Genomic DNA, 64,769 nt, shown 5'->3' with positions numbered 1-64,769 from the left:
GTTTACCTGCGCTAAGCGACGGGTGCGAATAAATTCTTTCAGAAATTAGACTATTCTTGCGCAAATAGGTTCCTACATTTAAACAATTATCAATAAAAGTAATGTTAGCAAACTCAAAATCAATAAGAATGAAAAATAAAAAGTTGGGATTATTTACAAATGTACATGAACATATGATTGATTGTGCATTATTAATTGTCCAACACTTATTTATACGCCACATTTGATATATAGAATTCACTGTCGTTATTAATCGTGCTAAGCGACGGGTGATGAATACTTTGTTTCGTGAATTAGTTTTTTTTTATCAGCAATGTTTATTTGAAATCTGAAATTTGATGATGGAAATGTATCTTTTAGTTTGGTAGAAAATATATTTAATGTGAGACGGAGTCGGATGGCGAATACAGTAGCGTTGATAGTATCGTTTCGGGAAATTGTTTTTTTTCGCGATTGTTTTGTTTTAGGGGTGGACACTTTAGGTTCTAAAAGTGTGGAAAAAATGCAAGAAATGGCAACGAAGTTTATATGCTTTTTTTTTATAGCATCTTAATTATGATTATACTGCATGACTAAAATTGAAATTAAAGTTCAATTTAAAAAAAAAAAAACGAAAACATATTTAAAAAAGTTTAAAGTTAAGTAATTAAAATATGATGTTATATTACACAAAAAATGTATGTAAATTGCTACTTCTTACATTTAGCCAATCAGGGCATTGCACTTTAAACATGGACCAAAATCACAGTAGTGTTGGTAGTAAGTAAGTGCATTGTTATTCAAACAATCCTTCCTTCAAAAGCCCCTCCAATACCTACATAAATAACGGTTTACACATGTTTGGTTATTCTGAAAACCAAATTTTTTTTTTAAAAAAAAGCATGTTATACTAAAATCGGATTCGGTTATAATCAGTTCGGTTTGTTAAGAAGTGAAATTAGGTCAAAAAATATGTTTTTCTTGGTTAAAGGAATCGGGTTTTTTAGAACAACTGGAAAAAAAAAGTTTCAATTTTTTGAAAAACCTATATTAAACCGCTAGTTAGGATTTAACTGGACCAGTTTAAAAAACGGGTATAGAAAACACATATTTCGGTTTTTTGGGCTATAACGGTTACAGGAAAAAAAAAGAATTCTTTTGTTCACCTCTTCATATGCATGATATAATGCTCTGCACCATAAATAATAAAATATAAGCCCATAAATAATAATTGTGGAAAATAATAGTAAAAAAACCTATTTTGTTATGAACTCATGAGTGTTATTGTATGAGTTCTTAGAGATAGATATTGAACGCATAATTTGTTACGGGTAGAAAATTATAAAATAATTATATATTATGTTATAAGACTTTCATATCGTTATAAAGTCCTTTTTGTTCATTTTTAACTCATCTAAATGAAAAAAAAAAATGCTCAAATTTACCAAAAAGTGAAACAATCATTTCTTGTATATTTACTTAACCATGAGCCTTAGCAGGGGGTAAAATAGTCAATAAACCAAATAAACATCAATTTTTATTATATTTTGTGATATTCTTACTTTGTTCAGGGGTGTCATACTTCTTGTTCATGCCATTTGAATCAAAAAAGTGCATGTTACTTGTAACTCCTGCTTCTCTAGTTTCAGGAGTTGGCTTCTCAAGCACTCTGTTATACGCCTGTAACACGCATCACAAAATGCTATGTAAATAATGCTAACATGTCATGTCACATAAAATTTAAAGTTTATAACATAAAAAATTATAAAGCTTTTGGCAGTATTTCTTTAAACGTTCTTTCAGCTTCAGTTGTTGATCCACTTTAGACAGCTCAAGGAAAGACTTTGATTTGAATCCATCAACAACTTTGGATTGAATTTGCCTCTTCAAATGATAGTAATCACTAATACTCAAATTTAAAATCAATAAATAACTGTTAGTAAATTAAGTTACAATAGAGGGGTAAATTCGTAAATAAGGTACCTTCTCTTTGTTGTTTATGTCTCTCCATGCCACTTCCATTCAAGTTTCCTAAGACAAGTTTTCCTAGGGCGATTGAAATCACATGCAATGTAGTGGGACACAAATCGTCCTTAAAAACCAAAATTGAAACCGGTGCATTAGACCAAATGGAGAATATGTATATTGTTATTGATAAGTAAATTCATCTCTTATCTATGGATATACAATTGTATTAGAAGTTTAATATATATTTGAAAGTTAATATTTGATTTTACGATACAAAAGTTACAACAATCGTCAATCATACAACTTTTTTCATTTAGAACATGATACATAAAAGTTGATGCATCTATATATTGGTAGCCATGCATTAAACATCAAATGATTATAAAAAATATCATAATAAATAGCATATACAAAAATCAGAATAAAAATCATAGCAATTTTGAAAAAATGCATTAAACATCAAATGATTATTAAAAAACAATCAGCAACAAGAAATCACCGGTTCTTTCAACTTGAGCCTCAACCCAATTATGCCATCAAAATTGTGTCACCTTAAAAAAAAAAAAAAAAGGAATTGTCATAAATCTAAGTAGCCCCTTAATAAAAACTGTTAAAAGAGGTTTTATTCCTAGTTTATTTAGGGTTTGCTGTATATGCATAATGAAATTCACACAATGTGGTGATATTTTACATCAAAAATATAAAATTAAAGAAAAAAAAATCTTATGAACCAAAATCATTGCATTTAGTATCTTGTAATGATTATTAAAGACAAACTACATGATTTAACTTACTTTTGTGACTATATGACCAATTTGGGAATGGACGTTGTGGTGATCTTGTAGCAAATAGCCCCTTTTTTCACCTCTCAATCTTGTCTTACCTGCAACATTGTGAGATGTAGATTTTAAAATGATAAAAAGATTGAGAGAATTAGAACAAGACATCTGATGGATGTTTCCATAAGTTGTCAAGATTTATATTAAGATAAAAAAATATATGTGATCCAAAAAAGGAAATACTCTTCAAGGCCTTCAGGAGAAGATGGTGGGAACCATGATGTATCACATTTGTCACTTTAAAGTAACCTTCAAATTCAGCTTTTGGTGTATGTTCCAAATCTTCTATATCTTCACCAACACACTCTAAGAAAACATTAAGAGTGAATATCATATATCAAAAAAGTAAAAAAATCAGAAAGTCAATAGCATGGAGATGTACAGTACACTTAAAGCTTAATAAGTTAAGATGTAATCCAATCGGTGAATCTTGTATCTTCTGGGGCAAATGTAGAGCCAACATCAAAGGCTAATTTGGCAGTCTGATATTATTCAAGACTGAAACATGATGTCCTGTAAAACATGAATACTCTAAAACTAATAGAATCAACACATGCCAGAGTTTCTAAATACATTTTTGAAAAGATAACAAAAATATACAGACCCCCATTAACCAAGAAATTGAGGAAATGAAAGATCTTCTGAGTAGTCCAACCATATTCTGACACTCTTACTTGGATCCGAATTAATTGTACCTACACCCATCCGAAATCATGCCTGATCAGTAACTAATAACTATAATCAAGTATGCAAAAACGAAATCATGTCATTAATCCAAATGGAAAGTTTATAGTAATATCCAAGCTATATAACATACACATAATGGCCAGACAAAAGAAACCCAAGGAAGTTATTATAGAAAATTAAGTCTACAGGGGTATTTTTGGCATTTCTCTCTGAAATTAACGGTTTGGAAAATGCAACAATATTTATGAACTATTTCATTAGCCTCATGAAATGTTGTGATTATGATATTAAATCAACACAAGATGAGATTGCATTGCAGGCGTGAAGCAAAAAAAAAAAGAATAAGAAAAAAAAATTATACCTATTTGTGAGATTGTTGCACCTATGGCGATCATGTTGTTTGTCTGAACTAATCCTAAACATAGCAAGTATATATATATGAAACCAACTTAATGTTTGATATAAGTAATTCGGCAAAATAAAAGTTTACCTGCCAACAGGCTTCTACTGTTCAGATCTTTGCTAAATGAACCAGAGATAAATCGTAATTGTGAAAGATTGAACTCATATGGATCTGTAACAACAGGCATCCATACGTTTATACTTACCTGCCTATGTTGAATGGATTTCATACCAAAAAAGAAAAGGAGTGATAGTAATGAAGACTGGAGTATTGAACCTTAAATAACCTTGGTCATTGTTCCCCCTTCATCATTGATTGGGATTTAGTCGGTGATATGAGAGCTCCTACCATCGCCCCATTCCCTTGATTAGGGAAAGAGTAAGTATGCGAGAGGCGGAGCAGGTTTTGAAACACGGAAAAGTCAAAACGGAAGAATACGTATAGATGAAGGCGATGAAATGGTGTAGGTGATAAAAGCTGATTTTTGAGAAATATGTGACATGATTACAGAAATAGGTGTTACAAATATGCATTTACTGAATTACTTGAGAAAAAATTCAGTCCGATATAAAGAGAAGTGAAAAAAATTGCTTAGCAGAGAAACATAAAGATTGATTCTTGAATCATGAGTGGTGAATGTCGGGTGAACTGAGATACGGAAAAGTGCGACTCCAGTGTTTACCTTGCAAAGCAGTCGCACGCTGGTAGGTTGCAGACTTCGAACGTCATCGGCTATCTATCGAAAGAATCGTCTGGACAAGGCCTGAATCGAACATACCCGGCCCCATGGCCGGCTTTCAATCGGTGTATATTATATACGTTAGGGATCAATAGGAGGAGAGATTAACAGAATTTAGGGAAATTGTACATAAATCTTGGAAGTTCTAAACCCAGAGAAACAACAGCCCTCGTCGATTCGAATCTGGAGCATCCTATGAAGAAATGGAGGCGAGATTGTGGCCATGTGGTGGCAGTGAGTAATGCTAGCTTTGGTAAAAATCAGTGTAAGAGAGTTTCGAATTAGCGAGAAAAAACCCTAATCTTCAGCTTCGCTTTGAGGTGGAGAATCGGTTTCTGGTATGAAGGGAGCTTCCGTAGGGCAAGGATGCGATTTGGTTTGACGGCAGCTGTTTGTTTGTAGAGGAGATTAGGGTAACACAAAAGGTAATACCGTGCATTAGGTATATAAGCTTAAGATTATTGTACATTAGCTAATAACTATTGTACCTCTTAATTTTCAAGAAAAAAGTAATATATTTAATAATATAGTAAAGATAAAGAAACCCTACCCCTTAAAATGCAAGGAAAGTGGGATGGGGGATTGCTTTAGAATTTTAGGATGATTTTTTGAGGAATTTCTCTGAATTAATGGGAGATTTTTAGAAAGCTGCCACATCACTTATGGTGGGCAATGGAATTTAGTGGGATATTTAAATTTTGGATGATTTATGCTGGAATTATGGTACGTGCGAGCTTCTTGGACATCTACCTACACGTGAACACTATGTTGTCTTCCCAAGACCAGGCTTCTTCCCCAAGATATACTACCACTAATTTCTTACATCTCCATTAAGTTAATCCACCACCGCTATCATATCTCTCTTTTTCATAGCACACAACGATTGCTTGCCTGCTTGAACCTCCCCTCAAACGTAGTCGTTCACCGGCTGAGGTAGCTGTCTGCTTTCTTCCGGTCATCCTAACCGCATGCTGAATCAGAAAACTTGATGATCGGTTTTCCTTTTTGTTGGTGGGGTTTCCCCAAAAGCTCCACTCTTGCATCCCGTTTTACTGCGACATATGGTTGATCGACATTTTTTGGTAGGTTTCAGTTCTGATTTGGCAGTATCGTTTAATTTCTCTCACCGCTGATTTGTCTTCCTCTTTCACTCTGTAATTTCTTCGACCAAGACGCTAATAACATATTTTCTTAATGTAAATGGATGCTGGAAGCCGACTCCTCCTCTCCCTTAGGTCTATTTATCACCTACTTTAAATCGATATGGAAAACACAATACCTCTAATTCAAGAAATCGTTTCTAATGGGTTTGAAGCACCCTGACTTTGGCAAGTACTAAGTTCATCTTCTTCGCCTCTATATAATTGCACAATTAATTTTTATCTTATAACCAATACTCTTCAGTTTTATTAAAACCATATTTAGGGCTCTAAGCTGGCGACCAAAGTGATATCTTTCAACTGACTTCAAAACTACTATGACTACTTGATATTTATTGGTTTGTCTTAGTTTTTTGGAAATTTATTTTACTGGAATAGTGGTTTGAAATAAATCATCGCTATATTTTCTTCTGAAATTTTTATTTAGCTGGATATATTACATGATGGTGAGGTGGTAGGAGAGTATAAGAGTCACATGAGAGTGGTTGTTAAGTACCCTGCTTATACATATGACGAGGCTGCACCAGGTGGCAGTCAAACACCAACTTTTTCTGTTGTGACTCTTTTTATTTGATAACTCTAGAACTAGAAGGGATGAATTGCCCTTCTTGATGAAGGTTGGAAAGGCTTTACATCTTTCAAGGCTGATGCTGGAGTGCAATTTAGACACATACCTGGTCATTAATTTGTATACCAAGAATGTTGGGACAGATCTTGTCCTAGCAACAAATGAGCTTCTGATTAGTCTGCATCCTGATGAATCTATATATCTCAAGGTCTATAACAAAGTCCCTGGTTGGTTTACAGGTGACATTAATTCGGCCAAAGTAAATATAATCTTCTCTCTGCAGCAAGGTAATCATCATATTTTGGATAAATGATTTTCTTTTCTAAAAAGTAGGTGTTCGACTTTAATTTGTATATTAAAACAAGTTCTCAAAGGAGATGCATCACTCCTAATCAGTTTCTATTAGTTATTGCACTTTTTAATAGAAGTTTTCTTATATGTTTACATGTTTTCAGGACTGGGTTGATTTTCTATGGTGGATAAGTCTCACTCATTTTGAGACCGATAAGTTCTCTTCTTTGGTTATGGAGTTTTGTCCTGGAGGAGACTTTCATACTCTTAGACAGATATATCCTAGGAAATACTTCACTGAGCCAACTTTCAAGTATATTATATTTCCATAAACAGATGTTTTATGGGTTAAATGCAATAAATGGATACTAAAAATGACAATTGAAGCTGCATTTATTCCTGCAATTAATGACGAATTGTATACTAAAAAAGTCAAAATGTTTGAAGAGGTAGTTAATAGTTTATTTCTCTTTGTTTTTTCTTTCTATCAAATCTCATATTAACCTTACTATACTTGTTTTTTGTTTTTTTGTTAAAGTGAAGCTTAGAAGGAGCAGTGACAACACAACACACATAATAGCTTTTTTGTTGACGTATTATGTTTAGTTGCTTATTCAATCCTAATTGGTGTACGCTTTTTGAATTTTCATTGTGCTCTTCTTTGATGATCGGTGATTTTATACCAATTAATTGCCTTTATGTTTGGATTTTTTATTTTTTATTTTACTATTTTTCTATGATACAATCGATTTGGAGGTTTTAAACCTTATTGAGATTGGGTTTCTTTTTACTTTTTATAGATTTATTTGCATTAGATAATAATGTTTCAAGAGTCTTTTTAGGAATTGTAAAATTGTTGGTTGGATTTCTTGTAAATGTATTAATTTTTTTTTCAATTTTCTTCTTATTAAGATTTTATACTCTGAAAAATCTACCCAATTAGAGCATCTATTTTTAATAGTCTTATTACCATTATTATGACCCATTGAAAAGCTATTTTCCATGGAAACTGATGCTTCTTTTAAGTGCTTATTTCGTTTACTTCAATTTAATATGCCTCAATTTCTTAAACTTCAACGATAACAGGATGTTTATTTGGTGAAATGTAAACTTGCAACTTCGATTCAACTCTTTTACATAAAAAAAATGGCCCTATAAAGCTTGTTTGGTCCTGTTAATTGACTTTTTTTCTTGATTCACATTGCAGGATCAGTGTAAGCACATATACACAAGGCAAGGTTCAGATCATCACCACTTTAAGCAAAAATTGGGCCTTTATCTATTGGACGACCTTGAAACTCATCACCACCAAAAGTCATGAATGAGCATTCTATTCTCCACCAAATGTGGTTGCCCCTGTGACACTGGTTTCATGATCAGGTCCTGTTCAAGAATAGAGTGAATGTTAAAGGTCAACCTATCTTAGTCATGGAAGCTATGAAAATAGAGGTTTGAATAAATCAGGTGTTGTACTTGAAAATTTTACCAAGTTATAAAATAAATATTTTAATTTTTTTATCATTAGGACATTGTACTTTGATAAACCCATACATTTATACCATTCTTCTACCTTCCATCTTTTACAATACCCAAAATACCCTTCATGGGTCGTGCTTAGCACGGCCCTTAAAACATACCTAGTATATATATATATATATATATATATATATATATATATATATATATATATATATATATATATATATATATATATATAAACTCATGATAAGGTATGGTGTCAACTTTAGTTGCCTTGGATATTGATAGAAAATAACATAGACAACTGACGGTTAATCCATAAGCATGATTTAAGATGATTTTAAAAACTCTTAAATTAAATTATAAGGTTAAAAATGTAATTTCGTTAGGGTGACATGTCTTTATTCTAATAAAAGAATAAGTTTAATCTCCTATTGACAAGTGTCATACAATTAGGATTTCTCATTAATGTTATATATCACCTATCATGTCATTTGTAAATCTATTAAATTTAAATTTTAAATTTCAAATTTCCACTCTAATTACATTAAATTAATAATTGATTCCTCATTTTAAATTTCAAAATTTTAATTTTCTCACTTTAATTATATTAAATTAATAACATTAGGTTGAAAAATAAAATAAAATTAATATAGATTATACGGTGATATAATTTTACATATTTATTTAAATCATTGATTATAATTTTCTTTATATAACTAAAAAAATATTTCTTAATTAATAATTTTTTTAAAATAATTGATTAATAAATTTGATTTTTTAATATAAAATTTTAATTAATTTTATAACTGTCGGTCTCATCTCTCTTCCTAATAAAAATCTCTCTAACATGCCACTTGTCATTCTTTTACACTTCCTTTGTGTCAGGTGTCCACCTTTTGTTCATCATAATTTTGCTTTCCTGCTCATTATCTCTACATATATCTAATTCCCGCTCAACCCATATATCTATCTCTTTTGAATTTTCTAAACTGTTCCCTTGAATATCTCCACAATTTATGAATAAATTTATGACTAATTTTATTAATTCTAATTTAGCCTCATATTTCAATTTCAATTTGAGTCGAAAGCAACGCATCTGTTTTCTTACGGAGAATGACGGTGCTCTCTCTCTCTCTCTCTCTCTCTCTCTCTTCGCCACCCTTATTTCATCGTCATCTACTGTCGAGAACATCATCACCAGCTGCTTGCAAGTCTTCATGAAACTCACTCTAAACAAGCAGAGCTATAATCTAATGATAGGAAGGTTGTTCAATCTTTTATCTTCATCTTTATTTCATGCACTGTTTCAATCTGCAAAAAGACACAATCACCAGAAGATGATGGCTTAGATGCTCTCCGCTCTGCTAACTTCAATGGTTATGCAACAAAAGGCGATTCTCTTCAAGCAAGAAGGTATTAATTATTGTTATGTCATTTGTCCTACCGATCCTTTTGGTAGTTTGATACTTTGATTCAAAAACGAAATCCATACCCGTTACTGGTAAATCATCATCATCAAATGTTTGCTACTCCTGTGATTTAACCTTTGAATCTTTGAATCGCTGATTTATATTTCTTCATGTGTTGAATAATTTGTGACATTCCCAATTTCTCGGCCAGAAAAGACCGATTTGTTTATGCTTTGTTTTATAAATCAAAGTAATCGTTTAAAGAAAACGGTTGCAGAATTTGTTCCCAAAACAAGATATGATAAAAACTTATCAAAACATTTCTCAAAGAGAATGTATTTTCATTACATAAGAAAGCCTCGGGATGCTATGTTCCGATACAGACACATAAGCATAAACAGAACATACATTCATTTACTCTAGTGATTTACATCTCCTTTAATCTCTCAGTGAAATATGTCTTCGTATTGATACATGTGATACAAAGAAGACTGAGTGGGTCAGGCTTGGGAGCCTGGTGAGCATATAGGGTTTTCATCCCACAATAATACATTTATTATAGTCAATTATCAAACAATCAACCCAAATACCCATTCCCATTATCTCCTTTATTTCTTAAGGATTTACCCTAAGAATCAACTATCCTTTATCCATTTATTCCTAAGGATTGACCTAAGGAATTGACACAAATTACGGCTAGTAAACACTTAGTTCAACATACTTAACAAACACCTAGTTCTAATACTCCTAGTGAACAAAAATTCAAAACATCTGGTGAATACTTAGTTCTAAAACACTTAGTAAACACACTCAGTTCAACAACACCAAGTGAACACATCTAGTTCAAAAATACTTAATGAACACATTGAGTCCAAAAATACCAAGTGAACACATAGAGTTCGGAAATACCTAATGAACACATTGAGTTCAAACACCATGTCAACACATACATTTCAAAAATACCTAATGAACACATTGAGTTCAAACACCAAGTGAACACTTAGAGTTCAAAAATACCTAATGAACACATTGAGTTCAAACACCAAGTGAACACATAGAGTTCAAAAATACCTAATGAACACATTGAGTTCAAAAATACTTATTATTTTGTCTCACATCAACTATTTCATCTACCCATGTTCTACCCAACATATTTGTAGATGCAAACACATAAACAGTTTAAATCTTTTAAAACATGTATAAAGCATTATTTCCACTTCTATCTCAAGTAAACAAACAATGTATAAACACCTAGCACGTACTTCATATCAAATACTTCATATCTATGCGATAGAAGAAAGCGAATATACATTCACACATATAACAATAAAATATACACATAACACGTATTTCGTATAAAATGCTTCGTATTTATGCGTTAGAAGAAAGTAACCACATACTCACTTGGTTAGACAATGCTCGAACAGCACTACAACTCTAAGAGTAGCATTCTTCGGTGAAATCGGGATGACTTCGCACACTGGGCTTCTCGCGGCAGAGCTTCAGCTTGGAAACTCTTTTCTTCTCAGGATCTTCGGGCTTCGGGATTTGCTTCGGGTCTCGGGGTTGATACCGAGGCTTCGCGGGTACTGCTTTGCACGTAAATCGAGGTAATATGGGTGAGAGATGAGAGAATGAGCAACCAAACTCGGCTGGCCCTTCAAATCTACTTATAGGGAAAAACTGGCCATTGCCACGTCGTGGCACCTTTTGCCACATTGTGGGTTTCGTCAGCACTGCATGCGTCATTTCAAGTTGTATTTGGGGGACTCCCAAATGTTTCAGAAGACCTACCACGTCGTGGCACTGCTTGCCACGTCATGGTCTCTGACACAGCTTTGGGGTTCGTGCCCCGAACTTCAGAAATTCACAACTTTCGCATACGAACTCCGTTTTCGACGTTCTTTATATCGACGTGAAGGTGAGATTATGCTCTACAACTCTCGTTTAGACTCCATTGGCTAATTTTGACTTCATAACTCCTTCATCTGAACTCTGTTTTCGTCTGTCTTTTTATCTTTGGACTACTATCGAAGAAATATTCGACTCTCGTTTAGATCACTAAGGATAGATATCTATCTACCTTAAATTCACTATTTACGTCGCGTTGGGTCATGCCGGTTCTGTCGCGAAACTTCGACAGATCATAACTTTTTCGTTATAACTCAGATTTTGGCGTTCTTTATATGGACGGAAACCTTGTGAAGTATATTTCAACTTGGTTAAGATTAATCCTTCTAAATAATATTTCATAAAAGTCATTTTTGATGCTTATCGTCTCTAATTTGACAAGCCCGGATCTACGGGCATTACAATTATCTCCCCCTTAGAATGATTACGTCCTGGAATCATCAACGAAATAGGGCTTGCATAATGATTCCAAACGTTATATATTCATCCTAGGTAATAACTGTAGCTTCTATGTTTCCTCGAAAGAGTATTTAACTCTATGGCTTTCTTGATCGCAGACGATGCCCAATCTTGCATCTGCTTATCGTACTATGTTGTACTTTCAATCATAACTTCCAAGTTACAAAATAAGTCCTTATTGTGGACTCCTTCTTCTTCTCAGGATAAATACTTTCCTTTAGCTATTGTAACAGACCGATGGATTGTGATCTAATGACCTCTCATCGTATGATGTAATGCTTAGACTCAAGTCTCTTAGAGTCAAATTCCAGAATGGAATATACCTTCCTTCATATTTTAACGTGATATAATCACATTTTTACATGTAGCATTTCTAGCTACAAGCTTCCTTAACAACGAGCGCGATGCTATCGATCGCATTGATTTCAATCTTTTGACTTAGGTTAGATGTTACATCGAACTTGGTTCCATGAACCACGTAACAAACTCCTCGTAGTCGGACTCAATTTGATATGACCACTAAGGTCAGAATAAAAACCATCTTACTAGTCACTACCGAAACAAGGGTAATGACACATTTGAACAAAACATAATCAATTACTAGCTTCTTGGTAACCTTGTGATTTTCCTTGATCCAAGTGCGAGTCCTGTGCTTCCGGTAGTATATGCATCTACTACCTTTCACAACTACTCATACTCGTCCCAAGTATTGTCCCGCAGTCGACCAAGTCACCATACAAGAAAATCACAAAACAATTTAACACATACAAATGTGTCCAAATAATCATAAACAATTTCCCTAGACTCTACTAGAACTTCTTCATTGCTCAATCTTCAGTCATCAACTCTACTTCAACTCGATTGGTGATGGAAATTCCAGACGATGGGACAACTTCAAGAATTACACCAACCGTTCCATCATCCTGCCAATCGAAGGTATACTTCAGACGTACCATACTCCTCTAAACGTTCCGTTATTTTATCAGACATAAAGTAAAGGCATGACATCACTCTTACGATATCTTCTGATAGGTTTCATCACTATCATAAGCCCTTTTAATATCCTTCATTTACTTAATTCTCTACAAGTCTTCACCATGACCTTTTTTACACCCAAGCAGACGTTCGGTGTACCGGCAAGAATTTAAGATAAGAAAGCTTCATTTACGATAAACGTATAAATCTCCTTATCTCTCCAAAACGCTTACATCCTAGTTCTAATATCGTAGTTATACGCTTAGAATCCTATACACATAAGGTTTCCAGATCCGGTCGGCAACAGACCATAGATCTGAACAAATAATAGCATCAATTTAGCTATCACACAAAACAATTAGCACATAAAGCATTTTAGTCATCATTCCTAAAATAAACTAGTGATTGTGTCAATTTAGGTGTACTACCTATCATATTTTAGACACACTCCTCACAATCATTACTTAGCATTCTAAGTTTAAGTTTAGAAATTTCCTACAAATTCCTAGTTCGCTTAGACTAATGCTCTGATACTAACTGTGACATCCCCAATTTCTCGGCCAGAAAAGACTTATTTGTTTATGCTTTGTTTTATAAATCAAAGTAATCGTTTAAAGAAAACGGTAGTGGAATTTGTTCCCAAAACAAGATATGATAAAAACTTATCAAAGCATTTCGCAAAGAGAATGTATTTTCATTAAATAAGAAAGCCTCGGGATGTCATGTTCTGGTACAAACACATAAGCATAAACAGAACATACATTCATTTACTCTTGTGATTTAGATATCCTTTAATCTCTCAGTGAAATATGTCTTCGTATTGATACCTGTGATACAAAGAAAACTGAGTGGGTCACGCTTGGGAGCCTGGTGAGCATATAGGGTTTTCATCCCACAATAATACATTTATTATATTCAATTATCAAACAATCAACCCAAATACTCATTCACATTATCTCCTTTATTTCTTAAGGATTTACCCTAACAATCAACTATCCTTTATCCATTTATTCCTATGAATTGACCTAAGGAATTGACACAAAGTCCACCATTGCCAAGGTCCACAAATTACGACTGGTAAACACTTAGTTCAACATACTTAACAAACACCTATTTCTAACACTCCTAGTGAACAATTAATTCAAAACATCTGGTGAATACTTAGTTCTAAAAAACTTAGTGAACACACTCAGTTCAACAACACCAAGTGAACACATCTAGTTCAAAAATACTTAATGAACATATTGAGTCCAAAAATACCAAGTGAACACATAGAGTTCGGAAATACCTAATGAACACATTGAGTTCAAACACCAAGTGAACACATAAAGTTCAAAAATACCTAATGAACACATTGAGTTCAAACACCAAGTGAACACATAGAGTTCAAAAATACCTAATGAACACATTGAGTTCAAACACCAAGTGAACACATAGAGTTCAAAAATACCTAATGAACACATTGAGTTCAAAAATACTTATTATTTCGTCTCACATCAACTATTTCATCTACCCATGTTCTACCCAACATATTTGTAGATGCAAACACATATACAGTTTAAATCTTTTAAAACATGTATAAAACATTATTTCAAAATCTATAAAGTAAACAAACAATGTATAAACACCTAGCACGTACTTCATAGCAAATACTTCATATCTATGCGGTAGAAGAAAGTGAATATACATTCACACATATAACAACAAAATATACACATAACATGTATTTCGTATAAAATACTTCATATTTATGCGTTAGAAGAAAGTAACCACACACTCACTTGGTTAGACTATGCTCTGACAGCACTACAGCTCTAAGAGTAGTATTCCTCGGTGAAATCGGGATGACTTCGCACACCGGGCTTCTCGTGGGCAGAACTTTGGCTCGGAAACGTTTTTCTTCTCAGGATCTTTGGGCTTCGGGACTTGCTTTGGGTATCGGGGTTGATACCGGGGCTTTGGGGGTACTTCTTTGCACGTAAATCGAGGTAATATGGGTGAGAGATGAGAGAATGAGCAACCAAACTCGGCTGGCCCTTCAAATCTATTTATAGGGCAAAACTGGCCCTTGCCACGTCGTGGCACCTTTTTCCACATCGTGGGCTTGGTCGGCATTGCATGCGTCATCTCAAGTTGCATATGGGGGACTCCCGAAGGTTTCAGAAGACCTGCCACGTCGTGGCACTGCTTGCCACGTCGTGGTCTCTAACACAGCTTTGGGTTCGTGCTCTGAACTTCAGAAATTCATAACTTTCGCATACGAACTCCGTTTTCGACGTTCTTTATATCGACGCAAATGTGAGATTATGCTCTACAACTCTCGTTTAGACTCCATTGGCTAATTTTGACTTTATTTTTAATATATTATAAGTATATTACTTATATATATTATCTTTAGTAGGCCGGGACAAGAAAACTACGTTCGAAATTCATAACTCCTTCATCTGAACTCCGTTTTCGTCTGTCTTTTTATCGTTGGACTACTATCGAAGAAATATTTGACTCTCGTTTATATCACTATGGATAGATATCTATCTACCTTAAATTCACTATTTACGTCGCGCTAGGTAATGCCGGTTATGTCACGAAACTTCGACATGTCATAACTTCTTCGTTATAACTCGGATTTTGGCGTTGTTTATATGCACGGAAACCTTGTGACATATACTACAACTTGGTTAAGATTAATCCTTATAAATAATCTTCCATCAAAAAGTCATTTTTGATGCTTATCGTCTCTAATTTGACTAGCCCGGATCTACGGGCGTTACATAATTTATGTCATATTTTAGGCCTAAGAAAATAAATTGGTATGCCTAAATAGTATTTACATTCTTATTTATATATATCCCCATATAACTTATTTGTTGTAAGCATACTTAATTGAATAATTCACTTTTATATAAAGAGGATGCTTTTATCTTCTTATATGAAAACGAAATGGAACAAGAGGTCAAACTATCTTCCGTTTATATGAAACTAAGCACAATTAAGCTATTTTTTTTCTTCTTCTTCATGGTTTAGTGATCCATGTGTCTCTGTTCACTAGGCTTGGGTGAGTTGTAGCTGGAATGTTCTTGTCAGGATCACAGAAACGTAAGTTTGATAATATGAAGTTCAATTTATTTGAAAAAAAATCTAGATTTATATTGATAAATTTGATAACAATGTATTACTATGCTCGAATTTGGAAGGTGAAATACTGGTTGGGACAAAGCATTTACAAGAGTTGACAGAGTTTTAAGTATTAAACTACAAGAAAATTTCAAAATTAACTTTACTGCTTTTACGGTTAACACCCAACTGTTGGTTTACTTTTAGGATGCCAAATGAAATTCACTCAACAGATCGTTCAGATATGCTTTACTTTCAAGTTACATGACTTATAATAAATTAACCTCATTATATTATTTTTCATATAAATGTTAGAAATCTATATTATTTGAATACTGAATTAAAAAATTTTGTGTGATTGCATACAAGTAGGTCCGTGCTTGATTCCTGTATGCCCTTTAAGACATTTTATGTCTTGGAATAAGATGATTTAACAAATAAACAAAAATAGAGACTCGAAATGAGATTCCAATTACCATATTACATGATCGGCAAACCAAGTAATCAAAGAGCTAAAAGTCTTACTTAACAGTCAAATACTATGTGTGTACATGAGATATGTTTGTGTGTGTTATATGTTTCACAGTAGCCACTTATAGTATACTATCCTTGACTTTCATTTCCTTTGTTTGTTTACTTATTCATTTCCAGTGGATGGATAATCATATTGTAGCCTTTTAATTTAACTTATGCTATTTTTTTCCTGTTTTATCTTTGTAATTGTTACGGTTAATATATGTTTCTAAACAGTGATGTATCTTTGACCAATTTGTTACTAATTGATACAATAACTACAATATCACTAATGTTGACTAGACTCTATGAAATTAATCATAAAATGTAATTCATGATATATTTTGTGTGTGTAATAATCATTGGCTGATTACCTTCAAGATACCATGGTAAAAAAACAAAGGACTTCGTGTCTATAAATGTTTGGAATCCATGGACATGTATAAAAACAAGCGCATGAGATTTTAAATGGTCGTGGTTTTAACAAAAGAGATGCAAGAAAAGAAAGTAGGAAACCATTCTGGTAGTTAGACAATGTAAATTACTTCGGCACATACTTTGCTTATGAATGATGATACCAATCATCTTGCTTCTTGGTTATGCTTGGATCTGATTCTTTTTTCTCCTTACTTTGAATAACTATTTTGTTGATTGTTTAGCTTATGTATATCATTCTTTTTTTTAGGAAGGACATTGATCTTGATTGCTGGAAATTGAAGGTTATGGTTTTTTTTTCTAATCATATGGTTTAAGAGAAACTTATGGAGTAAATGCAAAATGTGAAAGAAGAGAGTTGGAGGGAGCTATATCTTTTTTGATTTTTTTTTTTTTTTTGTATCCATGTTATAAAAGAATAAGATGTTTGTTTATTTTTACACTCTGTCTATTTTGTTTATTTGTAGTTCAGAGAAACTGAACAATTACAACTATATATATATATTTATTTTTGTTTAATTTTAATGTAGGAATTGATTAATGAAAGGAAAAATATTTGTTTATGTTTTTTAAATTGCAATATATAAGTTCTTATTGATAGACGTTTTGAAATTTAAAAAAAAAAAAAAAAATCAAAATATGGCTGAAGGCCTTCAAAAGTGTAGAACACAAATAAACCAAATGGTTAATTTTTTAAAATTTTTGATTTTAACTTAATTATTTATCCTTATATTCTCATATGTTATAATGTTAACTTGTATGTTTACAGTTCACTTAAATTATATCAAATACGTTAACGAAACACCGCATAACAAAATTGAATAAAAAGGTACACATCAAAATATTAACTTATTTACACTATATTTTGTTGAGTTAACGGTAGATTTTTATACAATAACATCAAATTGGTTGTTTCTTTGTAAAGTTTGAAGACGTTTTAAAATAGTTTCATGTTCAAACAAAGGAAGAATATAAATAATTTTATAGCCAATTTAGAGTTTAGTTGTGCAAGTACATTACCAAGGCATAATTTGATAAAGATTCCATAGGACCATTTATGTTAAGTTTTTACAAGGACCGTTTATGTTAATTTTTAATAATGACCATTTCTGTTAAATTTTTTTTAACAGGGACCATTTTTGGACTTTCTTTTAATAGGGATAATTTCTATTAGTTTTTTAATAGATATCGTTTCATGTAATATTTTTAAATAGTTCACATCATTATGTTTCTTTAATATGGACCATTTTTGTATGTTTACAGTTCGCATCCTTATGTTTCTTTAAAAGGGGTTTCTTTAAAAGGGGAATATTTTTGTTAAATTTTTTTTTTTAACACATATCATTTATTTCTATTTTATACAAGGACCATTTTTGCATGAAAGGGTAACATACTTTGTTTTAAGCATGTTTGGTATTCTTTCATTTGTATGGCTTTTTCCCTGAAAGAGCAATGTACTTTTTTGGGGGTTTCATGTCTCCTGGTATGATTTTGAATGGGAAAAGGAAATGTACCTTGATAAATTTTGGAAGTTACAGTCACATAGTATCTAATTTTACATAAATGGAAACTAAAATTTACCTAATTACCCTTTAATTAAAAATAAATGGCATTTATAGCAACCCACTTTCGTTTAATAGCAGCCTACTTTCTTATATCATGGACATTATAATGATGCTTCCTTAATCAAAACTAAATTTTACATAATTACCATTTTATTAAATTTATATGTATAATGTAACATCCTACTTCCTAATTATGCAATATTATATGTATGTTTCGTGTTTGTAAACTAAAAGTAGGTTGGCATACATTTATTAATTTTCGAAGTCATAATGACATTGATACGATCCCTGTTCCGGGTCGTTTTGGTGTGATCTATAGGAGGCGAAATTAAAGTGGGCTCAGGGGTTTTTTAGTAATTTATTTAAGTTTTTTTATTTCAGCAATTAGTTTTATTAGTTTTATTTATTTTAGGAGTTTATCTTTTATGTTTGGGTCGGTGATTTAGTTTCCTTTTTGTTTGCTATAAGTATCATATTGTATCATACCTATCTTTTTATGCAAGAAATAGTATTGGAGATACCAACTGGTTCGTATCAGACATGCTATATAATTTTACATAATTACCCTTTTATTAACAATAAACTGGATTATAGCAACCTATTTTACATAATTACCTTTTTATTAACAACAAATTGGATTATAGCAACCTATTTTCAATAGCATCCTACTTTCTTTTAATGTAAAGTTATATCATCGTTCCATTTATGCCGTATAATAATAGCCTACTTTTCATTTAATAGCACCCTACTTTTCATTTATCTTAAAATTTCTATAGTACACTGTTTGATTTAGAAATTACATCAAACTTCATAACGTGCAAAAAGGTATAATTGCATAATAATACATATTTTGTAATTATTTTGTTGTATTGTGCTGAAATAAATAATTATCCTTTTAAGATAAATGAATTGCGTTTATTTTCTTAAACTTTATATAGCAGCCTACTTTTCATTTATCTTTTGGTTCTATAGTACAATGCCTTATTTAGCTATCATATTAAATGTATATGTATAATATAGCATCCAACTTCCTATTTTTACATAATATTATAAATATACCAAAATACTTCAACTTTTATATATATTTTTTTACCAATCACACAACTAAATAATTCGTTATTTTATTATATATAATTAGATTTGTTGACAACCGTGGTTTTCACGGGTTATAACCTAGTGGTTTATAAACTAGTTCTTGAATAGATAAGATCATGGCTCATGGCCTCCTTAACCCTAATGTTGCCTCCACTCCACAAGTTCTCCATTTCAATATGGATTCCTAGCGTTTCTTTAGTGTTCCTGAATTGCCCATTTGCTTGGATAGATTATTCTAGGGATATAATCCTCTATTTTGTAAACCACGAGGACTGGGTGTGTAAATGAATCCAAACTTGGGACCAGAATATTTATTAAAAAAAAAACATAAAAATGGACCAATCAGGTTGAAGGAAACACGTCAGGCACCAATAGACTAACCGTATGAAAACCTACGGAGAAACCATTACCAGTAGAGAGAGCTCGAACTACGGCCACAGTTCTAAATACAAATTTTGCATATCTAAAACTAAAACATAATGATTTGGAGGAAAATCTTGTTCACCTGCTTCTTTATTATGCACATAATCATCTCCATCGCGATCCCAGAATCTTCGGATGCATCTCAGGTTTATACATATCTATCTTTGTAACTTTACTCAAATCCAAATTTTACGTTGCTGAAAATCGAAAATAAATGAAATGTCAGGTGAGATGCAGCAAGCGATGCGTGGCAGAAAACTGTAACTGTAATGCTCTTATCTTTTTTCTTCCAACATTTTTAGAAGTTATTCGATTTAACTGATTTGCTTTGGGGTTTGTTGATTGATATTGCGATCAGCGATTGGGATAAGATACGGGAAGTACTGTGGCGTTGGATGGACTGGATGTCCAGGTGAAAGGCCGTGCGATGATCTTGATGCGTGTTGTCAGATTCATGATGAATGCGTCGAGAAAAGAGGTATTGTTTATGAATTCGATAGAATTTATTGCCTGTTTGGTGTGCATTTTTATCCTCGAATCTCTTCTATCTCTACCAATCTTTGATAATATAAGTTTTTGATGATGATTTTGTGATATAAATATGATAGTTTGAATTGAGCCCTAACAAATATAGTTGACATGAGTGAGTAATCTGTGTATTTATGGTAGGAATGACGAATGTGAAATGTCACGAGAAATTCAAGCGGTGCATAAAGAAAGTTCAGAAATCGGGAAAGGCTGGGTTTTCTAGAGATTGCCCTGTTGACACTGCAGTGCCTACAATGCAACAGGGTATGGACATGGCGATTTTATTTAGTCAATTTGGTAACTCTAAGCTTGAACTCTAATTCACCAAGTGTATTGCTTTTGCTGCGTAAGATTAGACTTCAAAATTCTTATACAATTCATACGAATTCATTTTTTTGTAAGTACCTCACATATTAAGATTTATACCAGAAAGTATGACATCTAACATTGACCTTCATCATTGTTAGTTGTTTGTGTTTTGGTGATTCAGAAAGTTGGGTGCCTGACCCAGTGTTTGGAAAATCATAGTTGATTACCAGAAAGGGAGTTATTAATGATGAATTGGAGTAAAAGTATCTCAAATTAGGTTAGATAGGTGTTTATAAGTAACTTTTTTACATATTGTCTATTAATGATGAATCTTGTTGCTAGTAAATGTGAACAAAACATAGAGCAATCAAACACGTAGGTGGTTGTTCCACCGAAATATGTGTAAGACGAGTCGGTATGGGCCTCGACGAGAAGCGACGAGACCCACGTGGCACTCCGCGACGCCGTCATAACGCGGTGAACACCCCCCCCCCCCCCCCTAGCCGTTGCTTCTCGTCGCCCGGAACTCGTTGCGTTGGAAACGAGTTGTAACGTCAAGAAATATCCGTGCTATTTTTTTACCGTTATTAAACGGTCCATTTCAAAAAAAAAAAAAAAAAAAAACCCTTTTTACCATTTATATATATACATACACTTTATTTTAATTTTTATATACCTTTCTCTCATTCTCTCTATATCTTTATACACACTTTCTCTCATTCTCTCTATATCTATATCTTTAATTCAAAAAATGGAGCAAAACCCAAACACCCCCCCCCCCTCCATCATCAAACCCAAACACAACCTCACCTCTCGGATTTGCGGGGTACGAAAATTATTTTAACCTTTTGTCGTCTCAAGGTTCACCACAAATACCATACCAAGGTGCCACTTTCAATCCCGCTTCACCGCCACTGCAATTTCCCAACTCACCTTACGTTCAACAAAATCAATTTGGTCAACACCCAAATTTACAACAAAATCTTTTCTCTACTTTTGGTTCGATGCAACAAACAACAAATCAACCGTCGCCTACAACACAACCAACAGTTCAAGTGGAAGCGGGAAGTAGTAGGAAAGGGAAAGAGAAAGGAAAATCAAAAGGGAAATCAATAGCGGTGGAATCTGAAAATGCAGACGTTCCACAATGGTGGACACCGGAGGAGGAATACGTTTTGACGAAGGTTTGGTGTGCTACTTCAAAGGACGAACTTCGTGGAAATGGAATGAAAAAAGGAGCTTATTGGGGGGCGGTGCTCGACAAGTTTCACGCTATTTTAAAGAAAAATCCGTATCGCAACAACGACATGCTGAGCAGCAAATGGGGTATGATAAGTAAGCGGTGCAGTAAATTCAACGGTATTTACAACCGGATTGCGGCGCAACAACAAAGTGGAACCAACGACTTTGATTTGTTCAAAGCTGCGAAGGAACAATATCGGGTCGAAATGGGTCATGTTTTCAACTTTGAAAAATCATGGGAATTGTTGCGAGCGGATCCAAAGTGGAATAAAACGTCTACATCGTCGGAGGTTCAATCCAAAAGGTCTCGCAATTCTAGTTCGGTCGACGTGTCGGACGCACGGACTAACATCGACATAAACGCCGATGACGATGAGATCCCGGATGATATCCAAGAGATATCCCCACCACGACGACCGCCCGGACGCGACAAAGCGAGACACGCTGCAAGACATGCGGAGGAGGTGGAGACGAGAGCAAAAGATGCGGCGGAAATGAGAGCGAAATTCGACGAACATAATTTGTTAATAAAAGAAAAAAATGAGTTGAAACGTCGTCATTTGGAATTTCTGGAAAGGCAGGCACGGGAGAAGCAGGAGCAAAAAGAGAGGGAATTAATGACACAACAGTTGTCAATTCTCCGGACAAGCGAGGAGGGTTTAGCACCTGCTGATCTAGCGGTGCTACAAGCAATGAAGGAACAAATTAGGAAAAAATATTTGGGTTGATTAGGATTTGTGTGTGGTATTTAGTAGTGATTTCAATGTTATTTTAGTTATTAATTTAGGTTTAAAACTATGTTTTTTTAATTATAATCGGATTTTAGATTTTAAATGTAATGTCTTTTTTTTGTTTTTAAAATTATATGTTTTATAAAAAAAATATTAGTTATTAAACAAACGCAAAAGGAAAAAAAAAAAAAAGTAAAAAAAAACGAAATAGTAAAAAAAAAATACAAAAATAAAAATATTTATTTTCAAAATATTGGTGTTACATATTGTTGCTTCTTGTTACCCATTTTCCAACTTGGTGTTATAACACCACTTACTTATGTGGCATGTGAGGTGGTGTTGCACCTTGTTGCCCACACTCAATGTTCTAATCAAAACACGATTCCACATGTCTTCAAGTGGTGGTTGTATACTTGTATTTGAGTTATGATATGATTTTTTATGTTTAGGTTCTTCGATGAAGGTTGAATGAATGAAATTTAGACCAAGCTCCCCGATCTTGCCCACACCCCACCCCCGAAAACTAAACGGGGCAAAATATTTATACTGAAGCAGGTCCATTGGGATAGGGTCCCACAAGGGTTTTGAGTTTTAACACCCCTAGTTTTAATCAAACTTTCTATTAAAAATTAAAAATGAAAACTAAACTCATTTTTAATAAAACTTTTCCAAAAAAATGAAAACGATTTTTCTATGCCAAAAGGCACTAAGATACTCATGTAAGTTATTCTTCATATTATCGTATATAAGATTTACCGATTTTGTTGGTACTATTCTTAGGTGCTTGTTTGTTTTTTTTAAATAAAAATTCATTAATTCTGTGGACCACTTCTGTAATCCTTTGCAGTAGAAGATGTGGATCAAACATCTGCAGACTAAAAAGTGTGTTTGTTTTTTTTAACATCTGCATCTTACTACAGATATTAAAAAATTAAAATAAACTGATTTTATAAATCGAAAATAGTTTTTTTTTAATACCTAAAATTTAATAATGTATGATATTTCAACTAGAGATGGCAACGGGGGCGGGGAACACAGGGGACCCTAATCCCCATCTCCATCCTCATCCCCATTGGGGAATATAAATAAACCTCTGTCCCCACCCCCAACGGGTAAAAAGGGATTTCTTTTTCTCTTTGAACATGCAAACTTTTACGTAAGAAAAAACTCTATATTTCAATTTTACTAGCATAAGTTTAAAGATTTTATAAAATATATAAGTACCCATAAATTGCAGAAAAAATATAAATAAATTTTCTACCAAATTTAAATACATACATGAAAAATCAAGTAAAAAAATTATCAGATTGATATTTAAGGTAAAATAGATCAACCAAAGAGAAAAAATATATATATACACGAGATTAAATTATATAAAAGGAAAATAAAAAAGTATAATTTCAACCAAGTAATTACTAATGAGTTAGATTACTTAGTTCAAAATTTATGTATTATAAACTATACTATAAATATATGTTATATATTATTTTTATATATTAATATATGTCGGGGGTAGGTCCAGGGTCGGGAATTAAGGGTATCCTCATCCTCATCCCCATCCCCACTTTTTTTATGCGGGTATTCCCCATCCCCATCCCCATCCCCGGTCAACCTGGGGATTCCCCAGTCAAAACGGGTGCGGGTTTCGGGTTTCCTATTGGGTATGGGGTTTTTTGTCATCCCTAATTTCAATAAGAATTTTTGATATTTCAGCAAAAATAATGATATTTAAAAAAAAATAAAGATATTTTAGTAAAAAGTAATGATATTTCATCAAGAAAATATCATTATTCAATATAAAAAAAAACAAAAAAAAAATCAACAAGAATAAATAATATATATATATATATATATATATATATATATATATATATATATATATATATATATATATATATATATGCAATAAGATTTTAGCAACATATAATCAAGATTCATCAAGATTTCAAAAAAACAATGGAATAGGCAATACAAGTGTTGCGCTAAACAGAACACGCGCATAAGTTTTTTACTCTCAAGTCTTCTAAACATATTTATGGGTTAAGCATGCTAGCTGATTGGTAAAATAAATCAATAAAAAAAGAAAAAAGTAACACACCCAGTCGAGAGTAAAGTAATTCAGCTTAAACTCATGACCATGACCTATATCTTTATGACATTTTTATATATTACTAGTTTAGGACCCGTGAGAACTACGATTATAAAATTAATTAAATTTTCATATTAAAAAACAAAATTACTAATCAGTTACTTTAAATAAATTGTTACTTAAGAGATATTTTTTAATTATATAAAATTATAATTGTTGATTTAAATAAATACGTGAAGTTATATTACCTTATAATCTGTATTGATTTTATTTTATTTTTTAACTTAATGTTATTAATTTAATATAATTATAATAAAAAAATTTAAAATTTAAAATATAGAATCAATTATTAATTTAATGTAATTAGAGTGAAAATTTTAAAATTTAAAATTTGAAATTGATAATTAATAGGTTGACAAGTGGTATGATAGGTTACATATAGTTATTATTGAGGAGTTCTAATAATCTGACATTTGTAGAATAAACATATTCATTTATTATAGGAAAAATTACACGAATGGTCCCTACTGTTTGTGGTAATGTGCACGCTTGGTGATGGTTTTTAAACAAAAGAACATCCTATGTGCTCATGCAAAACCCTAAAGCTTGGATCTAGGCTTCTCTATTGTACATGTAGTTAATCCAAGACTTGTAACCCTAGATCTAGCATGCATAATTCAAAATTATCACTATAAAAACATATCTAAGTGTTTACCTCTTTCAATTGGCTTGAAATCGTTTGAAGCTTCTTGATCTTGAGCTTAGAGTCACAATTGTAACTCCTCTAATGGTTCACAAATACCACAACAAAGGCTATTATGAGAGAGGAGGAAGAACACTAAAAATCGGCCCTATGGTTTCTCTTGAAGTCAAGGTACCGAAAATTGCAACCAAGGGCCTCTATTTATAGTGTAGGCTGCTAGGGTTTCAGTCTAAACCCTAATGGACAGCTTAGTCACCAAACTACCCATGGAACCTTCTAGATTAGGGCCTTTGGACGAAAATATGATGGATCCCCATCATAATATCGTTCCCCCTTAGTCCATTATGTAACTCCCACGTTTCCAGGCTAGGTATTATCATTGATATAATAGTCTAGGTTAACCATTGTAACTCTTTTTAAAGTATTAATGATGAAATATTTAAGTATTATGTGAATTATGTAAATTATGTGTTTATTTTCTTAATTATTATAATTTAATGAATTAAGAATAAAATAAGCATCAAAATTAAAGTATGAGATAAGCCCGATATCTTTGCATAAAGATATAGTGGTCGAAACAAGGATTCCGAAGATATAAAGAATGCCGAAATCCGAGTTATAACGAAGAAGTTATAACCTGTCGAAGTTTCGCGACAGAACCGACAACGTTGAATGACTAAAAAAGAGAAATTTACGTTAGAGCAATATTTAGCCTTACTGATCTAAACAAAAATCGTAGAGTTCGTTAAACCGAGAGCGTGCATAAAAAGAACGCCAAAATCTGACTTCGTATGAGGAAGTTATGATTTTTCGAAGTTTCGACTTAGCAGTATGCAGCCCGAATACTCGATTTGAGACCGAGCGGTTTTTAGTCAAAACAATCTAAATGAGAATCGAAGATCTCGTTAATTGTAGTGAAACGATAAAAAGATAGGCGAAAACGGACATCGGATGAAGAAGTTATAAATTTATAACGGAGTTTTCTTGTCCCGGCCTACTAAGTATAAATAATAAAAATAAAGTCAACATTAGCCAACGGAGTCTGAACAAAAGTTGTAGATCGTAGCCTCACCTACGCGGGGATATAAAGAACGTCGAAAACGGAGTTCGTATGAGGAAGATATGAATTTTTGAAGTTTATTAAATATTTTCGATATTTAATTTAAATATAAAATACCGATATTATCCGAAGGGTGGGGAGTTAGCGACCCTATCCTCATTACGCCCAACGTAATTTCATATTACGCCCAGCATAAATCGAAGTTCCAACCCCTATAAAAGGATGTCGAGGGCAGCCGAGTTCTTTGCTCATTTCTTCCCTTTCTCTCGCGTTTTTGCATCGTTTTTCGTGCAAGAATTATCCCGAAGCCCCGATATCATTCCCGAGCCCCAAAGCCCCGAAGATCCCGAGAAGTTCAATTCCCGAGCCGAAGCTCTACCCGCGAGGAGTCCGGTTTTTGTGAAGATCTTCCAGATCTACCGAAAAATACTACTTCTATAAGCCGTAGTGCTGTCCGATCATCTTCTGATCAAGTGAGTGTGTGGTTACTTTCTTCTAACGCATAATTATGAAGTATTTTATACGAAATACGTGTTATGTGTATATTTTGTGTTATATGTGTGAATGTATATTCACTTTCTTCTATCTCATGGATATGATTTATTCTCTATGAAATACGTGTTATGTGTATGTGTCTCATCTGTTGTTTGGAATATGTATTGGATGAGAATGTTATACAGGTTTTAAACAATGTATAAAAATATATATTTTTATCTACTAATATTTCGGGTAGAACATGGGTAGATAGTTGTGTGATAAACAGATGAGAGGCCTCGATGTTGTTTTTGATTCAGTCATCTAGCGGAGTTTAGGTGACGACCACAAACTTTTCTAGACAGTCCTGTGGAACGCTAGCAGGTTCGCCACCTGTAGGTGTTAATGAACTTGGGTGTTCATTCGTTGTACTCCATCCCCCTCATGGTTGCCTTATTTGACATATATTGCTGGGAAACCCCCGACTGCATGTGTTGTTGCCCCGATGAAATATTCTAAGACTATGTCCCTTGTGTTAGTTGTTTTAGGGACGTAAAGTGAGAATAACGAGAATGGGTAATTGGGTTATTGTTGGATGGTGGATTTAAATATAATTATTTATTGTGGGTTGAAAACCCTATATGCTCACCAGGCTCCCAAGCCTGACCCACTCAGTTTATTTGTATTACAGGAAGTGGCGCAAGGGCATAAGATGGATGAATCATCAAGTTGTTTTGTTTACAATTTTGTATATGTATATATTTGTTGAATGACTTGTAATGTTATCGTTTATGCTTTATGGTCTATATCGGAACATGACATCCCGAGTTTTTATTATATAATGAAAATACATTTCTTTTATGAAATGCTTTGGTAAATATTGTTTTATCACATTTTGTTTTTGGGAACAAATTCCGCAACTCTTTTAAATCAAAAGGATTTACTCTGAAATTATTCTAAAAGCATAAATGAAACCGGTCTTTTCTGGCCGTGATTTTGGGGATGTCACACATTAGGTTTCCCAACCCAAAACTCAATTATCACACATTTGAGAGTTGATGCCCATTTATTCAATTAATCTCTTTTAGTCACCAAATTAATTCCTAATTAATTTATGACTAATATTAATCAAATAATATGATTTCTCCTTTAATATATTATTCTTATAATATATAAATAAATCATGATATCTTCTCTCTCTCCTAAATAACCTTGTCAAGTTGCTTTGGTGAAGGCAACCCAAAAGGACCATGCACAACTAGGTCAAGTACATATCAAAAATAGTTACGAGCTTAGACACTAATCCAACACTCTCCCACTTGGATAAGTCTAGTAACTATATCTCACATATGACTTCAGAATTCGATTAACAATCGTAACTCTTATACGTCGTTTGTAAACTCTGATCAGTAACTCGTCCTTCAGATAAGGGATCATATAATCCTCTGTTCTAGATATCATTCTTACAATACTTACTGTTCAACACATTGTTTCTCGATCTCTTATTCGTTCGACATAGAACTTAGTTAAACACATCAACCTTGTTCTGACCGGGCCCGACACATAAGTCAAACTAAATCATCGAGTGGCCAAGATATCACCTTTATTCTCTTAGAATAAAAGGAACAGATTAACTTCGACTCATATGCATTTACTATTTACTAATTAAATCATGTACAACAATGTGTTTTATAACATCAAGTTACTAACGCGTTTACACATCATCTATGCACAACCAACCAGCAAACAATAACCATATCTCTAAATTTTAAACTATAAGATATTATCGCTTTGCGATCACCCGAGGTAAAATATACCAGCAAAAGGCGGGTTTATTCCAATGCTCAAATCACAATTCATAAGCACTCATGAACTTTGCAACAAACTATTGCTATGTCCAAAACCTTTTAGACAATCTACAAACAGATTCATGACAGTCTTCTTTCATATCTATTTCCAACATATGAATAACTATGGACCGTTTGAATAATCTTATTATTCAGTGTAACGCCCGTAGATCCAGGCTAGTCAATTTAGAGATAATAGAGGTCAAAAATGACTTTTTGACAAAAGATTATTTATAATAAATATCTTAACCAAGTTTTAGAATATGTCTCAAGGGTTCCGTACATATAAAGAGCGCCGAAATCCGAGTTATAATGAAGAAGTTATGACTCGTCGAAGTTTAGCGACGGAACCGACACGACACCGCGAAGACGTAAATAGTGAATTTATGATAGAGCTTCTTTTAGCCTTAGTAATCTAAATGAAACTCGTAGAATATGTTAGCCTGAGAGCGTCCATAAAAAGAACGCCCAAATCTGACTTCTTATGAGGAAGTTATGATTTTTCGAAGTTTCGGCTTAGCGGTGTACAACCCGAAGTTTGAGTATTAGATCGAGTGGTTTTTATCCGACACAACCTAAACGAGAATTGAAGATCTCGTTATTACTAGCATAACGATAAAAAGACATACGAAAATGGAGATCGGATGAAGAAGTTATGAGATTTTAACGGACCAATCATGTCCTAGCCTGTTAAAAATATAACTTTAAAAATAAAGTCAAAATTAGCCGACAGAGTCTAAACGAAAGTTGTAGAGTATGTCTCCACCTATGCGTGGATATAAAGAACTGATATGTGCATAGTTAGTTAATTATTTAGCATATATTTTTATTCATTTTTAACTAATTTTATGTATAATGTGGACAAAAGGTACTTAATAAAGCTTAAATTTTGTTTTCAGTCCATAAGACATGCTTGGGGGTGAAAAGGAACAAAGGGAAGCAATTGAAGATCAAAGAGTGAAGAATGAAGGACAAAAGAAGACCTACTCGGCGAGTTCTCGAGCATACTCGGCGAGTACAAGAGAATATTCCAGAAGATAAGTCAAGACTCCTGATTTAAGACGGATAACACACACCTACTCGGCGAGTTGGGTCTGCTACTCGCCGAGTACACCCTGTTTTTGGATAATTATAAATACCAATTCATTATCCGATTGGAAAAGACTTTTGGCAATTTTAAGAGCTGGACCTGCGACAAAGAATCCCTGGAGGAGCTAAGGAACTCTAATCTTCAATCCTTGGAAGAATCAAGGCTATTAGGTTAATCATTCCACTTAGCTTTAGGATTTAAGATGTTTAACTGTTATTGAGTTTGTTTTTATCATGACTATTAGCTAAATTCATTTAGTTTCTGTTTGGGAAGACTAATTTGCTCCTATGGTTATAATATACTTTTTGATTGATTATGATTTGGTGATTTTATTAAATTAAGTTTGTTAAAGAACCTTATGCATTAATGACAACTATTCTCTGTTAATTGGAAGGTAATTAAGTTGCATGAACATCTCTTGATTATTAACCTCATATGTATTGTGAACACTTGATCATATGCTTATGAGTAATGAATATGAAATTAAGATTAATAAGAAAATAGGTAAGTTAATGTGTGAGCTTGTTTGAGGAACCAACAAACAAGAGGTTAATTGAAATATCAACTTGATTAACCAATTACAAATCTTATTTAATCCAAATAATTGAACTAGGTAATTAGTTAATTTAAACAATTGGCCACTGCTTGAATTAATTAACTGTCTAAGGGTTAGGAGTAATGAATATGAACCTAACCACTATAGTTGGTAACCAATAATAATTAATTTATATTGAAAATAACCATAGGAGTGAATTAGTTGAACCTAAACAGAAACCCTTTTATAAATTTGGTGAATTTGTCATTTGTTTTAATCGTTAGTTAGTTAAGTGTTTTATTTGCTTTGCTTAAGTTTCTAGTCTTCTAAAACTAGAGAAAAACCCTTTTACTAAAAAGTATTATTAAAACTAGTTTGTTTTCCACACATCAAGTTTTTGGCGCCGTTGCCGGGGAGCAGTTCTAAATAATTTATATAATTTCTAATTTTTTCGACCCTTTGTGTGAGTTTACTGGCACAAAGTTAATTTATTGCATATTAGTAATTAGTAGTTAGGCTTTAGGATCTAAATTCGTTTTTATTTTAAGTTTAGATTTCTTTCAAATTTACACTGCTACTCGCCGAGTGCATTCGCACCTACTCGGCGAGTACAGGTTTGTTTCAGCCTTTAATTGTCGTTTTTTAGTACATTTTTTTTGTTCTTTTTATGTTGTTATCTTGTTATTTCAGGACTTTCATGACCAGAGGATCAAACACCCTGATGGTACCCCCGTTTGCAGATCCCGAATCCGCTTTGAGAAGAAACAAAGTAAAAGATGTGGAAAGCTCGAATACACCAAGGAAGTCGCCTTTGTCCAATTTGAAGACTGTTTTTGGGAAGAAGAAGAGCATCAAATCAGGAGCATCCAGTGCATCTTTGGCAAGCGAAGACCCGATCAAGGAAGATACCGAGTACGACACCGAAGAAGAAGAAGAACCCACGTACGGACACAACTCCGATTTCGGCGACGAGTTAGCTCATACCATGGCTAACATTGATGAAATCCCCATGGGAGAATGAAAGAAGAGGATCCGCGATGACACCAGCTTGAGACTTATGCAGCCCGCAATTCCCGCTACTACTACTTTTGAGCTAAAGGGCCACATACTTGCCCAGCTCAAAGAAATTCCTTTTTATGGAAAAGATCACGAAGATGCCTACAAGCATTTGGATGAAGTTAATGATGTAGCTGATTACTTCAATGTTCCAAATGTTCCTCGTGAGACTCAACTACTTCACATGCTTCTTGTGATATTCAAAGATGCTGCAAAAGATTGGCTTAAATCACTTCCCCCCGGATCAGTCACTACATGGGCCAAGATGAAAGAAGAATTCATTGACCACTTTTGCCCACCTTCCAAGATAGACAAACTGAAGAAAGCAATAGCTAACTTTGAACAACAAGATGGAGAGTCCTTATATGAAGCTTGGGAGAGGTACAAGAGCTTACTAAGAAACTGCCCACATCATGATCTAAATAGTCAGCAAGAAGTCTCCATTTTTTATGATGGAGTCAATGTCACAACTAGGCAACTACTTGACTCACAAGGACCGCTTACTAAAAAGCCACCCCCGGTAATCAAGGAATTAATTGAAGAATTCTCTAAGCACTCTAGAGAATACCACAACCCAAGAAACGATGTTACTAGGGAAGCCGCATATGCAGCTACTGAAGACTTATCCGCGGTCATGGCTATGCTGAAAACCATGGATAGGAGGATGGACAAAATGGATCAAACAATCCATGCTATTCGGGTGGGTTGTGAAAATTGCAATGGACCGCATCTTAATAGAGACTGCGACCTGGATGAAAATGGCAACAAAAAGGTGAAAGTATGTTACTCAAGTGGAGACCGATATGATGAAGACTGGAGAAAACCAAAGAAAGAGTGGCTCCCTTATGAAGAGTACAAGAAGGCTAAGGAGGAGAAGTACAAGCAAAAAGGAAGAGGTTTTTACCAAAAGGAAGATCCGGCACAAGAAAGGAAACCAAGTTTAGAAGAAATGCTTACCAAATTTGTAGTTGCTTCAGAAAAAAGACATAGTGAACATGATGCTTCCATTCAAGAAACAAGAAATATCCTTAGAAACCAGCAAGCATTCATTCACAACATAGAAACGCAGCTGGGGCAACTTGCTCAACAAATAAACCAAAGATCACCGGGCGAACTTCCTAGTAAAACCGAAAATAACCCATGAGGCGCGCACATAAATATAGTTACAACAAGAAGTGGGAAAATAATTACCCCTCTTGCCCCTATTTAGAAAGAAGCACCTAAAGAATCACAAAGGAAAGAGGCAGAAACTCAAGAAGAAGATCAAAATTGTCAATCTGACAACCCTGCTCGCCGAGTACCAAACTTGGACTCGGCGAGTACAAGGCCAAATCCGACAGAACAAGTCCCTGAAAAGCCATATCAGCCTCCGATGCCATACCCAGCCCGAGCTAAGAAGGAGAAGCAGGAATAAGAGTACCAGAAGTTCTTAGATCATATCAAGACTCTTCAAATCAACATACCCTTCATTGAAGTCGTCGTCCAAATGCCCAAATATGTCAAGTTCCTCAAGGAACTTCTTACTAATAGAAGGAAGATGGAAGAAGTGAAGAAGGTAGTTCTAAATGAAAATTGTTCAGCTGCTATGCTAAATAAGCTACCAAAGAAGAAAGGTGACCCAGGGAGCTTAACATTACCTTGCCAATTTGGCAACTTAGCTATAATTCACGCGTTAGCTGATTCGGGAGCAAGTGTCAACTTAATGCCATATTCGTTCTTCAAGAAGTTGGATCTCCCGGAACCAAGGCCAAACCTCATGGTAATCCATTTAGCAAACAAGACTGTAACTTTCCCAAGGGGCATATACGAAGATTTGCTTGTCAAGGTGGACAAATTCATCTTTCCGCTGACTTTATCATCTTAGTCATGGAGGCGGATCCTCAAGTCCCGATCATCCTCGGAAGACCCTTCCTCAACACTGCAAGTGCTATAGTAGATATGCGGGATTCAAAGCTTACCTTGCGGGTAGGTAATGATTCTGTAACCTTTGGTGTTGATCAAGCTATGAAGTATTCAAGGAACAGTGACGACACATCTTTCTCAATCGACATGTTAGACGAACTATTGGAGGATTGTGAAGAGGAAGATTCCAGCGAGTCCACAGCTGTTGATGAAGAATTTGATGCAGAAAAAGACTTAATGGAGATCAAAAGGCTGTTGGAAGAAGCTGAATATGAAGAAATAATGAAGCAAACTGAGAGCCCTACTCGCCGAGTTCCTCCTTTGAAAAGGAGGAATTCGGAAATTCAGCCACCAACTCGCCGAGTACTCTACCTGCACTCGACGAGTCCAGCAGTCATAACCAAAAATCTGAGCTGAAAACACTACCTGAACATTTGGAGTATGCTTTCCTTGAAGAGGGCAACCAAAAGCCAGTGATTATAGCTTCTGACATGTCCAAATCTGAAAAGGAGGAGCTCGTGCAAGTGTTGAAGAAACGGAAGCGTGCCATAGCTTGGAGCATCACCGACATCAAGGGAATAAGCCCATCTTATTGCTCTCACAAGATTAATCTGGAAGAAGGAGTGAAGACGGTTGTGCAGCACCAAAGAAGACTGAACCCGAACATGCAAGAAGTAGTCAAGAAAGAAGTGGTCAAACTCTTAGATGCGGGAATTATCTATTCCATCTCCGATAGTCCTTGGGTGAGTCCAGTCCACGTGGTGCCCAAGAAAGGAGGGATGACGGTCATAACCAACGAGAAGAATGAGCTAATTCCGACACGAATAGTAACCGATTGGAGAGTGTGCATCGATTATTGAAAGTTAAACGATTTCACTCGAAAAGACCATTTTCCCTTACCTTTTATTGATCAAATGTTAGAAAGGTTATCGGGCCATAGCTATTATTGTTTTCTAGATGGATTCTCGGGTTACTTTCAAATACCCATAGACCCCATGGACCAAGAAAAGACCACATTTACTTGCCCAAGTGGGACTTTTGCATATAGGTGCATGCCCTTTGGGCTATACAATGCACTCGCGACTTTTCAAAGGTGCATGATAGCCATATTCCACGACATGGTGGAAAATTTCATGGAAGTCTTTATGGACGACTTTTCCGTTTTTGGATCTTCTTTCCATGATTGTCTCACAAACCTTGACTTAATGCTTGCTCGATGTGAAAAAACCGATTTGGTCCTCAACTGGGAGAAATGTCACTTTATGGTTAAAGAGGGTATAGTGTTGGGCCACAAAGTTTCCAAAAAGGGAATTGAAGTGGATACGACAAAGATTGACACCATTGCCAAATTACCCCCACCAACTAATGTGAAGGGCATTAGAAGTTTTCTAGGACACACGGGTTTTTACTGGCGTTTCATAAAAGATTTTTCCAAAATAACTAGACCTTTGACACAATTATTATTAAAAGATGCACCATTTAATTTTACTAAAGAGTGTTTAGAGGCGTTTGAATTTTTAAAGGAAAAATTAACTAATGCCTCGATCATTGTTGCACCAAATTGGAGCTTACCCTTTGAAATTATGTGTGATGCTAGTGATTTTGCTTTAGGAGTTGTCCTTGGTCAAAGGGTTGATAAGCACTTTCGACCCATATACTATGCTAGCAAGACTCTAAATCCAGCCCAAGAAAATTACACCACCACGGAAAAAGAACTATTAGCTGTGGTGTATGCTTTTGATAAATTCCGCCCATATTTAGTTTTATCAAAAACTACCATTTTTACTGACCACTCTGCTATCAAGTATTTGTTTGCCAAACAGGATGCCAAGCCAAGATTGATAAGATGGGTGCTACTTCTTCAAGAATTTGACATAAAGATACGAGACAAAAAGGGAATGGAGAATGTAGTAGCTGACCATTTGTCAAGACTTGAAAACCCGCAATTGCATGAAGATAGAGTTGGCGATGACTTCCCGGACGAGTATATTATGGTGGTCGTGGGAGAAGAACCATGGTTTGCAAATATAGCTAATTACTTAGCTAGCAATTACATCCCAAAAGATCTCACAAGTCAACAAAAGAAGAAATTCTTTTCTGAGATAAAATATTACTTTTGGGATGAACCATATCTTTTCCGAAGCTGCGCAGATGGGATCATACGAAGATGCATGTTCGGGAGTGAAAGCCGGAAAATATTAGAGCATTTCCATTGCGGGCCCACGGGTGGACATCACGGAGCACATTACACGGCGAAGAAGATCTTTGACATTGGGTTTTATTGGCCCACAATTTTTAAAGATGCAGTCCAATTTGTCAAAGAGTGTGATGCTTGTCAAAGAGTGGGAAACATTTCATCTCGAAATGAAATGCCACAACATAGTATCCAAGTGTGCGAGGTATTCGATGTGTGGGGGATCGATTTCATGGGACCATTTCCCGTGTCTAGAGGCAACAAATACATCTTGGTGGCGGTGGATTATGTATCCAAATGGGCGGAGGCACAAGCATTACCAACTAACGACAGTCGGGTAGTGGTGTGGTTTTTGAAGAAACTATTTTCACGATTTGGAGTCCCGAAAGCACTTATAAGTGACCGAGGCACGCATTTTTCTAATGATCAACTAGAGAAGGTGCTAAGGAAATATGGGGTAACCAATAAATTTTCTACATCCTACCATCCACAAACTAGTAGACAAACCGAAGTGACGAATCGAGCGTTGAAGCGAATTTTGGAGAAATCGGTGGGGAGCAATCGCAAGGAATGGTCGGAGAAGCTAAATGATGCACTTTGGGCTTTCCGTACAGCTTTCAAAACACCTATTGGTACTACACCATATAGATTATTGTATGGAAAGCAATGTCATTTGCCGGTGGAGATAGAGCATAAGGTGTTTTGGGCCTTAAAGATGTGTAACTTCAACACGGAGCAACTCAAGAGCAACCGGTTGATGCAAATGAATGCCCTTGAAGAGCTTAGAAGTGATGCATACACAAGTTTGTTGCTTTATAAAGAGAAGACTAAGATGTGGCACGACAGGAGGATTAAAGAAAATAAAGAATTCCATGAAGGCCAAAAAGTGTTGCTCTTTAATTCAAGGCTAAAGCTTTTCTCGGGGAAATTAAGGTCGAGATGGGATGGTCCTTTTCTGGTGAAGAAGGTATTTCCACATGGTGCTATAGAGATATTGTCAAGAGATGGGACTCCTTTCAAATTCAATGGACATCGAGTCAATAAATATGAAGAAGGAGTCCCTCGGAATGAAGGATTGGAAGAATTGTTGTTGCTGGAAGGAATGGCAACCACGTAGAAGGGGAGGAGTCCAGCTAATGACTCCTTAAAAAGAAGCGCTTCTCGGGAGGCAACCCGAGCTTCAAGTTTGCATTCTCTTTTCCTTTACTTTATTTCTATTTTTATTGTTTTCATTCGTCTTCTATTAAGAATATAGTTGCTTGAGGACAAGCAATGCCTAGAGTGTGGGGTGGATGGTTAAAAAAATAATAAGAAAATGCATTATTTTTCACCAACATTAAAAAATTTTCAATCTGCAAGGGATACTCACCGAGTAGGCATGCATACTCGGCGAGTACCTGCCTAATTGAACCCAATAAACGCGATTTTAGAGTTCTACTCAGCGAGTAGGTCTCTCCTACTCGGCGAGTAGCCAATTTACACAGGTGGTTTATAATCTGTAAAAAAAAGGGTTTTCACCCATTCACTCCTCACACTCGCCGTGCAAACTAGTCTCAAGCCCCTTTGCGATTTTTTTCTTCAATCTCCACTCAATCTTCATCTATCCAAGAAAAAGGTAAGATTTTTCTACTGTAAACCCATCAAAGATTCAATCTTTATCAATGAATGACCCTATTTTGTCTAGAATCGGATTATGGGGGTACCCTCAAATTCTAGGGTTCTAATTTTGCCATGAATTAGGCAATGTCAGAAGTAATTTCTGTTATATCCATGGTATATTGACTTAATACAACAAACCCCTGTGAACAATTGGGATTTTTGGGCACCCTACATATGAATGAGACCCATCCAGTCTCGCAGTCCATCCTACTCGTCGAGTAGGTGTTACGGACTCGGCGAGTAGGCAGTATGCAGCCTTATTATTTGATTTTAATTGCAAGTTTTTGCTTGTTTGTGTCTTCTTTATTGTTGTTTTACAGAAACCATGTTTAGAAGGGGACAATCTTCGAGGGGAGGGAGCCAAGGTGAAAACCCGTGGCTCTCGTTCCGACAAATAACATCCAAGTCCTCACAAGCCCGCGCCAAGAACAAGTTAGAGGCGCTGAAACAAAAGGAAATTCATTTGCCTAATGTTGTGGATTGGGATTGGTTCGGTAAAGTGGGTCTGGAAGAAGAGCTCACTCCTTATTTGGTAAAGGAGTGTAATTTGGGAGATAGCACCATCATTTGTAATGGGTGGCTGCAGTTGTTCAAGATTCAGGAACCGGTATATGCTGAGCTGTGTTGGGAGTTCTTTGCTACCATCTCATTCCGAGGTGGTAGTGAATATTACAACCCCCATGTTATTACTTTTTCTCTTGGTGGGGAGCTGCGACAGTGCAACATGGCAGAATTCTCTTGGAGGCTGGGGGTGTATGACCAAAGCACCATGCTTAATGAAGATTTTGAAGCATTTCTGGAACAATTCCACAAGGATCTTCCCGAAGGGGTGGTGGCTTCTACCTGGTGGAACACAATTTCCAACCGGGTGTACATTCCTTCTACTGCTCAGGAGGGACATATCCGCTCACCAATCCATCGCCATGTGTCCAACACTATTAACATGCGGAAGGATTGGGACAAAGTCCCAACCCTTGATATTTTCTATCTCTAGAGTATTATTACTCCTGATGCTTTATGCAACCTTCCTTATTGCATTGCCAGGTTTTTAGTTGAAGGGGCGGTCAAGGACAAAGTCAACTCCAAAATAAATGGAGGCACGTTTGTTACGAGGCCGTCCAGGTCATTTGGAGTGTTAGACTTACCCGAGGCGAGGGCACTCACGGTCACTTACCCTCCACCGTTCAACACTGCTTTATATAGGAGGGCCCGGATCGTTGAGAAGTTTGGCGACTCTTTTTCCATTCCACACGCGGATGAGCCGACAATCCCCGAGGAGCCGAGAAGGCGGGTTCGGCAATGAAGCGAAAGGGTATGGGAAGACCCACCGGTTATTCCGGTGGAGGAAGATAATGATGGATGGAACCAAGTGGAGTACCAGCGCTACCTAGATGATATCGGGCGAGGGGTTAATTATAATAACCAATCGTTCGAGTATCTTTTTGAGCAAATGTATATTGCTCCAAGACCCTGCCCGGGATACCGGTACATTATGAATTGGGAAGAGAGGATGATGAGAAGTGATGGTGGAGGAGGAAGTGGAGCAGGAGGGGAGGACATGGAAGATGAAGAAGAATGAAGACTTTGTTTTTTTTATGTTTTATGATGTATTGTTTTGGATGATTGTAAACTTGGATAATTTTTATTTTGGTTGGGATGATTATTACTTTCACTTTTAGTGGTTTGTTTTCAGGTATGGAAGATTAGGAAGCATACTAGATTATTGAGGGTCAAGTAAGGGATGAGAGAAGTTCAAGAAAAAATTATACAAAGTCTTGTCCTTAGGATCGATTCCGTTAGAGTCGAGAGTCGTGAAGAGTGTTACTGCTGAAGGACTTAGAGAAAGGGTCAGTGAAATGTCAAATTTCAAAACCCAAGGTCAAAGGAAGAAGAAACGAATTAGTTTTGGAATTACAGTGCTTACTCGTCGAGTGCACAAAACCTACTTGGCGAGTACATGGGAGTATTACACGAATGGTTCCAGGCTGAGAGCTACTCGCTGAGTACACGGCACTACTCGCCGAGTAGACGTACAATTTTCAAGTCTCAAAGCTGTTTTGAGCACTTTCACTGCAACATTTATCCACTTTTTATGAAGAGTTTTTACTGGAAATCTTCTAAGAAGTCTGTTCCGCGACATTTTGAAGCTGTCAACCACACAAGACGTTTGACACCCAATGCATGGATGCGTTGTTCCCATGCCAAAGTCAGCTGAAGTTGGAGCTTTACATGAAGAATATCAACCTCGCGACTACTATCCCAGGGGAGTTTGTTCTAATTCTCTCTTTCCTTTTATGTTTTTTTATGATGCATAACATGCAATGGGGGCATTGCATAAATTAAGTGTGGGGTAGGGGGTTGGTTAAATTAGTTAAAATGCTAGTTAAATTTCGAAAATCTTGAAATTTTAGTTAATTTTGAAATTTTTGCATTAAAATTGCTAGGGCTAATTTAGAAAATTTTGGTAAAGCAATTAGGGATCATGCTAGTATTATATTTGATGATTCTATGAAGACCTAAATGTTTAGTTGAGCCAATATATGTTCTAGTGCATTTGTGGCTTCCTTATTCTAGTGAAATCATGGGACAAAAACACGACCTCACTTAGTTTGAAGGATGCAATATGTTTAGCATCGTGTACCAGAAATGTATCCAGGAAAATTATTATCTTTAGCTAATAAAGGTTGAAGTTGAGCGCCCCTGCTTAAGCATGTAGGGTTTTGAGTGAAAAAAGTGAGTTACATGTGAAAAAAAAAAAGAATTACAAGGAAAGTTGAAGAATTTTTGGAGCATTAAATTCAAATATCAAATATGAAGATCAAAAATTCCAAGGAGATTCAAAAGTGAAGATACCAAAAATCAAACAACAAAGGTGGTGAATTCAAAGATCAAAGGTCAAATGTCAAAGAAATAAAGAATTCCAAAAGAGCTCCATAGTGGTATCATAAATTATAATTGTCTAGATTATGTATGCTTAGGTTGCTCAACCAAAAATACCTTGAGGTTAAGAGGTTTTCTGAGGATGGATTCAGAGGGATGCATAAAATGAGCATAGTTCGGGGTGAGTGGGCGAATGTTTATGAGGATTGTGAGTATTTGGATTACGGGGGGTATTTAGACAATTTTAGACACAAATGCATGCGTTGCGGTCTTGGCATAATGGCTAGATTAGATTGGAGTTGTCATATGTGGTTCTAATATGTTAAAATTCAGTTTTGCTTGGGGGCAAGCAAAAGTCAAGTGTGGGGTATTTTGATATGTGCATAATTAGTTAATTATTTAGCATATATTTTTATTCATTTTTAACTAATTTTGTGTATAATGTGGACAAAAGGTACTTAATAAAGCTTAAATTTTGTTTTCAGTCCGTAAGACATGCTTGGGGGTGAAAAGGAACAAAGGGAAGCAATTGAAGATCAAAGAGTGTAGAATGAAGGACAAAAGAAGGCCTACTCGGCGAGTTCTCGAGCATACTCGGCGAGTACAAGAGAAGATTCCAGAAGATAAGTCAAGACTCCTGATTTGAGAAGGGTAACTCACACCTACTCGGCGAGTTGGATCTGCTACTCGCCGAGTACACCCTGTTTTTGGATAATTATAAATACCAATTCATTATCCGATTGGAAAAGACTTTTGGCAATTTTAAGAGTTGGACCTGCGACAAAGAATCCCTGGAGGAGCTAAGGAACTCTAATCTTCAATCCTTGGAAGAATCAAGGCTATTAGGTTAATCATTCCACTTAGCTTTAGGATTTAATAAGTTTATCTTAGTTAAAACTATTATTGAGTTTGTTTTTATCATGACAATTAGCTAAATTCGTTTAGTTTCTGTTTGGGAAGACTAATTTGCTCCTATGGTTATAATATACTTTTTGATTGATTATGATTTTGTGATTTCATTAAATTAAGTTTGTAAAAGAACCTTATGCATTGATGACAACTATTCTCTGTTAATTGGAAGGTAATTAAGCTGCATGAACATCTCTTTTTTTGGAAAGGGAACTTCCCTAACGAGGGCTTCCGGGCCAGCTTTCGCGCACCGACTAATCCCCCGCTGCAAACATGAGGCTTCGCCTCATGCCCTAGAGTCACTGCAGGCGAACCTCCATGGCCACAAGGGCTGGGTGGTGCCAGGATTTGAACATGGGCCAATAGGTTATCCACTATATCTTCCACATACCTTACCAAGCCACCACAACCCATGTGGTTAAAACATCTCTTGATTATTAACCTCATATGTATTGTGAACACTTGATCATATGCTTAAGAGTAATGAATATGAAATTAAGATTAATAAGAAAATAGGTAAGTTAGTGTGTGAGCTTGTTTGAGGAACCAACAAACAAGAGGTTAATTGAAATATCAACTTGATTAACCAATTACAAATCTTATTTAATCCAAATAATTGAACTAGGTAATTAGTTAATTTAAACAATTGGCCACTGCTTGAATTAATTAACTGTCTAAGGGTTAGGAGTAATGAATATGAACCTAACCACTATAGTTGGTAACCAATAATAATTAATTTATATTGAAAATAACCATAGGAGTGAATTAGTTGAACCTAAACGGAAACCTTTAATAAATTTGGTGAATTTGTCATTTGTTTTAATCGTTAGTTAGTTAAGTGTTTTATTTGCTTTGCTTAAGTTTCTAGTCTTGTAAAACTAGAGAAAAACCCTTTTACTTTTATTATTTGTTTAGTTAAAATTAGTTATTAGATCAATTTCCATTCCCTGAGTTCGATACCCTACTTATCCAACTATACCACTAAAAGACAGGTTCACTGCCTTTGTGTGCTTAACTCATTAATAAAAAGTAGGATTAAAACTAGTTGGTTTTCCACACATCAAGAACGTTAAATACGTAGTTCGTATGAACGAGTTACAAATTATAATAGCATATTTACGTATTAAAATAAAGTATAAATCATATATACGTACACATATATATACATATGTATATATCATTAGAAAGGTATCGACGATGTGGTCATTATAAGACTAATGTTGAGTTCTTTCAATATTAGTTTAGTACAAATATCATTAAATCCATTTAGAATAGTATTATAGAGGGGTGTTTAGTTTTTTATATAATTAAAAGGTCATTAAGTAATTATGGAGAGTAGTTTTTGAAAATTCAATTAGTATAAATAAGAGCCTTGGGCTCTCATATTTCTTGCACCATTCTCTTGATTCAAGAGTCTTTCTCTCTTTACCCCCCGAGCATTTTAGTCCCTCGTGATTCGACTTATCTTTCTGTAGTTTTTAGTATAGTAAGGTGGGGGCTGAAGCACTGCACGAATCTTTCTTAGAAAGATTCAACGACGAAGTTCTGCCCCTGCAGATCCCGACTCCTAGCTAAAATCCCCTTGTAAGTAAGTTATGCTTACCATATTTTAATATAGCTTATATTTAAAGTTAATATTGTTATTATGAACTTATAATTAATATTTAAGCTATTATTATGACTTATATAAGTGTCGTTATAATATCTTTTTAACTATTCGCGGTACGGGGAATCTGGTTTAAAGGGTCGCATAGGGTTGTTGGATTTCAGAAGTGCTATACGCTAAAATGGTCCTACCCTTCGGTGTTTTATGTATGGCCCCTGTCTGTACATAGTGGTTGGAAAGTATTGCTTAAACTCTTATATAATAATCATGATAATAATAATAATAATAATAATAATAATAATAATAATAATAATAATAATAATAACAACAACAACAACAAAAACAACAACAACAACAACAACAACAACAATAAAAACAACAACAACAACAAATATTAGACTAAAATCTAGTGGTAATAATACTAGGTTTCGTCGAAGGAAATTATTTTAAAGTAAACGAAGCGTTGTCCGAGTACCGAGTCACCACCTTATCAAGTGAGTGCATAATTACTTTCATCTTACACATAGATATGAAGTATTTTATATAAATTATGTGTTATGTGTGCATATTATCTGAATACTTGCTGTCTATGCTGGATGAACGATTTTATACATGTTTTAAATGATTTAAACTGTATATGTATTTTATATCTACGACAATGTTGGAGTAAAACATGGGTAGATGTAATAGATGGAGTATGAGTTGGATGATGAGTTGAGAGGTGAAATAGACTGTGAGGTGAGGATGAGAGGTGGACGATGTGAGAATTTTTTTCCCAAATGATGGTCCCGTCATTCAGCAGAGTATGGATGACAACCACAGACTATTCTAGACAATCCAGTGGAACACTAGCATGTCCAGTGGAACACTAGCATGCTCATAACTTGTAGGTGTTGTGAACGATGTGTTCACCTGGTGTACTCTAAACCTTGGCGACAATGCAGACTTGGTGCCCAAACCTTGGCGATCATGCAAACTTGATGCCTAAACCCTGGCGACTATGTAGACTTAGTGTCTGTTGTGTAAACCGTGGCAACGATGGACTTCATGCCGATTCCTTAGGATGATCCTTAGGAATAAATGAACGAGGAATAGTTGATTCTTAGGGTAGATCCTTAAGAATAAAGAAGATAATGGGGATGGGTAATTGGCGACTATGCAGACTTAGTGGGTTGAAAACCCTATGTCCTTACCAGGTTTCCCAACCTGACCCACTCAATTTATTTATATCACAGGTGTTGTTATGAAGTCACATTACAATGAGAGATTAAGGAGATATAAATCACTAGTGATAATGAATGTAAGTTCTGTTTATGCTTATGTTTCTGTATTGACGATGACATCCCAAATGTTTTAAAATGAATAAAAATACTTTTCTTCGGAAATGCTTTGATAACGTATTTATCATGTTTTACTGGGAACAAATTCCGCAACATTTTTATTAAAAGACTTACTCTGATTTTCATAAAGCATAAACAAAATCGGTCTTTCTGGCCGTGAAAATGGGGATGTCACATTCAGGAAGTCAAAACATGCAAAACTAAAACAATAGATAAATAACCAACACAAGATAGTAACTTTACTCTTAAATAAAACACCTTTATTTATATCAAATGTCAAGTACAAATTATCTATTACATGTTTCCTATCTATCTAATCTAAACTCATATCGTCCTTCAGCCCAATGCTCCTAGCGTGCTGCAAGTGCTTAACCCTGCTTAGTCCCTTTGTAAGGGGATCTATTGGGTTATCTTCTGATGATACCCTCTTCACTACAAGGAGTCCCTCTTCTACCCGATGTCTGATAAAATGATATTTTCTTTCAATATGCCTGGATCTACCGTGATCCCTTGGTTCCTTATTCAAGGCAACCGCTCCTTCATTATCACAAAGAATTTCTATGGGATCCTTTATGGATGGCACAACTACAAGGTCTCCAATGAAGTTCTTCAACCATATTGCCTCTTTTGATGCTTCACTTGCTGCAATGTACTTTGATTCACACATTAAATCAGCCACAATCTCCTGCTTGGAACTTTTCCAAGTCACCACTCCTCCGTTAAGGGTAAAGACCCAGCCCGACTGCGAACGGTAATTATCCCGATCTGTCTGGAAACTAGCGTCACTGTACCCTCATACCCTTAAGTCATCACTCCCACCAAGGACTAGAAACCATTCCTTGGTCCTCCTAAGGTACTTAAGAATATTCTTTACTGCAGTCCAATGCGCTCTACCAGGGTTTCCCTGATATCTGCTGACCATGCTCAAAGCGAAGGCCACATCAGGGCGAGTACAAGTCATAGCGTAGATGATCGATCCAACTGCAGAAGCGTAAGGTACTCAGCTCATATCAACTATCTCTACCTATGTACTCGGGCTTTGAATCTTACTCAACTTGGTATTGCTTTTGATTGGCAACTCCCCTTTCTTGGAATTTTCCATACTAAAACGCTTTAGTACCTTATCCAAGTATGTATCTTGACTGAGTCCTATCAGTCTCTTACCTATGTTTCTTACTATCCTTATTCCCATAATATACACAGCCTCTCCGAGGTCTTTCATAGCGAAACACTTCCCAATCCAGGACTTGACCTCCTGCAAGGTTGGGACGTCGTTTCCTATGAGTAGTATGTCATCAACATACAATACGAGGAAGCTCACTATACTCCCACTAGCCTTGACATACACACATGACTCATCTTCGCTTCGCAGAAAGCCAAACTCTTTGACCTTCTCGTCAAAACAAAGATTCCATCTGCGAGACGCTTGCTTCAATCCATAAATGGATTTCTCAAGATTACACACTCTATTTGGATGCTTTGCATTGACAAAACCCTCTGGTTGATTCATGTAAACATCCTCAGCCAACTTTCCATTAAGAAAAGCAGTTTTCACGTCCATCTGCCATATTTCATAATCATGAAACGCAACTATTGCGAGCATCACCCTAATAGACTTTATCTTGGCAACTGGCGAGAAGGTCTCATCATAGTCAACTCCAGGAGTTTGAGTAAAGCCCTTCACAACCAATTTCGCTTTATAAGTGTGCACATTCCCATCTATGTTTGTCTTCTTCTTAAATATCCATTTGCACCCGACTGTATTACGACCCGGCACATTGTCAACCAAATTCCAAACTTGGTTGTCATACATGGACTAAATCTCGTTGTCCATTGCCCCTTTCCACTTAGCAGACTTCGGGCCTGCCATGGCTTCCTTGTAGCTGCTAGGTTCGTCCAAATTTACTAGTGTACTATCACTAATAAATGTACCCCCTTCAGTAGTAATATGGAATCCATACAAATGGGGTGGAACACTAGCCATACCGGAATGTCTAAGAGGTAAGGACTCGTCAACAGGTTCAACAGGAGTTTCCTCCTCAGGTTGAGTGCCAGTGTTAGAAGTTCCTTCATCGCTTTGTTCTTGAATCTCTTCAAGATCAATTTGCCTCCTACTGTCCTCTTGTCCTATGAGTTATCTTTCTCGGAAAACCCCTCTTCTCGCAACGAAGACAACATTGTCACTCGCTCTGTAGAAGAGATAGTCAAAGGACTTATGTGGATAGTCGATGAAATAACACTTCTCACTACGAGGTTCAAGCTTATCGTGAGTCTCTCTTCTTACGAAATCCTTGCAACCCCAAACCTTGATATGTGCCAACGAGGGAGCTTTCCTTGTCCACATCTCGTGAGGTGTTTTGGCAACCTTCTTGGTGGGAACTAGGTTAAGGATATGGGTGGCAGTCTCCAAGGCATACCCCCATAAAGCTATTGGTAACGAAGCCCGACTCATCATAGAATGAACCATGTATAATAAGGTCCGATTACGTCTCTCAGCCACACCATTAAATTGTGGAGTTCTCGGAGGCGTCAATTGTGAAACAATTCTGCATTCTTTTAGATAGTCGTGAAACTCAAGACTTAGGTACTCTCCTCCTCTGTCTGACTGAAGCATCTTTATTTTCCTGCCCATCTGATTCTCCAATTCATTTTTTAACTCTTTGAACTTTTCAAAGGTTTCTGAATTTTGCTTGATTAAGTAGACATATCCATATCTGCTATAATCATCCGTAAAAGTCACGTAGAAGCGACAAGCATCCCTTGTGGTGGATCTAAAGGGCCCACTCACATCGGTGTGTATGAGATCTAATAGACCCTCATCCCTTTTCACAAGTGCCAGTAAAGGGTGACTTGGTCATCTTCCCAAGTAAACAAGATTCACACACGTCATCATCCCTAAGGTCGAATGAATCCAACACTCCATCCTTTTGGAGTTGGGCTATGTGTTTCTTGTTGACATGGCCAAGGCGACAATGCCACAAGCATTCTTTGTCTAGACTATTAGACGAATCAATATTCAACATATCATTTCCTAAGTTTTCTACAACCAACACAGATTCATATATTCCATTACAAGGAAATGCATTGAAATAAAAAAAACACCATTCAAATATACATTAATAGAACCATTACTATTATCAAATGAATATCTGAAACCGTGTCTATATAATCCATGAAAAGAAATGATGTTCTTTGCCATATTTGGCAAATAGAAACAATTATTTAAATCTAACCCTAACCCATTACTTAACACTAAAGAATAAACTCCGAATTTGGTCACAGGCGACGATCTTCTGTTTCCCGTAATCAAGTTTATTTTCCCTTGCTCCACCTCCCTACTTCTTCTTAGGCCCTGCAAATCAGAACAAATGTGAAAACCACATCCTGTATCAAGAACCCATGGAGTAACAAGTGATGAGTTGTTAGATTTAATAGAATTTATATCTGCAAAAGTGGGCTTTATCTTCCCATCCTTAATATCCTATAGATATTAAGGGCAGCTACGTTTCCAGTGGCCCTTCTCGTGGCAATAGAAGCACTTTTCTTCCTTAGGGTCAGAGGAGGGTTTAGCAGAACTTGCTTTGGTCCCACTAGAGGATGAACCATCACAGGACTTTCCCTTTTGGTGGCTCTTTGAATGATCCTTCCTCTTCTTTCCCTTCCTTTGGCCAACTGCCAACACAAGAGCAGCCACAGCAGGGGATGGTGCAACAGATTTGTCCTTGAGGTTGCTCTCAGCAGTCCTTGAAGCTTACTCAAGGAGACATCGTCCTTATTCATGTGGTAGGTCATTCTGAACTGGTTGTAGCAGGAAGGCAAGGAGTGGAGGATGATATCGATAGCCAAATCCTCATCAAACTTAACATTATGTTTGAGAAGACGATCAACATACCTCTGCATTTTATGAAAATGAGAGGTTAGGGATTCTCCACTCCCCATCTTAGCAGTGATCATGTTAGTAATGATCTCATAGCGCTTTTGCCTCGCGCTTTGGTGGTACCTATCCAGTAAATCCTGATGCATTTCATACGGATACATGTCCTTATAGGTTTTTTGGAGTTCGAGATTCATAGTGGCCAGCATGATGCAATGAACTTTCGTAGCATCACGCTGGTGGGCGTCAAAGGCGGCCAACTCTTCAGGAGTAGCAACATCTGGGATGATCTTTTCAAGCTTCTCATCGAGGACATATTCTTTGTCCTCGTAGCGAGTGATCATGCGAATGTACCTCATCCACTTGTTGAAATTCGACCCATCAAATGTCACCTTTTGACATACGTTCATCAGCGAGAATGACCCAGAAGCGTTGTTGTTTTTGTTAGCAGACATTTGAAAAAGAAAGGAACAAAGTTTGAGGAGAAATGAATCCCCAATTAAACACCCAAATGAAAAATTAGGGCTAGGAAACAACAACATTATTTACAACTTAGAGAATGGATGTTGTAATCTAAATGCAAATAATTTGAAGGTAAGTGAATGAAAAATCACTAATTTCCACCATGACAAATGAAAAGAAATTAAGTTTTAAATGTATTTGAAAACTGAATTCTTTTGAGATTCATTGAACTTTTCAATGGCATGTTTAAATATCGATATGCCCTTCAAGTTTGTGGTTGGGATACCGAGGATCAGAAACAAGGTGTGAATAACCATGCGAATCAACATGGTGCACTCAATGTCTCTATCACCTAATCAATGTGCTGGTAAACCACACACGCTCCATTGAACTATGACAAACATCGAGCCACCCTTCGCTACCAATGTCAATCCCAAATTAGTGTGCCGGTTAACCACACACGCTCCATGAACGTTTGACAAGGGTACAAAGTGTAATTTCATGGAGTAGCATCATTTTCACATTTTACCCCAAAGTAACTAAGATTGGGAATTTGTAAAAACATTGTAGTTACTTTGTATCATTCATTATACTTTTAACGAGGAGAGGATTGCCCTATCCTACCCGTTCGGCTAACGACCCTCCACCAATCAAGGAAGCAGTGGGTAAGAGTGGATACCCATTAAACGGCCATTTTATAGGCCATAACCTTATACCCCCCCCCCCCCATATAGACCGGCTTCGTGAATGAGGTCTACTAACGGTAAGACTAGCACTTTAAGTTATACATATATATTAATTAATCTTGTAATAATATAATAGTATAGGGTTAAATTTTAAACTTGTAAAATTCTAGGGGTTTGAAGTTTAAATTATTCAAAATTAAACTTTTAATCATAAAATTTAAATTTCAAAACTTGAGGATAAGTTTTGAACTTTTCAAAACACAAGGGATCAAATAACAAATAATATAAATTAAACAATAAATTTCACGATTATCTATATTTGACCTAATTCAATTTTAGCCACAAGATAATTACCAAATAATTTAAATAATCCATATTTATCATATAAAGAAACTATTATTCAAAAGATTTGAAATTATCTTTTGTTTCGGTAAGGATACTCATTTATATACAATAAAATTCGGATTTTATTATCAAAAAACGATTTTGGCATTTATCATATAGCAAAATAACATGAAATCCCGAGATATGCTCTGTTTGACTCCCGAACTCGCCAAGTTGGGCCAACTCGCCAAGTCCAGATACTGACTTGCCGAGTTGAGTCGTGCAGAGGCTAGAAAAACGATTGTCAGCAAAAACTAGACAATTACATCACATACAAGAGAAACCAATCAAGTCTCAGATACCACTGATGGTTTTCAAGCAAAAGAACATCCTATGTGCTCATGCAAAACCTTAAAGCTTGGATCTAGGCTTCTCTATTGTACATGTAGTTAATTCAAGACTTGTAACCCTAGATCTAGCATGCATAATTCGAAATTATTACTATAAGAACGTATCTAAGTGTTTACCTCTTTCAATTGGCTTGAAATTGTTTGAAGCTTCTTGATCTTGAGCTTAGAGTCACAATTGTAACTCCTCTAATGGTTCACAAACACCACAAGCAAGAAGGCTATTATGAGAGAGGAGGAAGAATACTAAAAATCAGCCCTAGGGTTTCTCTTGGAGTCAAGGTACCGAAAATTGCAACCAAGGGCCTCTATTTATAGTGTAGGCTGCTAGGGTTTCAGTCTAAACCCTAATGGACAACTTAGTTACCAAGCAGCCCATGGAACCTTCTAGATTAGGGCCTTTGGACAAAAATATGATGGATCCCCATCATAATTTCGTTCCCCCTTAGTTCATTAGGTTTCCCAGCCCAAAACTCAACTATCACACATTTGAGAGTTGATGCCCATTTATTCAATTAATCTCTTTTAATCACCAAATTAATTCCTAATTAATTTATGACTAATATTAATCAAATAATATGATTTCTCTTTTAATATATTATTCTTATAATATATAAATAAATCATAATATCTTCTCTCTCTCCTAAATAACCTTGTCAAGTTGCTTTGGTGAAGGCAACCCAACAGGACCGTGCACAACCGGGTCAAGTACATACCAAATATAGTTACGAGTCAATATATGATTTCGTTTTCAGGTTTAATTACGAGAATGATTTTGAGTTTTTTTATTGGTTTTTAGCAGAGGTGATCAGGGATGTCGGAGTGGGTGTCGGAGTTGAACCAGAGTACCGGTGGTAAATCGGTGTTGGCGGTTCTTTGAACAAGAAACGTGGGGGGAGGATGAGGTAGGGATTAGTATGACCTTATTTTTTAAATAAATAATAAAAACATTTATTGTAATCAAATAAATCAGAAAAAAAAAAGTAAGATAATGGTAAAATGGTCTTTTTACAACTGTTAGGGACGACTTATGCAACAAAATAAAGTTTAAGGGACCTTCAGAATTAAAAAAAAAAAAGTATTAGGGACCAAGAATGCAAATTACCGCAAACCATAAGGACTATTCGTGTAATTTATCTTTTATTATAATAGGATTTTATTTTTCTTTTCAATTTAACAATATTTTAATTGATTATGTATTCATTGAAAAATTGCAAATATATATAAAAATATCATGGTTTTTTAATTCCTTAAATAAAGTGTAATACGAATATATTTTTTATGAATATCTTAAAACTCTCTTATAAAATGTTTTTTGTTATGTTTCTATGTTAATAAAAGATAGAAAAAAAAAATTAATTTTAGTTGGTTATCTATATCTTTATATTCTAATAATAATAAAAGAATATTTTATTATCCTTTTGTTATGTATCATTATATTAAGTCTCTTAATTAATGACATGTCATTTGTCAATCTATAAACGGGCTGAGCCAACATATGTCTCCTGTAGAGTATCGTAACATCCTTAATTATCAACTCATGATTCCAATATTCTCACCTGACAAGATATGTTCGGTGTGCTGCAAGACATGTTTAGACTCTTTTGGAGAGCATGTCGTTCATCGCAAAGAACTTTCAGGATTCAAATACATGCACGATAAAGTGTGTCAGGGTTTCCGCCAAAAAAGAGGTTGCTGTGAATTTCTTGATTGATCCAACGGAAGGAAGATCAACCCTTAGACCGACTGACGTTTTAATTTTTGGATAGGTTGGAGGGAAACACGCATGTGTGGATGGAAACACGCATGTGTGGACCTTACGGGGATATCCCCTCTCGTAGGCTTGAGGGCTGAGAGTTTCATAGCGGGACAGACTGCATTAAAAGTTGCTACATACAATGTCATCAAACATGAGAAACGATGCATGAAAAATCAACACGTGTTCATACTATTTGCATTTGATACGTTTGGTTTTTTTTGCGCCGGATGCGGTGAAGCTTTCTACTAGATTACAACAAATCGTACATAACAATATTATATCCCCTACATCTACGGATGTAGTATTCAAAAGTCTAATTAATTTTATGATGATTGTTCTCGCTACTAAACGGATATTTTTTAATATAAAAATAATTTATGAGCGGTTTTCGATGAGAATTGCCGCCATCCTATTGTAGTGGGTTCCTATGTCAAAGCCGTGTATGACCTTTCCCCTTGAGCTTAAAACCCCATCGACAACACCACCATGTCATATTGGCATGGCCTGATGGAAGTTGACAAGTCATGTGCCTATCGCATGTAAATTAATGTAGTTTCTTTGACTATGAAAAAGAAACTTTCTAGTTTGGTTTGACATTGACTAAAGATATCTATTTTCCTTCTAGAAAAAGTTCTATTCAAAACTACTGGAATTGAAATTATAAGCTTATTTTCATTTATATAACCTTTAATAAGGTTGTTTTAATTTTTAAAACTTTAACTAAATTCTTTTATATTTATTTTACAAGGTCAATAAAAATACGTTTTATTATAGTTTATATATTACAAAATATATTTAATTAGAAAAATGAAACCGTCTTTTGAAAGGATTTTATTTGGCACTAATGTAATCAGTGGCGAGTCTAGAGTTGAAAACCACATGGTTCCCGAACAGAGTTCAATCGGGTTGATTCAAGAGAAAATTGGTTTCCGGTAAAGCATGTGTAAAAGTTGATGGTGAAATGACTGAACCAAATCAGTATTTTCTTAAAATTTTTTACTAGAACCAATTTATACTTAAAGCAAGTTGGTTTCAATGCTATATCAACAAACTTATCTTATGGTGTGGAAGTGTGAAAGAGAAAACATTTATTTATAATGGAAAATCTTTTCACAACTTTCTTCTTGGAGTCGATGTGGGACTCCTTCATACCAAAAAATATGATAAGGTTTCGATTGTCTGTAGTTTATATCATTTTTTTCGTCTATTCTTTGTGTCAAACACATTAAAGTAGGTCCTTTAAACTTATTAGGATAGGTCATAAGTATTTTTTTTAATATAAATTATTCTAAAATGTTTGAATTTAGGTGGGTCGAGGGACCCACCTTGATACTACTTAGCCTCGCCACTGAATATAATATACAAAGTTTAATTTATTTCTTGGGAAAGTTTCATATATAACATATTAAACATCAAAATATTATATTAGGAGCTAACTTCTTGACATTATTTTTAGTTTTTATAAACATTTAAAATTTCATATTTATCTTTTTTAATATGTTAAACATTTTATAGTAACTTTAAATCCTTATGTTTATATGTTAACTATTATAAACATCTTATAAATATAATCTTATATATATATATATATATATATATATATATATATATATATATATATATATATATATATATATATATATATATATGGTAAGTTTCGAGACCCGTGCTAAGCACGATCCAATGAAGTCAATATCTTGATAAACAAAAATAAAAGTGCAATGTTGTGATAAAACGACCCACGAGTCTAGTAAAAGCAGAGTTTAAGAATGAAGTTGGAATTGAGAGAAGTTGTAACTACAATGTTATGAATGGATGCACTTTCATTATACAATGCTTTAATATAAATAAATTAGAGTGGGATGCTATTACACAAATAGATTGAAGTAGCTTGTTATTTATTGCATACAGTCAAAATTTCTTTCCAATTCCCATTGATTTTTGGGTTCCATATTTGTCTCCTATCCCAGTATCATAAAGTAAAAAATCAAACATAATTAGGTAAAATTTACATGAAATCATTAAAAAGATATAAACTATACAACCTCTATTTAAACTGTTGCCAAGGTTCTTGACATAATTTTCTGCGACAAAAGAAGCGAAAACATTCAGAAGAGAAATGCAAAATAGCTATGAATTAATGTTAATATTAGATATGGAGACACAAATGGAAATCAACTGTACTGGCCTTTGAATGCTACATATTTATTTGCAACGCCCCATTCCTGCTAGAAGAAGGAAGCAAAGGTTGGAGTTGCAGAAGGAAGGTTGGAGATCCAAAGCTAAGGACGCATCTCTGTCTTCATAGAGTTGATAGTCCGGGAGTCGTCAGAGCAGTAATAAGAGATTCTTCACTCGAGTTTCAGCAGTCAACCTTACGAAGTGAGTTTCCCTTCAGTAGGAACGGGTTGAAGATACCAATGTTAACCCGTTTATGTATGTTATTATATGTCGGGGTTACCCGATGCAACTTATATATTTCGGACATCGGTCCAAAGTCGGGGTCGTCCCGAGAAGAGAATATGTATGCTTGATGTCTTTGTGGTTCACACATGTTATGTGTTAGGTATTCTGGGGTAAGCCTGATGTCAGGGTAAGCCCGATGCAAAATTAGCTTTATGTTATGTGAATCGGGCTTCGGTCCGATGTCCGGGAAAGCCCGAGGAAGTCTATTATGATTATATGTTATATGCTTAAGAGTTATGTGTTTATTGCTATGATATGTATTCCAGACTTCGGTCCGATGTCGGGCGGGGCGCGATGCCGGACTAGTCCGATGTCGGGCGGGGCCCAATGTAGTAGGCAAGGCCCAGTATGTGGTATTATGTGTATTTGTATGGTATGTGGTAGTTTGGGGGAGCTCACTAAGCTTCATGCTTATAGTTTTCATTTTTGGTTTCAGGTACTTCCACTAGCAAAGGGAAGGGCTCGGGATGATCGCATGACACACACCGTAGTTTTAGCATGGGATTGTTTTGGACTCTGATATTTTTCTTATTTGATTTTGATACAGTATTTGACATTATGTTTTTAGATACATGGTTCTTAATTTTATTTATGATGATGGATGGTTTATGTTTTTATTAATGATTTAAAAAAAACGAATTTTGGACTATATTTTTGGGATGTTACAAGTTGGTATCAGAGCCTTGGTTTGAGGGATTCGGGCATACTTTTGGGTGTCTGTGAACTCAAACTAAGGAAGTGGTATAAACTTTTTTAAAAAAAAAACATTTTTAAAAAAGGATTTTTGTGAAAAGAAAAGAATTCTAGAAAAGAACTTTGAAAAGTGAAAAGGGTATGGTGCATGCAATCAGCCGAGCTTAAGTAAATACTCCCAAATTACCCATGCAAGTTTATGTTATGATATGATTATCAACTTTATGAGAACTGAAGAAGGATCTAGGAATGATGCCTTATGTGCTTGTTTTATGTGTATCGGCTTTATGAGAACTGCATGCTAGTACATATTAGTTAGTATGATAGCATGAGTAGTATATGCTCGATGTGTACTCAATGCTCGAATGTTGCTTGCTTTATACTTATAGAAGTTCTAGTTATATTTTGCTAACTAGTAAACGAATATGTTAAGTTACATATTGCGAGGACTAAATAATTTCAGAAGGCTAGGTTTAGCCTTATTTCACAGCTCTCGTTTGAGTTTAACCGTTGTAGGGTAGAACCTCTTATTCGAAGAATTATATAGTCTTAGTCATATGTAATAGTATACGCGAGCTAGTTAGGGAAAGGTAGCAGGGACTTCTTATGCAGCTGATGGCAGAGAGTGGGATGGTGATTACCCTAGGGCAAGCCTAGGATGAGAGTAGCGTGTAAAGCATTAATAGTAGAAGGGACTTGGTGAAGTCAAGGCATTTCTTGAGGAAATTACGCATTTCTTGAGGAAAGTATGGATATATGTTGAATGCAGTATGGGCTCTGTCACACCCCCGAACCAGACGGCGGAAACGTCCGGGGGCTGTTGTGACTCAATTGAATACCATCACAATGAATATACATGAAACATAACATTATACATCACCAAGCATTGGAATGATACAACTGGTAGCGTTCACATCCATTACATCGTTTCAAAATATTACATTCCAAAATACATGGTTCATTGTTACTTAAACAACCGCAAAACAATCATAGAATACCGTCCTTTCTTCACTTATTTGTTACCTGAGAATACAAGTATTTTGAAAAACGTCAACATGTGAAATGTTGGTGAGTTCATAAGTAATGTTTGGAATCCAATGTTTGTAATGTTAAAAAAAACCACCAGAAAATCCGATATTTTCTGAAAATAGGATAGCGTAAAAATATGTGAAGATCCGTGAGTATGCTTGTTTGAATTCTACAGATGTAAGCGTAAGAGTTGTGAAATTCGACATGTAGTTCATAAGTGTACTTGTTGAAAACCCTAGGAAAACCCGACGTTTTCCTATCACTTTGCTTTACTTAGTTTGTGTACTGTTATTTTGTTACGTTAGAGGTATTCATTGAGCTCCGGAGGCATTGAGTATACAGTGGGTGGTGAATTGTTGTAACGTCCGTTAATGAAAACGTACAGTCGACAACCGTACCAGCGATCCCTTAGGCGTCACTCGCACTTATTCACACAACTCAATCCTCCCGGACTTGTGTAGTCCCACGACCGAAGGGAAAAAGAGAAGGTGCGAAACCCTCGGTATTTCCCTACGTCGTTCAAGACCATTGCAATTGCGAAGGGCCCAAAGCCCAACCTGCAATCGTGAGTTCCCGACTTTACTAGCAGCACTGAGGACCCTTGGGGACCAGCAGCATGTTTGCCATTGAAAGTCCTTTTACACGCGGTCGAGTCGTATTAGACCCAACTACATGTAAGCAAGTGTCCTTTGGGCCTAAAGATCATGTCATCGGGCTAGCTAGGCTCGACAAGCATGATTTGCAACTTTTGGGCCTAAGGAGTGTACGTCGACGTATTGAGTAATTCCACGAGAGTAAAGAGTTCCATATGTGTATTGAGCGTTGTAGTGTTAGTAGTTTTGGATTTGTTATTGATTCGAGACCGAATCAATTCGTTTGGTAACGATTGTTGGTGATATTGTGTATTGTAATTTATCGAGAGTCGTAGTGTCAATCTTTGTTCACAACGAGTGTATTGAATTATCATTGAAAATTTTCTGTTTACAACCCCTCTTCATTTTGTAAATTTACTTTTTCACCCCTTTAGGTAAAATAATTTCCGGTTTAGTCCTTAAACCATTTTTCTTGACATTTTAACACCAAAAATTATTGAAATTAATATTTTTCAGCATATTTTTCATTGAAAATAGTTTAAGTCCCTGAATTTGCAGTTTTCTCGGTTGTAACCCCTCTTTTTCGCAATTTTTACATTTTTGACCCAAATTGGAAAATTTTTGCAACTTTGGTCCTTTATAAATTTGAAAAGCACTTTAAACCTTCGAAAAGTACTTGTGACACTAGTGGTCCATTTCTTTACAGAAAAACACAGTTTTGGCCCTCCAAAACAGAAAATTTCACATAATGGGCTCTATTGGGCCGAAATTGTCATTTTTAGCCCATTAAGCTTGAAATTTATGCTTTTAACCTTCCAAATAGTATATTTTCAGAAAATACATTATGGAAACTGTTTTGACTCATCTCACCCATCAGATTTCGTAATATTTCATTTTAGGCCCTTCAACTTTGTATTTTTAGCATTTTATGTCAAAAAAAAGAGTTTTTAGCCCAAAATGAGTGTTGTCAAGCCATTTGGCTATCTTTCTTGGTATACTTTGCATGTAGTAGTATATTTTATGCTAGTATAAGATATATCTCGGTTTTCAGCAATTCATAACTAGATCAAGCATCAAGATCATACAAAACATACATATAAGCATAGAAATCAACCAAAACATACACATAATGATGGATCTACACCTTTGCTTGTATTCTCCCCCACAAAAACTTATAAAAACCGAAAATAAGGGGGTATGAAGCTCACCTTGGGTGTTGATTCGGTTTTTGAAGAAAGGATGGAAGAAATGAAGTGATTTTTCGGCCCTAGCACCCCTTGATGAAGATCTCGAGTTTATGGAGGTTTCTAGGAGTATGATCACCAAAGAAACTTGTTTAGAATAAGAGATCTCATGTGAGGGGGAAGTTTTGAAGCTTAGACATGGAAAAACTTACCAAAGGATGATGATAATCTTGAAGAATCCTCTTGAAACACAAGCCAATTTCGAGATTTTAGATGGAGAGGAAGAGAGAAGTCTTGAGTGATCTAGAGAGAGTTTGTGAGAGGTTTGTGTGTGTGTGTGTGTTGCTCACGGCCGAAACAAGAAGAGAGAGGGAGAAATAGACATGAAGTGATATGCATGGATACATGGAATGGGTTGCATGGAGATCCAAAAGACAATAATGAGGTGTCAATTACAAGTCAACTCTCTTCATTTCTTCTTGGGCTTGGGCCTTGGGCCAAGAATTTGGAGGGAAAAAGGGAAAATTTGGGCTTTAATGCCCACAAGCCCATGTGTATATTAAGTTGGATGAGTTTTAACCTAAAAAAATATAATATGATTTTTACACTTTGTTGGGCTAGTTTAGGTTAATCATGGTTCCAAATTTTGAATTTATTTCATTCTAGGCCCAATATAGCCCAAAATGTTGAAATAAATAGATGTGGGTCCAATTAGAGCCCATTTAAGGGTTCTAAGCCCATGATAGTCAAATTGGAAGCTTATTGGTCCATTTAGGTCCAATAAGGAAGTCCTAGTCCAAAATGGACCTAATCAAAAACTTCTAGGGTTTCCAATTGCTTGATGTAGTGAATTGGGGTTTAGTTTTCCATTGAGTAAGCATCATACATGCTTTTGAGTTTTTGAATTCAACATTTACTTGAGTATAGTGATTACAAGACACAAAATTTCTAGTTCTGACAGGCTCGTACTACTGAAAGCATAGGATCCGTTCTCGAGTCAAGGAAGGATAAAATAAATCTGGGGAACTTGTATTGTATGTGATTCCTCGAGTTATGTTAGTGTTCTGATGTTTATTATGATGTGCTTTTCAGAATGGTGGTTTTACGCCCTAGACCAGTAGTTGGCAGTTCAGGTGAGGGATCAGGCTCAGGCTCTGGAGCCGAGCAGTTAAATGAGCACACTAGGGAGTTCGTCTCCTTAGAGACCACGTGCAGTATTATTGAGCGGACTTATGTGATATTCAGTTCGATCAAGGAGGGTATCTTGGAGCTTATGGATAAGCGGTTTAGTGCTTTCCGCATTGAGGTGGCGACGATGATGGGGTTGCACACTCTCACCTTCAGAGAGTTCAGGGCATGTGGAACTCCCGACTACCATGGGGCTCGGGATCCTATTGCGAGTACTAGGTGGTTGGCTGATGTCGTCAATGCATTCCACACCAGCAGATATCCCGGGGGGGACAAGGTTAGACTAGCATCCTATCTTCTGAATGACAGGGTACGTGACTGGTGGGAAGAGGCCGGACGAGCCATTGGTGATGATATAATATTGGATGCGATGACTTGCAGTGATTTCACGACCAGGTTCAGGGACGAATTCGCACATGTTATAGAGGTGCAACAGCTGCTAGATAGTTTCAGGACCTCCAACAGACTACAGAGACAATGACGGATATCACCACCAAGTTCAAGGAGAGAGCCCTTCTTGTTCCGCAGTATGTGGTGGACGAGGAGATGAAGAAGGCTCGATACCATATGATGCTGAGGAGTGATATTAGACAGTTTGTGAGCCGCTCCAACTATAAACGCTAGAGGACATGATTGGTAGGGCTCGTGAGAGAGAGAGAGAGAGAGAGAGAGATATTGATTTAGAGATGGAGAGGAAGAGGAAGCTAGAGGTGGCGTCTGGCATGGTGAGTTTGGGTAAAAAGCCCAAGGTACCTGACCCCAGGTCTAGGAGCCACCAGAGCCACATCCGTTGTGGCAAATTCGGCAAGTTGCATGATTGGGTGTGAAAGACAGGGAGTTTCGACTGCTTCAAGTATGGCCAAACTGGGCATAAGAGCAGGGATTGTACAACTACTAACACCACCACTACAACATCTGATATGATTTTCTTCCAGTGCAATCAAAAGGGACACAAGCGGTCCCAGTTCCCGAGTTTAGCAGCTGCAGGGCAGGTGGCAACACCTGCCCCTGCAACATTGAGGATTATGGACGGCCGTCAGGGCCAAGGTTAGATGCATGTGGCGAAGATCAGTTTCTTCCAGTTGACAACAGAGGAGGCACGAGCAGCTCCTGATGTGGTTACGGGTATGTATCTTATCCATTAGCTCTTTATTATTTCTGATTATTACTCATGTTTGTGTGTTTGTTTATATGATCGTTCTTAGTGAACGACATATTAGCTCTGGTACTGTTTGATTCATGGGCTATCCGATCTTTTGTGCCACTCGCATTTAGCAAGCGATTTAGTAGAGCTTCGAGAGAGCTGGATTGCCCACTTGATGTTGAGATAGCAGATAACAGGACTGTCAAGGTCGCGAGGGTTCATAGAGGATGTACGCTACGATTATTTGATGATCAATTTTCAGTGGATTTGGTTCCTATTCCCCTGCAAGGGAATAAAGTTATAGTTGGTATGGACTGGTTGATCCCTAATGGGGTAGTGATCGACTGCGAGTAGCAGTTAGTGAGGGTTCACACTCCTAGTGGGATAGAGTTAGTGATTCGGGGCGAGAAACCACAGAGAGGACCGATGTTTTGTTAAGCAGTGAAGACGAGGCGCCACTTTCAGCAGGGTGGCGCAGGATATGTTGCCTATATCATGGATACCTGGGATAAGGGTAAGGCGACAGATGATGATGTACCAGTATTGCGAGAGTACCTAGACGTATTTCCAAAGGATTTACCTAGGATACTTCCGGAGAGGTAGGTCGAGTTTAGGATCGATCTAGTCCTTGGTGCGACTCCGATAGCCAAGGCACCATATCGGATGGATCTTCCTGAGATGCAGGAGTTGTCTACGTAGCTGCAAGAGCTACTAGAAAAGGGTTTTATCAGGTCGAGCAGTTCACCATGGGGAGCCCCTATCCCGTTTGTGAAAAAGAAGGACGGGTCACATCGCATGTGCATAGACTAACGAGAGCTAAACAAGGTAATGGTGAAGAATCGTTACCCACTTCCGAGGATAAATGATTTACTTGACCAGCTACAAGGAGTATTTTGGTTCTTCAAGACTGATTTACTTTCATGGTACCACCAGATGCGAGTCGGGGATGATGATGGGCAAAAGACCGCTTTTAGGACTCGTTATGGTCATTATGAGTTTGTGGTGATGACGTTTGGGCTCACCAATGCTCCAGCCGCATTCATGAACCTCACGAACCACGTGTGCAGACCGATGTTGGATCGGTCTTTGATAGTATTCATTGATGATATCTTGGTTTACTCCAAGAATCAGGAGCGACATGAGGAGCACCTGAGAGAGGTGATGGAGACACTGAGGAGGGAGAGACTGTTTGCAAAATTCTTCAAGTTTGAGTTCTAGTTGCATGAGGTGCAGTTTCTTAGGCATCTCGTCAACCATAAGGGTATTTTGGTAGATTTGTACAAGATAAAGGTTGTGATGCATTGGGAGATTCTGAGGTCTCCAACTGAGATTCGGAGTTTCTTGGGTCTGGCAGGGTATTACAGGAGATTTATCCAGACTTCTCCAAGATTGCAGTTCCGTTGTGTAACACCGTAAATTTTCACACAACTTTTTCATTTTCAAAATCACATAAATATCATCAACACAAATCACAAAATCTCAATTATCAAAAACACGTGTTCATAATTATTTGAAAAAAATCCAGGATCCTCAAACACAACTCCATCTCATGTGTACAATCAAGCCAACACCTCCCCGTGATCCTGAGAAGTACCTGAAACACATAACACATAGCATGGTAAGCACGAAGCTTAGTGAGTTTCATCAAAATACCACATATAACACATTAGCCACTCGAGGCTATAACCCGTAAGACCCTTCGGTCTATGTGTCTTAGTGGGGCCCTCCAATCCCATGGCTCGTTGGATCCTCTGGTCCAGTCTCGGTGAGGACCCTCCGGTCTCACAGCTTGTTGGACCCTCCGGTCCGGTGTCTCAGTGGGACCCTCCGGTCCCATAGCTCGGGTTGACCCTCCGGTCCTACTCAGTAACTCAGAATAATACACACTATAAATCACATAAAAAATAATGCAAGATATCACAGTACTCAAATAACACATAAGACCAACATATACACAAATTACTATAACAACATAAGTCACAAAGATAGTATGCACGATAAAACATAACACATTATAAGCAAATAAGACCCTCCGGTCGATAATGTACTCAGACCATCCAGTCTATATGTACTGAGACCCTCCGGTCGATAATGTACTAAGACCCTCCGGTCTAGATGTACTGAGACCCTCCGATCAATAATGTACTAAGACCCTCCGTTCAATAGTGTAAATAAGACCCTCCGGTCACACACAAATAACCACACAGGTAAGTATAGTGAGAAGACTCATCTCGGATGGCGAACATATCCTATAAATGTTGCTGTTGTACTTCGGCTTCTAACACTGAGCCAAACCCACAATTAACCCCATTAGAATCTAAGACCATCCTTCACATATTAGGTCTAAATATAGTCCACCAATCCGGTCCATAAATAACCCAAGCCTAATGGGCCCACCAAGGCCCAATACCAAATGGGTCCATAAAAGCCCACTAATGGCCTAATTTTCCAAATTGGGCATAAACCCTCATATGGGCCTTACCCTACAACCCATCTAAATATTCTAGTCCACATGGTTGTTCTTGGATGACCCATCAATAGCCTAATCACTGAAGTCTAATAGAAAGGCCCAACTTAAGGCCCAAGCCTAATTAGGGTTGTCACATAAAATGACGATTAGGGTTAAGTGTTTCTCACTTAACCCATTAAGGACTTAACCCATTAAGTACATTATTCTACTAAACCATCATAAATATAATTGAAAAGGTTAAATTGTTATATGAGTTACATGTTTCAAAATCAATTACATTATGATGATAAAAATGATTTGTCTGACGCATTAACGTCCTATGCTCAAAAGATGATAGTTACCTGTTTTTGTGATTACCTGAGAATACAAGTAGTTTTGAAAGAGTGTCAACAATTAATTTGGTGAGTTCATAAGAATTTGTATGAGTGAAATTTAAGTCTTTCCTTGTAAAATGATAGTATTTGTTTCTAGAAAAAATATGATATTTTCTTTATAAATGAGTTGTAGTCTTAAAAGAACCCTAAGACCGTGATGTACAAGTATTTCCATACTTAAAGTAGTAATATGCGGTTTTTACTTATATAAAATTGTTTGAATGTATGTTTTCATGTAAACAAAAAGTATCGTTGTTCCTCCCTATGAGTTATTATAATAGTGCTAACGACATAGATGGCCTGTTACGACGTTCTTCAGGCATCAGAATGTTATGACATTTGTCACCCCCAACCTGTCGGTCTAGCTGTTGCAAGCAGCTTAGGTGCGGGATTGTTAGTCCCGTATAGATCTATACACAACTATCACACTCTTTTAATAGAGACTCCGGTTATAATACATGAGTTTTTTAGGTACACTGGTTTGTACGGTGAAGACTTTGGATCACAAAATATGATTCAATAAGTTTACGTATAGTGTAATGAAAACCCTTTTTGTAAGTGGAAATAATAACTTTCCATTGAAATTTCATTGTGTAAAATAATTATTCCTTTAAATAATAATTTGTTTGCCCCAAAATGGTAAAATAGTATAAATGACCAATAAACTATATCGTTTATAGTTTATCATGAATGTTTGTAGAAATGAAAAACCTTTCTAGGTATGATTATCACTTTTCCATTGTAATAAAATAGCATGAAATAACCATATATAAGTTACTATATAATCATACATTTTGTTCAACATGTTACAAAAGTGTTAAATATTCACAAATAATACATATTTGATGTCAAACACAAGTATGTGAGTCTTTAGTATAAAAGTGTCCATTTTTATTTTCTAGTTTTTGATCATTTATGTAAATGTTTTTAGAAAAATTATAAAAAAAAATCATCGTAAGTCGAAATTTTGATCTGTAAACACTCAGAGATTAGAAAATGAGTCTATTTTGTCCATAATCTTTATCTTGACCTTAAGTGGTTCCTAACCAGAGTGAAAATGTTCATTTTTCATAGACTGGTCCGAAACTGTTATGAAATGAAAAGTTGTTTTGTAAAAATTACCATTTGTAAAAAAATTGTATGAATGCGTGTGAGTAGTCATTAAAAAGGTATAGACCTGAACTATTTGCATATTGTACAATTTTAAAAGATGTTATGTTTAAGATGGGTAAAATAGTCCATGAACAGACCTCAACTTTTCTGTAAAAGCTGATTTTTAAACTTAGATATGTTTTAGTGACTTTACTTATATTTTTAGTTTTTTTTTGCAAAGAATTAAATCATCCTAAAAGGATTTGCTTACTTGTATCCCCATAAAACTTGGAAAAACTCAAAAATGTAGGGGTATGAACTCACCTTATGTGTCTTCTTGATGAGTGGAAAGTTGAAGATGAGAAGTTTCAAGTCAAGAACCCTTGAAAAATACTTGGAGATTTTGATGATTCTATGGATGCTAATATGTGAATAGATGTGTAAATGATTTAATATTAGTATAGAAGTATGTAGAAATCTTAGAAGTTGGAGGAAATACTTACCAAGAAGGACCCAAGAACACTCTTAGAAAAATCGTGACTTAGAGAGAGAATGATAGTTTCTTGTGGAGAAAATGAATCTTTAGAGGAAACGTTGAAGTGAGGAATTAAACCTCCTAATCTTGGATTTTAAGAGGGAACATAAGGCAAACAGATGGGGTTGTTAGGAGGAGTGATGAGGGGATAATGATTTGACCAATGGAAATTAGAGAAATGACATAAATGTGACATGGGTTTGATGGGGGGATCCACTTGTGTTAATACTTTATATATAAAATAATATAATATCTTTTTAACTTTAGATATTATTTATGCAAATGTGTATTTTATATTTAATAAAGATTAAATAAGTGCA

General features: G+C 35.7%; 2 protein-coding genes, 1 long non-coding RNA gene and 1 other non-coding gene across 5 annotated transcripts; 3 read left to right on the top strand and 1 right to left on the bottom strand.

The window, feature by feature from the left end:
* The first annotated feature begins 5,229 nt into the window (after positions 1-5,229).
* LOC145012248 (uncharacterized) lies at positions 5,230-8,220 on the top strand. 2 transcript variants are annotated; one of them, XR_013664422.1, is made up of 4 exons: positions 5,230-5,697; positions 6,359-6,630; positions 6,799-7,083; positions 7,173-8,220. It is a non-coding gene; the product is annotated as an uncharacterized LOC145012248 (long non-coding RNA). The 2 variants fall into 2 exon arrangements; XR_013664421.1 differs by having other exon boundaries at positions 5,236-5,697; positions 6,583-6,630.
* An 11,730-nt stretch (positions 8,221-19,950) lies between these two features.
* Positions 19,951-21,036, top strand: LOC145008279 (putative phospholipase A2 homolog 1). The gene is made up of 4 exons (XM_078966904.1): positions 19,951-20,161; positions 20,242-20,281; positions 20,374-20,493; positions 20,685-21,036. Exons 1-4 carry the CDS (start codon positions 20,072-20,074, stop codon positions 20,861-20,863), a joined length of 429 nt encoding a protein of 142 aa, XP_078823030.1. The 5' UTR covers positions 19,951-20,071; the 3' UTR covers positions 20,864-21,036.
* Positions 21,037-31,992: 10,956 nt separating this feature from the next.
* On the bottom strand, positions 31,993-32,099 carry LOC145013412 (small nucleolar RNA R71). The gene has a single exon (XR_013664973.1). It is a non-coding gene; the product is annotated as a small nucleolar RNA R71 (small nucleolar RNA).
* A 3,380-nt stretch (positions 32,100-35,479) lies between these two features.
* LOC145009783 (uncharacterized) lies at positions 35,480-36,892 on the top strand. Its single transcript, XM_078968415.1, has 2 exons — positions 35,480-35,598; positions 36,274-36,892. The coding sequence occupies exons 1-2, from the start codon at positions 35,480-35,482 to the stop codon at positions 36,890-36,892; spliced, it is 738 nt and encodes a 245-aa protein (XP_078824541.1).
* Positions 36,893-64,769: the final 27,877 nt, after the last annotated feature.

Source organism: Lactuca saligna, chromosome 8 (genome assembly GCF_052625555.1).
Source record: "Lactuca saligna cultivar CGN05327 chromosome 8, ASM5262555v1, whole genome shotgun sequence".
NCBI classification, from domain to species: Eukaryota; Viridiplantae; Streptophyta; class Magnoliopsida; order Asterales; family Asteraceae; genus Lactuca; species Lactuca saligna.
This window is presented reverse-complemented; position numbering and strand designations above follow the sequence as displayed.

Coding starts and splice junctions, on each gene's coding strand:
- LOC145008279 (XM_078966904.1), top strand. CDS start 20,072: ATGATTTGGAGGAAAATCTTGTTCACCTGCTTCTTTATTATGCACATA. Junction 20,282..20,373: donor CGTGGCAGAAAACTGTAACT/GTAATGCTCTTA, acceptor TATTGCGATCAG/CGATTGGGATAAGATACGGG. Junction 20,494..20,684: donor TGAATGCGTCGAGAAAAGAG/GTATTGTTTATG, acceptor TATTTATGGTAG/GAATGACGAATGTGAAATGT.
- LOC145009783 (XM_078968415.1), top strand. CDS start 35,480: ATGGAGAATGTAGTAGCTGACCATTTGTCAAGACTTGAAAACCCGCAA. Junction 35,599..36,273: donor GTCGTGGGAGAAGAACCATG/GTTTGCAAATAT, acceptor TCCACAAACTAG/TAGACAAACCGAAGTGACGA.